This window comes from Lepus europaeus, chromosome 7 (assembly GCF_033115175.1).
Source record: "Lepus europaeus isolate LE1 chromosome 7, mLepTim1.pri, whole genome shotgun sequence".
Lineage (NCBI taxonomy): Eukaryota > Metazoa > Chordata > Mammalia > Lagomorpha > Leporidae > Lepus > Lepus europaeus.
In genome coordinates this window covers 202,105-265,020 of record NC_084833.1, presented here as the reverse complement: position 1 = coordinate 265,020, position 62,916 = coordinate 202,105, and the positions used below count along the sequence as shown (strand labels likewise).

General features: G+C 67.4%; 6 protein-coding genes and 1 long non-coding RNA gene across 15 annotated transcripts; 4 read left to right on the top strand and 3 right to left on the bottom strand.

Annotated features, from left to right (window-relative positions):
• The first annotated feature begins 2,904 nt into the window (after window positions 1-2,904).
• On the top strand, window positions 2,905-4,186 carry LOC133764062 (uncharacterized). The gene is made up of 2 exons (XR_009866429.1): window positions 2,905-2,989; window positions 3,434-4,186. It is a non-coding gene; the product is annotated as an uncharacterized LOC133764062 (long non-coding RNA).
• A 1,176-nt stretch (window positions 4,187-5,362) lies between these two features.
• On the bottom strand, window positions 5,363-7,726 carry RASSF7 (Ras association domain family member 7). Its single transcript, XM_062197697.1, has 6 exons — window positions 7,661-7,726; window positions 6,923-7,053; window positions 6,132-6,820; window positions 5,894-6,022; window positions 5,738-5,819; window positions 5,363-5,653 (listed from the first exon to the last, which is right to left on the bottom strand). Exons 2-6 carry the CDS (start codon window positions 7,044-7,046, stop codon window positions 5,622-5,624), a joined length of 1,056 nt encoding a protein of 351 aa, XP_062053681.1. The 5' UTR covers window positions 7,047-7,053; window positions 7,661-7,726; the 3' UTR covers window positions 5,363-5,621.
• A 615-nt stretch (window positions 7,727-8,341) lies between these two features.
• On the top strand, window positions 8,342-13,316 carry LMNTD2 (lamin tail domain containing 2). The gene is made up of 13 exons (XM_062198502.1): window positions 8,342-9,141; window positions 9,230-9,382; window positions 9,529-9,616; window positions 9,693-9,827; window positions 9,913-9,987; window positions 10,072-10,154; window positions 10,345-10,691; window positions 10,730-10,874; window positions 10,964-11,150; window positions 11,231-11,350; window positions 11,433-11,901; window positions 11,987-12,039; window positions 13,185-13,316. The coding sequence occupies exons 1-13, from the start codon at window positions 8,771-8,773 to the stop codon at window positions 13,314-13,316; spliced, it is 2,358 nt and encodes a 785-aa protein (XP_062054486.1). The 5' UTR covers window positions 8,342-8,770.
• On the bottom strand, window positions 13,306-24,441 carry LRRC56 (leucine rich repeat containing 56). Of its 7 annotated transcripts, none has more exons than XM_062195591.1 (13): window positions 23,974-24,062; window positions 22,930-22,993; window positions 22,389-22,579; window positions 21,693-21,780; window positions 20,648-20,708; window positions 17,013-17,109; window positions 16,738-16,938; window positions 15,931-16,102; window positions 15,577-15,753; window positions 15,431-15,495; window positions 15,220-15,347; window positions 14,918-15,036; window positions 13,306-13,990 (listed from the first exon to the last, which is right to left on the bottom strand). In XM_062195591.1, exons 3-13 carry the CDS (start codon window positions 22,563-22,565, stop codon window positions 13,680-13,682), a joined length of 1,596 nt encoding a protein of 531 aa, XP_062051575.1. In that variant the 5' UTR covers window positions 22,566-22,579; window positions 22,930-22,993; window positions 23,974-24,062; the 3' UTR covers window positions 13,306-13,679. The 7 variants fall into 7 exon arrangements, with proteins under 7 accessions (XP_062051575.1, XP_062051579.1, XP_062051577.1 ...); XM_062195595.1 differs by having other exon boundaries at window positions 22,509-22,579; XM_062195593.1 differs by having other exon boundaries at window positions 22,389-22,576.
• Window positions 24,442-24,718: 277 nt separating this feature from the next.
• On the top strand, window positions 24,719-27,698 carry HRAS (HRas proto-oncogene, GTPase). The gene is made up of 6 exons (XM_062197695.1): window positions 24,719-24,802; window positions 25,624-25,782; window positions 25,863-26,041; window positions 26,122-26,281; window positions 26,827-26,950; window positions 27,440-27,698. The coding sequence occupies exons 2-5, from the start codon at window positions 25,672-25,674 to the stop codon at window positions 26,944-26,946; spliced, it is 570 nt and encodes a 189-aa protein (XP_062053679.1). The 5' UTR covers window positions 24,719-24,802; window positions 25,624-25,671; the 3' UTR covers window positions 26,947-26,950; window positions 27,440-27,698.
• Window positions 27,699-34,303: 6,605 nt separating this feature from the next.
• On the top strand, window positions 34,304-41,327 carry RNH1 (ribonuclease/angiogenin inhibitor 1). Of its 3 annotated transcripts, none has more exons than XM_062195589.1 (10): window positions 34,304-34,392; window positions 37,523-37,666; window positions 38,652-38,822; window positions 38,904-39,074; window positions 39,218-39,388; window positions 39,466-39,636; window positions 39,725-39,895; window positions 39,999-40,169; window positions 40,926-41,096; window positions 41,182-41,327. In XM_062195589.1, exons 2-10 carry the CDS (start codon window positions 37,581-37,583, stop codon window positions 41,267-41,269), a joined length of 1,371 nt encoding a protein of 456 aa, XP_062051573.1. In that variant the 5' UTR covers window positions 34,304-34,392; window positions 37,523-37,580; the 3' UTR covers window positions 41,270-41,327. The 3 variants fall into 3 exon arrangements, with proteins under 3 accessions (XP_062051573.1, XP_062051572.1, XP_062051571.1); XM_062195588.1 differs by lacking the exon at window positions 34,304-34,392 and adding an exon at window positions 36,465-36,572; XM_062195587.1 differs by lacking the exon at window positions 34,304-34,392 and adding an exon at window positions 36,616-36,711.
• A 546-nt stretch (window positions 41,328-41,873) lies between these two features.
• Window positions 41,874-62,341, bottom strand: PTDSS2 (phosphatidylserine synthase 2). The gene is made up of 12 exons (XM_062195586.1): window positions 62,172-62,341; window positions 58,758-58,859; window positions 50,674-50,756; window positions 48,429-48,496; window positions 45,228-45,362; window positions 45,013-45,063; window positions 44,622-44,735; window positions 44,392-44,510; window positions 44,113-44,227; window positions 43,892-44,037; window positions 43,507-43,692; window positions 41,874-43,394 (listed from the first exon to the last, which is right to left on the bottom strand). The coding sequence occupies exons 1-12, from the start codon at window positions 62,339-62,341 to the stop codon at window positions 43,235-43,237; spliced, it is 1,449 nt and encodes a 482-aa protein (XP_062051570.1). The 3' UTR covers window positions 41,874-43,234.
• Between the last annotated feature and the right edge of the window lie 575 nt (window positions 62,342-62,916).

Sequence of the window (62,916 nt, the reverse complement as noted above, 5' to 3'; positions counted from 1 at the left end):
GAGAAAGAGCAGAGGGGAGAACTTCGGGGACCGCCTGGGCAGACGTGGAGGGTGCCCTGGAGTTAGCAGTGATCGGGGTCCGTGGGGGGCGCTGGGGACCAGTGCCGGACCCCGGGCCCCTGGAGTCTGCGAAGGAGACCAAGAGGGAGGAGTGGGTGCTGGGGGAGAACCAGGAAGCAAGCATGTGCATCAGGAAGGGGCTTGGGAGCAGCAAGGTGGGGACCACGGTGGCTCTGGGACAGCAGCTCCGGGGGCAGGCGTGGGCCAGAGCCAGTGCAGACAGCAGGGGAGGGGAGGAGCGGGGGGTGGGGGGGACCCTGCAGGGGAACGCAGTTACCGGAGAGAGGGAAGAGTGTGCTGACAGCTCTGGAGCCGGGGGACGCTGGCCGGCCCCTGTCCTGCCGGGGGACGCTGACCGGCCCCTGTCCTGGGGGACGCTGGCCAGCCCCTGTCCTGCCAGGGGACGCTGGCCAGCCCCTGTCCTGCCGGGGGACGCCGGCCGGTCCCTGCCCTGCTGGGGGATGCCGGCCCGTTTTGCCGGGGGACGCTGACCGGCCTCTGTCCTGCTGGGGGACGCTGGCTGGCCCCTGTCCTGCTGGGGGACGCTGGCTGGCCCCTGTCCTGCCGGGGGACGCTGACCGACCCCTGTCCTGGTGGACGCTGGCCGGCCTCTGTCCTGCTGGGGGACGCTGACCGGCCCCTGTCCTGGGGGTCGCTGGCCGGCCCCTGTCCTGCCGGGGGACGCTGGCCGGCCCCTGTCCTGCCGGGGGACGCTGACCGACCCCTGTCCTGGTGGACGCTGGCCGGCCCCTGTCCTGCTGGTGGGCTGGTGTCCGGATGGGGTCAGACAGCACAGGCATCACCCGTGCTGCCCTGCCCTGTGCCCGGGGCTGCAGCTCTGCTGTGCTGGCCCTCGGGAGGCTGTGAGAATCGGGGGGGGGGGCACCTCCAGACGTGTTCAAGGCAGCTCCCAGGAAGGAGCTGGTCCCTGGACTCAGGGGCCCCCTGGGTAATCTGGGGAGACTACAGAGAGGAGTCAAGTGCTCCTGACTCCCTCTACAGCCGCTCCTGGGTCGGGGAAGAAGTCACGGTCACAGATGTGGCATGTGTCCCTTACGGAGGGGGCAGGGTCCCCACAGGGCTGCCCAGAGCTAGGCTGAGTCCGGGCTTGGCACAGCGGGTGCCCCCTGAGCATATGGGCACGGATCTGTGCCCCCCAGCCACGGATGGCCACAGCTACTCACACACATGTGGCTGCCCTCTGCGCACACCCCCCCCCCCATGCAGACCTGCACCCTAAGGCCCCTGCTGGATTCCTGGTTTGGCAGACACACACAGGGCTTGCTTGCTCCTGGCATGCCTGGGTGCTGGGGCGTGGCCGGGACTGCCCTCTGGTCTGGCCAGCCCAGACCAGCCTTTCCCAGGGGGCCCGGCCCAACCCCCTGTGCCTGCCCCTCCCAGCAGCAGGGGCCTCCAGAGCCAGGTGGATGTTGGGGCAGGACCTGGGGTCAGAATAAGGGAGGGGGTTCCCAGGGCTGGGGAGGGGCTGGGCTGTGTGTCGAATGCCCCCTAGCTGCAGCAACAAACGACCAGAAACCCAGGACTCCTTCTCCCATAGTGGGTGTGGCAGCGGGTCCGCTGGGCTGGGCTCCCGCAAGGGCCCTGGGGAGGGTCCATCCTGCCTCTCCCAGCCTGCGACTACAGGGTCTGTAGTGCCCACTGCATTTAGGGCCCACACACAGGTCCGGGCTGAGCTCACTCCAGACCCATCACTCAATCACACCTGCAAGTTTTCCACAATAAAGTGGAAATCAAGGTACAGGCAAACCCCACGACAGAGGGGTAGAAGGACCCCCCCACCGTGCTGCCTGGCAGGGGCACCCCTCACTTCTGATCCACGGCAGAACCCCGCCAGCTCCTGGCAGCTCTGCACTTGAACCCCGGCCGCCACGTTCAAGCTCTGCCCAGCTAGGGTGGAGGCCTGGGAGCTGTACTTGTGGCAGCTGGCCGGCTCCAACCCACGCAGGCCCCTGGGGCAGGGGACAAGCAGCAGGTGGAGGGTTTCAGAGCAGTGGAACACAGCCAAGGGCAGGGGGCGGTGCACAGAGCAGGGCAGCGGGCTCTTTCCTGTCCCATCGGGGCCACCCAGGCATGGAGGGGAGCGGGCTGGGCACGTGGTGGGGACGGCGGCTGCGGCCTCCAGCCCCACCCAGAGCCTGTGACTCCATTCGCGCCCCGCGTGCCCGCAAAGTCCAGACTAGGACTCCCCAGGCTTCTGCGGGCACAGGCCCCACGGGAGGGACCCGCAGTCCCCAGGGCCAGCTCGCGGGGGGCGCAGGGCAAACCACTCGGAGCCGGAGCCCCCCCTCGAAGCCAGACCCACCCGGGCGTCTTGCGGGGCTCCGAGGCCGCCGGGGGGGGGGGGGGCGGCGCGCGCGGGACGTGCGTCCCGAGGGCGCCGAGTGCGGGCGCGTCCAGGCCCCTCCCAGGTCGTGGCCCGGCTACGTGCGCCGGGAGCTCAGGGACGAGGGCGGTCCCCGGAGACCGAGCTGGCGGGGGGCGGCTTCCCGCCGCCTGGGGTCGTCGCGTCGCGCGGGGCCAGCCCCGGGCCCTGCGCCCTGGCCGGGCAGGTCGCCGAGTCCGCGGGCCCGCACCACCCGCGGCCCTGGGAGCAGGGGGCGCCACCGCCCCCAGGCCCCGCCCGGCAGGTGCGCCCCGCCCCAGGCCGACGTGCAGAAAGGAACGCGCCGGCCTCGCCCGCCCAGGGCTGCGCGGCGGTGGGCGGGGCGCCCCGCGCCCCCTTCGCGCCCACTGGCTGGGGCGCGGCAGGGCGGGCCCAGCGCGGCCGGCCATTGGCTGCGGGAACTCCTCGTTTGCATACGGGGCGGGGCGACGGGGCCCGGGCCGGGGCCGGCCGGGGGCGCGAGGGTGGCCGCGGCCGCCCCCGAAGTTGGTCCGGAGCCGGTTTCGGTCCCGCGCCGGATCGCAGGTGACGCATGAGGGGGCCCAGGTTGGCGGGAGGGGTCGCTCCTTGGAGGCCGCCCTCCCGCGGGGGGCGTGGGGGGTCGGGCTGGGCAAGGACGGTGGGGCTCCAGCGCCCGGGTTGCAGGGGACCGGCGTGGGGGCCGTCCCTCCAGGCGCAGGGCAGCCATTGCCAACCGCACACTGCGCTGCTCCGGACCCACTGTGCGTGTGACAGCGGCTGATCTGTCCCTGGGCAGCGCGAACCCCTTGGCCCCTCCGTGACCCGGGCTTGGGGGGGCAGGCGGGCTGCCTCGGGGAGGGGGCCCCTGTGGACCACGTCTGTCCATCTGAGATGGGCAGGGCCTGGGGGCTGGAGGGGAGGGAGGCATTGGGGGACTCCCTGCTCCACTGGGACAGAGGTTGGGGCAGACGCCCTCCCGGAGGGAACTTCCTTTTCCTTGTGTTCCAGGGAGCCGGTGGTACACTTCCCGGGACAGCCTCCCCGAAGTCACCAAGCCCAGGGCAGCCCCAGGTGTTGTGATCTTCAGCCAGCGGAACCAGACCCCTGGGTCAGCCCCCAGGACTTCTCACAGAAGACAGCGACAGCCCTGGCTCAGCACTGGCCATGCCTCCCAGAGGCCAGCTCTGCCCATGTCCCTGGGCCGCCTTGAAATCTTGGAGTGAGCCCACAGCAGCGTCCAGTTCTGTGGGGCCAGCATGCCTGTGGCAGGGCCGTGTCCTCTCTCCTGGCTGGAGTGTGGCACCAGGGAGAGGCAGGCGTGGTGCAGGCTTTACACCGACTTGCACTGGCCCTGGAGGGGCCCAGCGGGCTTGGCATGGGCCAGGGCCCACAGGGGAGCGGAGGCTGCGTGCGGGCTCTGGGCGAGAGTCTGCAGAGCCGACATGCTGCCGGGCAGTGACTCACCGTGGGTGACCCTCGGGAAACCCGGGTGTGCTGGGCGTGGGCGGGCATGCAGAGGCCAGTGGGGCGCCGGCACAGCTGGCTCTGCACTCTGGCTGCACTGTCCTGGGCAGGGGAGGGTGGCAGTGACCGTGTGCCTCCTACTGACACCCCAGCATCACATGGGAGGGGCCTGGCTGTGGTCCTGCCGGGCCGCAGACTGGACGTTTGTGTGGGGGAGCGGGAGGCTTGGCCCCCCACTGTAGCAGCTTACACCCCCGTGTGCAATGTAAACTCAGAAAGTAAACTCTGCAACTCACAGGTTTGCCGCCTCTGGGGGGTGTGGGATTTTGTCCACCAGGAACAGCCCCCACCCAAGAGGAAGGCTCTGCCTGTCCCCCGTCCCAGAGCACACACAGGCCCCTAAGACACAGGGATCCCTGCAGACACACACAGGGGGGACCCACTCTGGGGGCACAGAGAACTTGAGGGGGTGCTCATGAGCCCTGGGCCTGCGTGGGAAGGCCGCTGGACACCACCTGGTATCCCTCCTGCTGGACTGAGGGCTTGGCTTTTGGAAGATGAGCCCAGGATGGGACACGGTGCCGGTGCCCAGAGGTGCACCTGACTCCTGAGCATGGGCAGGGTGCCAGCCCTCACTCCCAGGGCACAACCCCACTGGCCTTTGCATCTGGGTTCCCTCCCGGGTGACCCTTTGCTCGGCCCTCTCTAGGGCTGCAGGTCAGGCAGGTGCAGCTCCCAAGGCCCTCCCGGCAACAGGAAGCAGCCGGCTCCGGCACGAGTACTTCGGCAGCGTGGTCGGCCGGGGGTTCTGGCCTCCCCCCACCTCCTGCTCCCGCTTCCCAGCTGCGCCCACTTCCGAGTAACCTGGTGCCCGGCTCCCCAGGTGGCTTCCTTCCCTTCACTCTCAGGACTTCCACGTGGTCTGCCCCAGGGGGAGAGGGCGCACCAGGAGGCTAGGGCGTACCAAGCTTGCTGTCCTTGCAGGCCCTGTGACCCAGGGTGGCCCCGTCCACTACCCCCAGTACTACAAACTGCTGAGCCCAGACCACAGGGCCCCGCTGAACACAGACCTCCTAGGGCGGCCACAGCCCACCTGAGGGGCAGGCAGGAGTGGCCTGCACTGTGGCTGCTTCTCTGCCCAATTGCAGCAGAGGCTCCACGCCCACCCCGGCCCACACCCCACACCCTCCCTGGGGCTGGCAAAGCTCCCGGAAGCCCAGGGCCCGCCCCCAGGTCTCTGGGAGACGCAGTAAACCTGACGGGCGGGTCTGGCTCGTCCTGCTGTCACTTCCTGGTGCTAGCGGGGTGCAGGCTGGGTGGGAGAGAAACCCAGGACAGGGTCAGCAGGTCCCGCAATAGGAAGGCCCCGGACAGAGCAAGAACGTGGGACCACCGCAGACTCAGCAGCGGTCCCCCAGGTTCCCCCGCAGGAGCCCCGTGGCCCCTAGAGAGCGTCCTCCACACACCCCGGGACACAGTGAAGCCACTCGGGCCGTTTATTGAGGTTCTCAAGTTGGAGTCTGGGGGTGGCACACGCCATCCTCGCCACGTACTCACGCGCACACGTGAGTTCTGGCCGTGTCCCATGCTCCTGGCAAGGGTTAGGGTGGTCCTCCTCGGCACCCCCACCCGAGGGTGCCCACGCTCCTGCTGCCGGGTCCAGGCAGCTGTGGCTCGTCTGCTCGTCCACCGTCGGAGCCGGGGGCTGGGTGGCCTGCAGATGCCACTCCTGCTACCTCCAGGAGTTCTGCCTCAGGGGGGTCACTGTGGGGAGGACAGGGCGGCTGAGGCCGAGGCCAGAGGAGGGCCTTGTCCGGCCAGGGCAGGGGCGGGGGGCGGGGCACATACCCTCAGGGCTCAGGCTGGGGACCAGAAGAGGACTCCGGGGGACTCCCAGGAGGGACTCCTCTGTGGCTGGAGGTGGAAGGTCCTGTCGGAAACAAGGCCGGCTTGGAGCTGGGCTGGGTCCCCACCCTTCCAGGCGCCACCCAGAACCACACTGACCTGTGTGCCGAGGGGGGTCCCCTCTGGCCGCGGGGGGGGTGGCAGCGCGGCCCCCGTCTGCTGGATGAACTGCTGCAGGTTGCACTGCCGGAGCTCCCGGTTCAGCTCCTCAAGCTCCTGGGCCTGGGCCTGGGGGCATGAGGGACCCTCAGAGGGCCCTGCCCCGCAGAGGGAGCCCCCCCCAGCCAGACCCTGCGTCAGGGGTGAGGTGGTGCTGGGGCTGGGGTCCTGGGCTCACCTGCAGGGCGTGCTCGGCGGCCTCCAGGGCCCGGTGCACCAGGGCCAAGCTGCCCTGCACCTCCACGCTGTGCCGCTCCTGAGCCGCCAGGTCCTGGCGCAGGCGCTCGGCGGCCGATGCCGCGGCTGAGGGGGGCCCGGGGGCCTCTGCCACCAGCTGCAGCTCGGCCTCCAGAGCGCGGGCCTGGGCATCCAGAGCCTGCAGCCGGGCAGCGTGCTCCGCGGTGGCCGCACTCAGGGCCTGCAGGCGGGCCTGGCCCTCCCGCTCCCGGGCCTGCTCCCGCCGCAGCTCCTGTTCCCAGAAGGCCTTATGGCCGAGCTCCTCGGCGTTCCTCTGCACCCTGAGCTCCAGGCCCTGCAGGTCCGTGCCGCACTCTGGCGTGGGGGCCGCGGGGCCGAGGGACGGCCTGGGGCCCTGCGGGCTGAGGGTCAGCGCTCTCCGGGGCTCACAGCCGGGCGCCCCCCGTGGCTTTGGGGGAAGGCTGGCACGGACTGAACATCGCTCTGGGGGTGGACAGCTGTCTGAGGAGGGCCTCCCAGCCAGGCTGGGCCCTGTCCGCCTTAACACAAACTGCACGTCGTTGGCAAACTGTCCACAGGTGGCCTGCGCGCCCACTGGACACTCCTGTGGCAGCAGCTGCCGCTCCTTCTCCCTGAGTCGCTGGACCAGCACGAAGCGGCCCGTCTGGCCTAACGGGGAAAGGGTACAGGTCAGCCGCGGCCCCGCCCCCGTCTACCTGGCCGGCCAGAGGGGTGGGCACCCTGAGACCCTTTCTGCCCCCAAAGACTCACCTATTGCCTGGGCTAGTGCGATGACCACTTCCTGGCAGGTGGTCTGCTCTGAGACCCCACAGACCACCCTCTGGACGCCGTCCACCCAGACTTTCAGCTCCATGGCCACCGGCCCCGAGAGCATCCCTGTCCTAAGGGGAGGTACAGGTCACCGGTCAGCAGGGACGCCCTCTCCTCCCAGTCCACCCCCCGGAACTGGCTCGGGGCTACCGCCCCTAGGGTCAGTCCTGCCCTCCCCCGGTGGACACTTGGAGGCGTCCCCGCCCCGCGCCAGCCGCCCCGTGCCCCGCCCCCACTCCAGGAACAAGGCGAATCATTAACCAGATCCAGGATTTCCTGCCCCCCCCAAGTCACCTGGCTCAGAGGACGCTGCCCCTCCCGGGCCACAGCGAGGGCGGCGGTCTACGGGCACCCACGGGCGCCCGCGACGCCCCCGCGGCCCTGGGCGCTCCGGACCCTCCGGACCGACCCGACTCCAGGCTCGGGCAGCCCCCTCCCCCGCGCCCGGCCTCTCGGTGCGTTGGCTGGGGGGTCCGGGCTCAGCCTCCCGCGCGCGCACCGCGCTCCCCTCGGGCCGCACCTCGGCCTCCCCGCCCCGCCGCGCAGCGGGAGGGTGCAGGTGCGGCGCGGCCCCCGCGCGCCCTCCCATCCCCGCCCCGCGCAAAACTCTCCTCGGCCGGAGTCGGTGCCCCGGCCGCGCCTCGCGCCCGGCGAGGCCCGAGCAGCCGCGCAGCTCACCTGGGCGCTCGCCGGCCTCCGCGACTCCGGCGCTGGGGCGCTTCGGCGCCGCCGCCACTTGCCGCCCCCAGCGCCGCGGCGCGCCCCGGCTCCACGACCCCATTGGCCCACGGCCCACACGTCCCGCCCCGCCGCGCCCTCATTAGCTCCTCACAGCGTGCATCCCGCCCCGCGCCCGCGCCCATTGGCTGACTCCGCCTCGCCCCGCCCCATTGGCTCTCCGCCCGCCACGCCCCCCGCGGCGCCCAGGTGTGGGCGGGGCCCGGCGGGCGCGGAGGCCGGGCCGGGCCGCTCCCGCCCGCGAACAACGCGGAAGAGCGTCTGCCGTGGCGGCGCTGCGGGGCAGGTGCCTGCTGGCTCCGGGCAGACTGCCTCGCCGCCATCCAGCGGGACGTCCCCCACTCCCCGCCCAGCCTTCTCCTTCAGGACCCGCGGCGACTGTCGCCGGGACGCCCGGGGTCGGGGGCGCCCCGCAGGGCGGCGGGGGATGAAGGCTGGGGCTGTGACCCCGGCGGGGCCTTGCAGACAGCTGGACCTGCGCGCCCGGGCGCGGGCCTGGAGCCCCTCCGCGGGGGCAGCCGGGCAGCCAGGGTGGCACGCGGAGCCTGTGCCACCCCAGGCTCGTCCCGCCTGCCCCTGGCCTGGGTGGGGCCGCGGTGTGTTCCCTGGGGCACGGGAACCCTGTCGCGGTCACTCCCGCGGTTAGGGGAGCACCAGCCGCTGGGGGCCGGGGCGTCCACTGCCCTAGCTTCTCTCCACACCTGGCTCTCTTGTCCCCAGTCCTCCCAGGGCCCGGCGCCCCAGAACCCCCTCACCAGCACCAGATTAGGGCTGGCTGGGCGCGTCTCCTCCAGCTGAGCCCTGGTCTGGGGGGGGTCTCTCTGGAGGTGCCTGGTAACAAACAGCCCCACCCACTTGTGGTGCCAGTATCCACGGCAACCACAGAGAGCCCTTCCTTCCCTAGGCCTGCTGGGAGCTCAGGCCTCAGGTCAGTGTTGGGGCTGGGGCCCTGGACTGGGGGGGGACACCAGCCAGCACTTGGGGACAGACAAGGGTGTGTGTGCCCTGCGGGGGGGCCGTTTCACCCCTGGTGGGTGGTAGCCAGGGTGGATGCCCATGGGATGGTGGTCTGGTGTCCTGGGGGGTGGACAGGTGCACGTGGGGCCCCTCAGCAGTGCTGCCGGGGCCTCGCTCACACCCATGGACGGCCCAGCAGGAGCCCACGCACCGGACACAGGGAACGCTTGGCCAGCCACCCCTCCCGGCTCCCCGAGAACACCGAGAATGGCCCCCAAGTCTGGCCTGCTGTCTGAAGAAGCTGGGGAGGGGGCTCCCCTGCCCCTGGCAGATGGGGAGCCACTCGGTGGTGACCTGGGGCCGCCAGCCAGCGTTCCCGGCTCACACACTGACACCCTAGCACTGGGCTGCCTGCAGGACACCAAGCCCCCTTCGCCACCGGCGGTCTCCTCGGCCACCCTGCGGTAAGGGAGGGAGGAGGAGGAGCCGGCTACCGGGCTGGGCCAGCTGGAGTGCCCGGCCTGATGGAGCAGCGTGGGTGCTGGCTCACAGCTTGGCCCCGGAGTCCCTGGACCCCCGCACCCTGCAGCTGCTGTGGGGGCAGCGAGAACTGGAGATCCGCGCGCTGCGGTGGGCTCTCCAGAACGGCCAGGACGCCCGGCAGCGCCAGCTCCTGCAGGAGGTGGCGGGGTTTCCACCCCAGAGGTCAGTGGCAGGCCCAGCCCAGCCCAAGCCCCGGCTCCCGCCTGGCCCTGGACCCCTCCCACTGCAGCCTGACCCTGGGCATGACCTAGACCCCTGCTGGGAAGCCCCCTCCCTCCCCTGGCTGCTGAGGTGGCCTCTGCCCCCAGGAGCCCCCGCAGCCAGCAGAAGTTCCTGCAGAACCAGGTGCAGAAGCTCAGCCTGGAGCTGAGGGAGCAGAAGCAGCAGGCCCAGCGGGTGAGGCTGGGGGCAGCCGGCCGGGGCTGGACGGGGCCGGGCCTGCGGGGGCCCCATCCCACGGCTCCCTGCACAGGAGAAGGAGCTGTTGGAGCAGCGGCTGCACCAGCTGGAGGCCGAGCTGCAGACCTTCCAGAAGTCCTGCCTCCTGCAGATGGCCCGCTCGTCCTGGGTGGGCCGCGTGCTGCGATCCCAGACCGGCAGCGTGGAGGTGAGCCCAGGCTTCCCCAGCTCCACTGGGACTCCCCGAGGGCAGCCCCTGCTGGGGGAGCCTGCCCTCTGGCTGCCCCACGTAGGTGGTGACCACAGAGGCCCTTGTGGACCCCAGCGACAGCGTCTGTGAGAGCGATCAGGCCCCCACGGCAGGGGAGGTGAGTGAGCCCCCTCCCCCACCCAGTAGGGGCTCTGCAGCCTTGCAGGAGGGGAGAACCAGGGTCCGGATGCTTCCTGGCCAGGGCTTCCGACTGGAGGATGTGGACTGGAACAGCATCGCCCACCGCTACCCCAACCTCTTCACCAGCATGGAGTCTGAGTCAGAGTCATGGTGACGTGGGGGGTGGGGTGCATCTTGGTGGACGGGGCCAGGTCCAGACTCTGCCCTTCAGGGTCTCTGGACAATTGGCCTGGATTCTCATGTTGGGGGGGGGGGACCTGCCAAGAGGCCCTCCTGCCTTAGGGGAGCTGCATGGGGCAGAGCGGGGGTCCAGCAACCTGAGCGTGGTTCCCAGGGAGCTCCTGCCCCAGACACCCACCCTGCTGGACCCTGGGCGCTCTCGGCCTGGTGAGAGGCCCCATGCCGATGAGAGGCCTCACAAGACCGTCGAGTGGAGCTCCCTGCCCCAGGTGGGCACCAGCAGCTCCGGGGGCGCCGGCTCCGACTCCAGTAGCTGCCAGCTGGCCCTGTCCTCTCGGGCACTGAAGGAGGATGTGCTGGCCAAGAAGCTCAGCGCAGCAGAGCCCCTGGGGACAGAAGGTGGGATGGGGCCGTGGCCCCTGCTTGTTTTTGTACCATCGGGCTCTCCCACGGCTGTGACCTCTGCCCAGCATGAACTGGCTCTTCAGTCCCCAGTGTCCAGCCACCTCTCTGGCCCCACTGGCCTCTGGCTGGTTTAGCCTTGACCCAGAGCACCCCACTCGTGTGGGCTCCCCTCCCCCAAGGGCTGCTTTTTCTAGGTCTCCAGATAACCCACTACGGCGGCCTCAGCAAGGCCGGCCTGGAGCCCGATCCCGGGGCGCAAGGTGCAGGGCCCAGGGTGAGGTGAGTGCGCTGCAGGAGCAGGTGCACCCCGCCCCGGGACGGGCACTTGTCGGTGGCGATGCGGGCCCAGCGTTCCCCTCCCTGCCCAGCCCTAGCTATTCCCTGAAGATCGTGGCCGTGAGCCGGCGGCAGAAGTTCGTTCGCATCCTCAATCAGTCGCTGGAGCACACGGCCGACATGGCCGGCCTCACGCTGCGGCAGCTGGAGCGCGGCTTCCCGGTGTGCCTGTACCGCTTCCCGCCCGGCACGCTGCTGGCCCCGCGCCACCAGCTCACGGTGCGCCCCGCTGCGCGCGCCCGTGCCCGCGCATCCCAGGCCCGCACCGCCCGTCACCCGTCGCCCCGTGCCGTTCGCAGGTGTGGGCTGAGGACGCTCGCAGCGCCGAGCAGCCGCCGGCTGAGTGCTCGGGCCGGCAGCCGCTCTACCTCCGCGTCAGCCCGGGCTGCGTGACCCTGCTGCTGGGCCGCGAAGGCGAGGTCCGAGCGCGCCGCAGCGGGGAGAGGGCTGGGCGGGCGCCACGGGGCAGGCGACCCACTTGCCCCTGCCGGCCTCCCGCAGGTCCTCAGCGAGCACCAGGCCCCGCACTGCGTGACTCCGACCGCCCGGCTCTTCGCCGAGGACAGCTTCCCGCTCCCCGAGGCCCAGCCCGGCGCCGACATGGGCGAGCCGCGACGCCCGCCGCGACGCCAGCGCAAAGCCCGGGTGCTGGAGGCCCCAGGCCGGCGCGGGAGGCTGGAAGGGGGCCTGCCCCTTCTCCAGGCCTCGCCCCAGGGAAGCCCGCCCTCTGGGCCTCCTGGCCAGGCCTTTCCCAGGACGCCCCGGAGGCCGGCCCGGCGCCTGAGGCCCAGTCCCGGTCTGTGCTGCCTTCCTTTGGGCAGGCTGCGGCCCTCAGGACCCCTCGGCCCCTCCGCGACTCTGGGAGCCTTGCGGACCCTGACCCCAGGCGAGAGCTTCCACCCGCGGGAGGAGCCAACGCGGCCCGAGTGCTTCAAGTACCCCGCGCCAGAGCTCCTGAACTTCCTCCTGGGTGCGGGATCTCGGGGGTAGAGTAGGGGTGGGGGTGGGGGGCGGCTGAGCCGGCCTGACCCGCTCCCCATCCTTGTCTCCTACAGAGGCCAGGCTGGGCCTCGAGGACTGCCAGGCCAGGAAGGAGCACCGGGTGCAGGTGAGTGCACGGGATGTGTGTGTATGTGTGTGTGTGCGTGTGCACGCAGACGTGCGGGGCAGTGGGCACGGGGGAGGGTGTGTGTGTGCAGGCGTGCGGGGCAGTGGGCACGGTGTGTGTGTGTGTGTGCAGGCGTGCCGGGGGGAGGGGGTGTGTGTGCAGGTGTGCCGGGGGGAGGGTGTGTGTGTGCAGGCGTGTTGGGCAGTGGGCACGGTGTGTGTGTGTGTGTGTGTGTGCAGGCGTGCCTGGGGGAGGGGGTGTGTGTGCAGGCGTGCCGGGGGGAGGGTGTGTGTGCAGGCGTGTTGGGCAGTGGGCACGGTGTGTGTGTGTGTGTGTGTGCAGGCGTGCCGGGGGGAGGGGGTGTGTGTGCAGGCGTGTTGGGCAGTGGGCACGGTGTGTGTGTGTGTGTGTGTGTGCAGGCGTGCCTGGGGGAGGGGGTGTGTGTGCAGGCGTGCCGGGGGGAGGGTGTGTGTGCAGGCGTGCGGGGCAGTGGGCACGGTGTGTGTGTGTGTGTGCAGGCGTGCCGGGGGGAGGGTGTGTGTGTGCAGGCGTGCCGGGGGGAGGGTGTGTGTGTGCAGGCGTGCGGGGCAGTGGGCACGGTGTGTGTGTGTGTGCGTGCAGGTGTGCTGGGGGGAGGGTGTGTGTGTGTGCAGGCGTGCGGGACAGTGGGCACGGTGTGTGTGTGTGTGTGTGTGCAGGCGTGCCGGGGGGAGGGGGTGTGTGTGCAGGCGTGTTGGGCAGTGGGCACGGTGTGTGTGTGTGTGTGTGTGCAGGCGTGCCGGGGGGAGGGGGTGTGTGTGCAGGCGTGTTGGGCAGTGGGCACGGTGTGTGTGTGTGTGTGTGTGCAGGCGTGCCTGGGGGAGGGGGTGTGTGTGCAGGCGTGCCGGGGGGAGGGTGTGTGTGCAGGCGTGTTGGGCAGTGGGCACGGTGTGTGTGTGTGTGTGTGTGTGCAGGCGTGCCGGGGGGAGGGGGTGTGTGTGCAGGCGTGTTGGGCAGTGGGCACGGTGTGTGTGTGTGTGTGTGTGTGTGCAGGCGTGCCGGGGGGAGGGTGTGTGTGTGCAGGCGTGCCGGGGGGAGGGTGTGTGTGTGCAGGCGTGTTGGGCAGTGGGCCTGCTGTGGCTGCACCGCTGAGCTGCACCCTGCAGGTTGGCCGCAGAAGTGTGGACCGCGACTGCCCGATGGTGGTGTTGTCTGTGCAGAACACGGCCGAGAGCAGGTTTGGCTTCCGCTTCCTCTGCTGCCCGCCCATCACAGCCGACGCCCGGGGGCGGCGCTAGCGCCCGGCACACATGCCTGCGGCCTGTTTATTGAGCCAGCGTTGCCTGCACAGTAAACCTTACACTTCTTTCCACCCAGAGCTGGAATCCACTTGGATCCTGACACTCTGCGCCGAGGGAAAGCACCTCACGAACCCTGGGGGGCAGGGGGCCCAAGGCGTGCTACGGCAACCTGGGACAAACGCAGGCCGGGGGGAGGGCTTGGTGGCTGGGCAGCTGGGACCCGAGCCGGTCCTGGCTTCTGCCACCTCCCGGCAGCCCCCTCCTCCAGGAGGGACCCCTCCAGGCCCACCTTCTGCCCCCAACACACCTGCCCAGGTGCTCCGGGTTCTGCGAGCGGCTCCCACAAGGGCAGGGCTTGCACTAAGGGCGGGAAGGGGCCGGAGTGATGGGGTCCAGGGGCCGCAGGCACTGGAGGCCCCGGGCTCTGGCTGCTGGATCCGGTGCCGCCTGTGGGTCTGGACGTCCCGGGCACTGGGGGCCTGGACCTGAGGCCACCTCCAGGGCCCTCAGGGCAGTCACTGTAGCCATTCCCTGCCCCAGGCCAGGCCCCAGACTGGTCAGGGCTCTGAGCCGCCGCCCCCTGAATGGCAGGCCTGCAGACCCTGGAGGGTGGCCAGGTGGGTGCTTGGGGGGAGAAGGCGTCAGGTCACCGCCAAGGCTCCTGGAAGGCTCTAGAAGGCAGGGGGAGACGGGTCAGTGGGGTCTGCAGTGGAGGGGGTCTCTGCCCCCACCGTGGACTCCCACGGCAGAGGCACCCCCTGTGCTTCCAGCCTGTGACCTCCTCTGGGGCAGGAGAGGTCGCAAGGCCTGGGCTCGGGCTTTGGTCTTCCGGGTCCCATCCGCCTGTGGCCCTGGCCAGTCCCTACCTCCAGTGCTCACTGGGCCTGGACCTGAGGCAGGAGGCCAGGAGGGGACCCCTCACCCTGTCTCCTGCAGGGCTGCCAGCCCGCTCAGCCCGGGGGGTCACCCTGAAGCCCCCACTAGCAATGACCCCTCCCAAGGCTCGTCCACCCTGCTGGGTGAGGGTTTTCCCTGCTCCCAAGGTGCGGTGACTCTGAATCCTGTGGCCAGGTCCTGTCTGGGGTGAAGCAGTGGCGTCCCCTCTGCTCTGGTCTCCTGACAGATCTGGTGGCCTCATGCCTGCTGCCCCGAGAACTGCCCTGTGGGCACGTCCTGCCGGCTGGCACAGCCGTCACAATGCTGCACACGCCCGGTCCTGGGAGGCCCCTCTCCTCCTCTCTCTCTGTCTCTCTCTCCCCCCTCACACTCTCTGCTTCTCTCTCTGTCTCTGTCTCTCTCTCCCCCACACATACTCTCTGCTTCTCTCTGTCTCTGTCTCTCTCTCCCCCCCACACACTCTGCTTCTCTCTCTCTTTCTCCTCCCCCCCCCCAGCCCAGGTGACCCTGAGGGCCCATAGCTGAGGCGAAGGGGACTTGGGATCGGCCCACTCTAGGTTGGGAGCCCCTGCCCCTGGGAGAGGACCTTCCTGCCCATCCTGCTCAGAGCCCTGGGGGCCAAGCTGTTGGCTGCTGGTCTGAGGCCGGGGTGGGGGGGCATCCCAAGGTGGGTGTCCTTTACTCTTGGGCAGGCTCAGTACCTGAGGCTGGGCTCAGGGGGCTGGAGGAAGTCTTGGGTCCAGCCTGGCCGTCCTGCTGCTCAAGGACCCTCCATGGGCCCCGGGGGGCTGCGGCTCCTCTCTGCTGGGACGGCAGGTGCCTGTGGGGGAGGGGCCGAGGTGAGGGAGGGGAGCAGCTGCAGCCTTGTCCCCTGGCACACGGTGTAGTGAGTGTGGGGGTCTGGGTGGCCCAGGGGTGGCTGTCGGGGGCTGATAACTGCTGGTGCCCACTCAGCCGTAGTGGCCCTCCATCCTGCCCGCCCCATCAGACAAGAAGGACATACCATGGTTTGGGTGCTGGGTGACACAGCCCAGGGTCTCTCTGGGGCTGGGGCCCAGGCCTTGGGCTGGGGGTGCTGGCGGCCAGCTCTTCTGGCCTGCACTGGGGCAGCTGCTCCGGGGAAGCCCAGGCCTGGAGAGACAAAGATGCTTGGGGAAGCCCCCTGGTGGGTGTGGGGGGCGGGGTGCTAGCCCACCGTCAGGGGCAGGCGGTACCTGGCACTGCTTTCTGCGCTCCCACAGGCCTCTGGTGGGGTTCCCACACAGCACTCGGCTGGCACCTGTAGGAGAGGGTGTGGCTGGGCCTGGTCTGGGGCCAGGCGCTGAGGAGCCAGTGAGGGCTGGGAGGGGAGGTCAGTTACCGTGGGTGAGGTTGCTGGCGTGGTCGTCTGGGGCCAGCTCCTCAGCAAGCAGGCCGTCAGCCAGGGGGCCCCCAGGGACCAGAGAGGAGTAGGGCAGGTGCCTGGGGGCCCAGGGCCGGGTCCTGGACAGGGGCAGCTCCAGGTCCAGGCTCTGCACAGCAGCTCCGTGGTGTCCATCTGCCCGGGTCAGGACGAGAGCTCACTGGGCCCAGGCCTGCGTCTGCTGCGAGGGCAGGGCCCCCGCACCCAGGCAGCTGTGTGTTCCAGGGCCACTCCTAGAGGACCAGGGCTCAGGGCTGCAGCGGGGGCCAGATGTGGGGGGAGGGGTGTGCCCTCTGTGGGCGGCCGCCGTACCCAGCCAGGGCAGGACGCCAGCCTCCTTGATGGCCTCTTTCACCATGAGCCAGTCCTGGTCCAGCTTCGGAGGGGCCGGCAGGCCCGTGTGGGTGGCCGGCACCTCATCCAGCAGCTGCAGCTGGGGGACGAGCCGCCTCACCTCGGCCCTGTAGTTGTAGCCCCGGGGCGCCTGCAGGGTCGGGGCGAGGCCCAGGGATGGCAGGTTTGTGTCCAGTGGGCCCTTCAACCCAGCTTCGTTCTGGGGCTCCCTCCCCCAGATCCCCAGTAGGGCAGACCGCCAGTAGGACCCTCAGGGGGAGCAATGGGGCTGGGTTGGTCCACTCTGGGCCCCTGGGCCTGCCTCTGCCCACTCGGCACATGTCTTCCCTCTGCGCCTCTGGTTTGTGGAGCTGCATGGACTTCAAGGCTGTGCGCAGGGTGGACACTGATCCCATCATGTGGCTCCACCTAGCAGTGGCCAGTGGCAGTGTGTAGGATGTGGTGGGCAGGAGTGGGCCAAGGGTTCAGGAGCACGCTCCCTCCAGCACAGGCATGTACACGGGCACATGTGGTATGTGCGTGCGTGTGTGTAGCCTGAGGGGTCTGGGGGCAGGCAGGCCCAGGAGGGGCACGGGCATCTTGTGGGGCTGGGGTATGTGGTCTGGACTGGGGTGCGGGCAGCTAGCAAGCCTCCAGAGACAGGAAGACACCGAGCTCACAGTGAGTCCACTGTGGCAGAGGGAGTACAGGGGTCTCTGGCCTGTGGGACGGCCGAGGAGCAGGAGCCGCAGAGCACGGCCCCTCCCGTGCGTATGCTGGCCGCACCTTGCTGGTGGGGCCGGGGTCCGGCCGCAGGCACACCAGGTTGCCCTCCAGGGTTAGCGTGGCCAGCCGTGGGCACAGTCGCAGGTAGCCCACCTGCCCCAGGTCCTCCACGCTGTTGCCCTCTAGGTCCAGCACCTCCAGGTGCTCGAGCAGGCACAGCGGGCTCAGGTCCGAGATGTTGTTGTAGGAGACGTACAGCTCCTGGGAGAGAGGGGGCGGCTCAGCGGGGCCGGGCCTGGGACACCTCCCCCCCGCCCGGGGTGCCAAAGACCCACCTTCAGTGCTGGTAAGGAGCCGACGCCATCCAGGTCAGCCAGACCGCAGCGGGCCAGCCACAGCACCTGCAGGCGGCCCAGGGAGGAGCCCAGGTCTCTGCAGAAGGCAGGGTTGGGCAGTGGTCAGTGCCGGTCAAGGGCAGAGGGGCGTGTCTCTGGCCAGGGAAGTCCCCATGTCCGGCCAGGTGCACTGGGCAGCCTCCCGAGTCAGGGAGCAGCGTCCCCCACCCGCCCCAGCCTGGCCTGGCCCTGGGGAGCTGCCTGCTGCGGGATGGGGCTGGGCCTTTTCCCTTTCCTGCTCCAGGTACCATGGTTTTTATTTCTGGCGACATGGTTAACAGCTTCTTGGGCATTCACTTCGGGACTAAGGGCCCAAAATGCTGCAGCCCTGAACCACTGAGGACACTGATGTGGAGGTGGACGCTGCCTGGGTGAGCTTGCTGGTCTGGGGGGACCAGTGGCTGGTCGGCGGCGCACCTGTCCCTGCACCCCGGCTGCCTCTGACACGGCCACCCGTGCCCCCTCGGTGCCCAGCCTTGGCATCTGACTCCAGCTCGCAGTGCCCTGGGGGGCGCCGTCTGCAGCTCCGCCTGCCCACTGGGCTGTTTCCTCCTGGTGCCCTCAGCCTGTGCCCATGGCTATTGCACATCCACGTTCATCCCCTGCCTGTGGCTTTGCGATTCCTTCCCAAGCAGCTCAGGGCCGTGCCCTGGCCTCCAGCGCCTCTGCAGTCCTGTGGCCGAGTGTGAGGCTCGAAGCTCGCCCCCCCACGCCCCCAGGCTGCAGGAGCCATGTCCCTCCGTCTTCTGGCTTCACGTGTCTGTGGAATGCTCCACTTGCTTTGTCTTAATGACAGCATGGGTGTTTGGTGCAGCAGTTAAGCCACTGCCTGGTTCAAATCCTGGCCCCTCTGCTTCTGATCCAGCTTCCAGGGAGGGCTCGAGTGCTCGGCTCCCTGCCACCTGCTTTGGGAGACTTGGTTGGAGCCCCAGGCTCCTGGCTTCAGCCTGGCCCAGTCCTGGCCATTGAGGCCATCTGGGGGTGAACCAGTGGATAGAAGACCTTTCTCTCTCTGTAACTCTGCCTTTCAAATCAAATAAATCTTAAACAATTCACTTTTTTCTTATTTTTTTATTCATTTTATTTATGAGAGTGAGTGTGGCTACTGTCCAAACGCAGCAACAGCCAGGGAGAAGCGCTCGGGCCAACGCTGCTGCCCATCCGTGTGCACAACAGGTAAAGGACCCCCAGCTGCTCCCTGCGGAGGGGCCTGGAAAGCAGGGCGGACCCCCGAGGCAGGACATCGCTCCCTCACGTGGAACACGCACGTTTCTGAGAAGTCTACTTTGCAAGCCCTGACTCACTCACAGTGTGGCTCAGTGCTTGATGGGGGTCCCAGGGGTGTCTACTCCTCTGCTCCGTGTCCGTGGACGGTGCCCTAGGTCGGCTCTGCGCCGTGTCCCTGGACGGTGCCCTAGGTCGGCTCTGCTCTGTGTCCCTGGACGGTGCCCTGAGGTCGGCTCTGCGCCGTGTCCGTGGACGGTGCCCTAGGTCGGCTCTGCTCCGTGTCCGTGGACGGTGCCTAGGTCGGCTCTCCCCCGTGTCCGTGGACGGTGCCTAGGTCGGCTCTGCTCCGTGTCCGTGGACGGTGCCCTAGGTCGGCTCTGCTCCGTGTCCGTGGACGGTGCCTAGGTCGGCTCTGCTCCGTGTCCGTGGGCGGTGCCCTAGGTCGGCTCTCCTCCGTGTCCGTGGACGGTGCCTAGGTCGGCTCTGCTCCGTGTCCGTGGACGGTGCCCTAGGTCGGCTCTGCTCCGTGTCCGTGGACGGTGCCCTAGGTCGGCTCTGCTCCGTGTCCGTGGACGGTGCCCTGAGGTCTGCTCTGCTCCGTGTCCGTGGACGGTGCCCTAGGTCGGCTCTGCTCCGAGTCCGTGGACGGTGCCTAGGTCGGCTCTGCTCCGTGTCCGTGGACGGTGCCCTAGGTCGGCTCTGCTCCGTGTCCGTGGACGGTGCCCTAGGTCGGCTCTGCTCCGTGTCCGTGGACGGTGCCTAGGTCGGCTCTGCTCCGTGTCCGTGGACGGTGCCCTAGGTCGGCTCTGCTCCGTGTCCGTGGGCGGTGCCCTAGGTCGGCTCTCCTCCGTGTCCGTGGACGGTGCCCTAGGTCGGCTCTGCTCCGTGTCCGTGGACGGTGCCCTGAGGTCGGCTCTGCTCCGTGTCCGTGGGTGGTGCCCTAGGTCGGCTCTCCTCCGTGTCCGTGGACGGTGCCCTGAGGTCGGCTCTGCTCCGTGTCCGTGGGCGGTGCCCTAGGTCGGCTCTGCTCCGTGTCCGTGGGCGGTGCCCTAGGTCGGCTCTGCTCCGTGTCCGTGGACGGTGCCCTAGGTCGGCTCTGCTCCGTGTCCGTGGACGGTGCCTAGGTCGGCTCTCCTCCGTGTCCGTGGACGGTGCCCTAGGTCGGCTCTGCTCCGTGTCCGTGGACGGTGCCCTAGGTCGGCTCTGCTCCGTGTCCGTGGACGGTGCCCTAGGTCGGCTCTGCTCCGTGTCCGTGGACGGTGCCTAGGTCGGCTCTGCTCCGTGTCCGTGGGCGGTGCCCTAGGTCGGCTCTCCTCCGTGTCCGTGGACGGTGCCCTAGGTCGGCTCTGCTCCGTGTCCGTGGACGGTGCCCTAGGTCGGCTCTGCTCCGTGTCCGTGGACGGTGCCCTAGGTCGGCTCTGCTCCGTGTCCGTGGACGGTGCCCTGAGGTCTGCTCTGCTCCGTGTCCGTGGACGGTGCCCTAGGTCGGCTCTGCTCCGTGTCCGTGGACGGTGCCCTAGGTCGGCTCTGCTCCGTGTCCGTGGACGGTGCCCTAGGTCGGCTCTGCTCCGTGTCCCTGGACGGTGCCCTAGGTCCGCTCTGCTCTGACTTCCAGGACGGCCCTCTGAGGTCGTCTTCGTTTTCCCTGCCTCCTTCCCTGACTGTTTTTATTAGGTCCCTTTCGATGTCTGACAAATGCAGGAGAAATCCGGAGAGCCAAGAAAATGCACACGGAGGCCGCTCCCTGAATACCTGGATGTTCTCATCTGGAAACTGGCTGGGTGCACTCAGGTGGGGAATTTTCACCTAAACCCAGCAACACCCAGGACAGAAGCCACCAAACCCACTGCAGCTTCGTCCTCCATGGGCGGCTGCATCTCACGTTCACCAGGATGCTTTGCAGAGAGCGGTTCTGACGGTCCGAGCTCCAGCCCGGTGGCTCCCGGGCTCTGTGGGCTGGCCCTCTCACACTATCCTCCCTGGGGTCCCTGGCTGCCCTCAGGCATCGTGGCCCCGGAACCATCTCCGCTCTGACCCTGACAGGGGATGACACGAGCCCATCAGGCTGCAAGGGGGTGGGCATTAGCACCCTGAGCCTCTCTGAGCCTCTCCCCCTTCCCACAGAGACACCCCCACCTAGGAGGGAGCCCCACCTGCAAATGCCCCCTGCCTTCCACGAGGTCACTCGATGTCAAGCCAGCCCCCCGAGGGCAGACAGCAGGCTGCTGGGGAATTCTGGGCTCCTGGGGGCCACACCGAGCCCAGGCCCCACCATACATGGAGCTCCCTCCTCAGCCCTGTGTGGCTCACCCCCGGACCCCCTACCCCACTCCCTGGGAGACACCCACCTGAGGGAGCCCAGACGGCTGCCATTCAACTTCAGCTGGTTCAGGTTGGGCAGGTGCACTCCTGGGGGCCACGGGGGAGTAGAAGGTTGGTGTAGCTCCGGCTCAGCCACAGCCAGGTCTCTGCTGCCTCACTCACACCCTCTCTGGGCCCCTGCACACTGCAGAGGGCACAGGGCGGCCAGGGCAACTCAGGCCGCCAGGCTCCTGGGTCAGCTTGCAGAGCCCCTGAGCTCCCTCCTCCAGCACCCAGCACCCCCAGACCAGCATCTGCATCAGGGGGCAGCACAGGGGGCCATCATGTCCCGGGAATGCCCCAGTGGGTGACCCAGCATGCTAAGCCCCTGGGAATGGCCCCGACTTCTGGGTCCTCCCAGAGACAGGGCACTGGCCTAGTGAGACAAATGGGGCCCATGGCAGTCCAGGGCGCAGTGGACTGGAGACCAGGACCAGCAGGCAGGACTGGAGTGGCCAAACCAACAGGAAAAGGCAAAACAGAATGCCACAGAATGCCCGAGACCCCCCAGGATGGGGCACGTGGACCCCTGCGACCAGGAGCAAACACGCGGAACACAATCCCTGGCCCCTGCGGCTGTGCAGTGCACACTGGAGACAAGGTCCCCCACTCAGGAAACACCCCGCTCAGGATCAGCGGGTGGAGCCCCAGGGGCTGTGTGTGCAGAGCCACAGGGAGCCCCGGCGGGGAGTGCGGGTGTGTGTGTGGGTGGGTGTGGGCGGAGCCCCGGGCTGGCCTCGAGTTGTGCGGGAGGAGCTCCGGCAGGCGTGGGGTGGAGCTCCGGCAGGTGAGGGGTTGTGGGCAGAGCCCAGGAGGGCCATGGGTGTGGGCGGAGACCGGGCGGGGCATGGGTGTGTGGGCGGAACCCCGGCAGGTGTAGCAAGGTTGTGGGCGGAGCCCAGGCACAGCATCAGTGTGCATGGGCGGAGCCCCAACAGGCATGGGGTGTGTGGGCAGGGTCCCAGCAGGTGTGGAGGGGGTATGCGCAGAGCCCTGGGGCTGGCCGCGGCAGGGGGGGGGGCGAGGGCTCACCAAAGTTCCCCAGGCTGCTCTCCCGTGTGTCCACGCACATCTCCAGCACCCGCACCAGCTGAAGGTCGTCCTCCCCGGCCAGGGCTCGCTGCAGAAGCCAACAGGGGTGGGGGTCACGGCCTCCTGGGCACGTCGGTGCCCTCGGCCCTGGGCACCCACTAGGGCGGCGTTTCTCTGCCTCTTCTGTGTTGGCCTTGGCCTTGGATGGCGTGGCTGGTGGTACGTGAGTGACCCAGGCAGACGTGGGAGCTGTGCTCAGCCTGAGGGGTCGTGGGCTGTGAAGGCCAGCCTGAGGCCTGGGCTGTATCCAGGCAAAGGCACATGGACCCTGGAGCCCTGAGCCGGCAGCTGGGTCGTGATGCCCGGTGCCCCATGCGTGTCCCCACCCTGCGTGGCGGCTTCTTGCCCTGGCCCCAGCACCCTAGGCACCTGTGTGCTGATGCTCTGTTCCCACCAGAGCCTCAGCCACTTGAACCAGGGACTCCCCTGCTTCAGAGACCTCTGGACCTGCCTAGCCCAGGGCCACCTGCCAAGGAGACCAGGGGCTGCTGGCGCTCCGGGGTCTGGTAGGGTCCCCACAGATGTAGGGGGTGGAGAGCACCGTCACCCAGGTGGGGTCAGGGAGCAGACTGGATGTGAGCAGGAAAGAGGCCCAGGACGTCCTCCCACACAATCCCCCAGGCCCCCGGCACCTACCAGCCGGGCAGGGGACAGGTGCTTCTCCACCAGCTGCTCCCCACGGCTGCCCCTGCGGCCGCCCGGGCCCTTGCTCTGGGGGCAGGGGTTGTGCAGGCCCTGCCAGCTCAGCTCCCGCACCTGGACGCTGGCCGAGCTTGGCCGTGGCCCACAGGATCCATCCCAGCCTGCGTCCATCCACGTCTAACCTGCTGGGGGTGGGTGGGGGCAGAGGCAAGGCTCTAAGCTGAAGGCCCAGCCGGGACTCCCGCCCAGGCCCTGGCACCGGGGCCTGGCCTGGCACGCCTCAGCCTAGATGGAGGGCCGCACGATCCCAGCTCCAGCCGCAATGCAAACCTCCCTGGCTAGGCAGGGTGCCCTCTGTGTGCCCCTGCCCCAGCTTGTGTCGTCCACACAGGAGTGCTGGCTCCAGGCCACACCCACAGTCCCCACAGGCTGTGAGCAGTCAGACCGGCTGCCGGCAGGGACCAGCACTGAGTGACCACTGCCGAGCCCCCAGGGCTGTGGGTCCTTCTTTCCGAGACCCCGCCCCACTGCTCACCTGCAGGCCTTCTGCTGTGGGTCAGACATCGGGGCAAGGGGGTGGCATGGATCCCGAGTGGCACCTGCCAAAGAGTCAAGGTCACCTTGGCTGGGCCAGGTCGGGGTCCCCGTGCCAGAAGTGGGCACATGTGGCAGCACTGGCAGCGGTCAGCCAGCGAGCAGCCCGGAGCTCCCCCGGGACCATCCTGCTGAGGGCTAGGGCCAGGTGTGGGCACTGCTGGGGCCGCTCAGACCCCCCACTTCCCTGCTCCCCCACCCTGGCCTCTCCTGAGCCCCCGGGGCCCCTGGAGGAATTTCTAGCGTGTTCCTGGCCCACCTGCTGCTATCCGGGACCCCCGGCTGTATCCTCAACACAGGCCCTGGCCACGCTCCATCCCTGCTCGGCCTCCCAGGGTCACCTTCCGGGGAGACGGATGTGGGTGGGCGGAAACCACTGCCGGGTTCATCCCCTCCACCCACCTATGCGGCGGGCCTCCTGGACCGGGGGTGCGGTCAGCTGGACTTAGAGGCTTTGGGGAGAGAGCCTCAGGGGTCCGGTCTGGATAGTGACCCACATGCTGAGGACCCAGGACCGCGCAGGCCCCCTGGGGAGTCCCGTGGACTTTCCCTGCTGCCTGCCCTCCTGCAGCTGGTGCCGGGCCTAGGCCTCCCAGCTAATCCCCACCATGCCCAACTGCCACCTCAGCATGGCCAGGGAGACGGGCTGGCCCTGGACATGGGTGGCCCAGGGTCCTGCCTCAGCCAGGCCCCAAGGGGTTCAAAGTCCAGGAGTTGGAGGCAGCTAGTCCCAAGCCCCCACTCCTGGACACTGCTCCTCTGCCACGCCCCCCAAGGCCCGAGGCTGGCGACGGCCCTGGCTCCTCCCTTCACGGCCCAGTACCCAGGGCACACCAGGCTCCCTTCCCGTGACCCCACCCTGGAGCCAGCCCGAGCAGGTCCGGAGGCGCGGGCGTGGCCTCCGCGGGGACACCTTTGACCTCTGGGGCTGTCGCTGGGCCCCAGAGGCTCTGCTGAGTCCACCTCGGCCCGGGCTTCCCCTCACCTGCGGGGCGCCGGGGTGCCCAGCCCGGGGCCCGGCCCTGGGTGCCCGCGGCCGCGGCGCTCTCCGACTCCGCCAGTTCTTCTGGCCTCGGGGCTGCGACCCGGGAGCCTTGGCAACCGGGCGGGGCCTTATCTGCATACCAGAATATTCATGAGGCTCGAGCCTCTCACGCGGCCACGCCCCCTAGCGACGGTTGCTAGGCAGGCCTGCGGGGCGGGGGTACCCAGGGGCCGCGCTGCACTGGCCGCGGCTCCCGCGCGGGAAGCCCGTCCTGAGACCCCCGCCGCGGCCAGAGGGGACGCCCCGTTCCCCGCCTCCCGCTTCCTCCGGGGCAGTGCGGGTCTCTGCCCCTCGTGCGCGCAGCAACTTTTGGGCTCGGTCTGACGGGAACTTCGGGCCGGAAGGCGGACCTCCGGCCTTCCCCAGCGCCGGCCCTGCTGCCGTGCCCGCCCCTCCGGCCCGCCACGCGGCTCCTCGGCACCCGCAGAACTCGGCGCGGGGCCCCCGGCTCGGCCGCGGCCTGCCGGGCACCGCCCTGCGAGCCACTCCCGGAAGCCCCGCCCGGCGCGGTTCCTGACGGACGGGCCGCTCAGCCAACCGAGTGGGGTGTGGCCCGGCCGAGCGCGTCCAATGACAGGCTGCGCCGGGCTGACGGACGGGCGCGGGGGCGGGGCATGCGCGGCCGCGGCCGAGTGTCCGTCGCCCGCTGCCGGCGCCCGCAGCCTGAGCCGCACCCGACGCGCACGGAGCCCATGCGCGGGGCGAGCCGCGCGCTTGGACCCCGCGCCCGCCCCCGCCCCGGCCCCGGGGGCAGTCGCGCCCGTGAGCGGTGAGTGCGGGCGGGGCGGGGGCGGGGGCCTGGCGCCCCCTCCCGGCCCCTGCGCGGGGCGGGCGCGCGTGCGGGCCGGGGGCGGCGGCGGCGGGGCGGGGGGCGGCGTCCGCGGCCCCTTCCTGGCGTCCCTGCGGCTGCGGCGGCCCGGGACCAGGCCCCGCCCGCGCCGTGGCGCCGGGCGCCGTCTCCTCCCCGCGCTGCCCAGGGCTCGCAGAGGCCCCGCGCCGCGGCCGCCGTGGCCCCCGGGGCGCCCCGCCCTGCACGCCGCGACCCGGGGCGCGCCGGCTCGGGGTCCGGGCCTCCGCTGCGCTGCCCCTGCTTGCCGGAACCCCTGCGCGTTTCTCCGCGGGCTTTGGGGCCGGTGGACACCCCGGGGGCCGCTCATCCTGGGGACCCCCAGAGGGTGGGGATTGCGCCCCAAGCCCCCTGTCCCTCGGGCCGCGGCGGCACCTGCGTGCGGTGCGCGCTCGGTAACGCTGCTCGGACGCACCGCGGGCCCGGCGGCTGGCTGGCGCTGGCCTGCCTGGGCAGGCTGTGGCCCGGCCGGCCGCGGCAGGACCTGTTCTGGGAGGCTAGCCTCAGCCCTCGGGCCCTGCGGGCTGTGCGTTCTGCCTACACAGCAGCTTCTAATTCGGGTGCGTGGTTGGGAGGAGCTGTCGGCTGTCAGCCCTGCCTCACTGTCGCTGTCGCTGGTGCGGCGGGGTGGGGAGGCGGCACCCCTCCCGCCCCCTGGATGGCGGCCGGCACAGGTGGGCAGCTGGGCCGCCGTCCTGGCCGTCGGAGCCGCGGGCCTGGCTGAGCGTGGCCCTCCTTGGCAGGCGGGGCAGGAGACCCCACAGCGCCGGGCAGCCCGCGAGCAGCGCGCGATGACGGAGTATAAGCTGGTGGTGGTGGGCGCCGGCGGTGTAGGCAAGAGCGCGCTGACCATCCAGCTGATCCAGAACCACTTCGTGGACGAGTACGACCCCACCATCGAGGTGAGCCCGGCGGCCCCTCCCCGGGCGGCCAGCGCCGGCAGCCTGCCGCCGCGCGGTCCCTGAGACGCCGCCTCCCGCAGGACTCGTACCGGAAGCAGGTGGTCATCGACGGGGAGACGTGCCTGCTGGACATCTTGGACACGGCGGGCCAGGAGGAGTACAGCGCCATGCGGGACCAGTACATGCGCACGGGCGAGGGCTTCCTCTGCGTGTTCGCCATCAACAACACCAAGTCCTTCGAGGACATCCACCAGTACAGGTGAGCGCCGCGTGGCGCGCACGGGGGCGCGCCGGCCAGGCCCGCAGTGCGCGCGCCCAGCTCACACCTGCCGCTCCCAGGGAGCAGATCAAGCGGGTGAAAGACTCGGACGACGTGCCCATGGTGCTGGTGGGGAACAAGTGCGACCTGGCGGCGCGCACCGTGGAGTCCCGGCAGGCGCAGGACCTGGCCCGCAGCTACGGCGTCCCCTACATCGAGACCTCGGCCAAGACTCGGCAGGTGAGCCCGGCCCCGCCCCCAGCCGGCCAGGGACACCCCGCCCCCGCCCCGCCCCCACCAGGGAGCAGTGCTCATGGCCCCTCTCCCTCGACACAGGGCAGCCGCTCTGGCTCTGGCTCCAGCTCCGGGACCCTCTGGGACCCCCCGGGACCCATGTGACCCAGCGGCCCCTCGCGCTGTAAGTCTCCCCGGACGGCAGGGCAGTGAGGGAGGCGAGGGCCGGGGTCTGGGCTCACGCCCTGCAGTCCTGGGCTGACACAGCCCCAGGGGAGGGGGGGGTCCCTAGAGAGAGCTGCCCTGAGCCAGGCTGGAGCGGTGACCCTGGGCCCCTGCCCCTCTGTCCCCAGTGTCCCACGGGTTCCTGTGGATTCTGAGCCCTGTAGCTCACGAGCCGGGCGCAGAGTTTGGGGTGGGGAGGTGAGCCTGCCAACTGGGGGCGGCCCGGGGAAGCTGCCGATGAGCATGGAGGGGCAAGGGTTCAGCCTGAGCCCAGGAAGCAGGGGGTCCCCCGATGGCTGTGCCCTGAGCCCGCCCCACCCTTCCAGGGCGTGGAGGACGCGTTCTACACGCTGGTGCGGGAGATCCGGCAGCATAAGTTGCGGAAGCTGAACCCGCCTGACGAGAGCGGCCGCGGCTGTCTGAGCTGCAAGTGTGTGCTGTCCTGAGCAGGTGAGCTGGGGCCGCCATCCCGTGGGCCCCCTGCCCTGCCCCACGCTCACCCCGCATGCTCCCGCCCCTGCCCGCCCCCACGTCCTCCTGGCCCCTGCCCGCCCCCACGTCCTCCTGGCCCCTGCCCGGCCCCACGGCCGCCCGGCATCCTCCCGGCCCCTGCCCGCCCCCACGCACACCCCGCATGCTCCCAGCCCGTGCCCGGGCCCCATGCTCACCCCGCATGCTCCCGCCCCTGCCCGCCCCCACGTCCTCCCGGCCCCTGCCCGGCTGTATCCGGCCCCACGTCCTCCTGGCCCCTGCCTGGCCCCACGCCTGCCCCGCATCCTCCCAGCCCCTGCCCGCCCCCACGTCCTCCAGGCCTGTGCCCGCCCCCACGCACACACCCCGCATCTTCCTGGCCCCTGCCCGCCCCCGCATCCTCCTAGCCCGCGCCCTCCCTGCCCGCGCTCAGCTGTGTTCTCTGTGTTCTCTGCCCGCGGGGCGCAGGCTGGATCGTGGAGGTGCCGGATGCGGGGAGGAGACTTGCGGACAGAAGGAGGAGGAGGAGGAGGAGGAGGAGGAAGGAGCGCTGGAGCCCGGCCAGCCCAGGGTCGCAGTCAGAGGCCACCGCTGACCCTCCCGTGGACGTTTCTCAGACTCGGCGGCCCCCAGTGGCCCCGGCCCCCTCCTGCCTCTGGGCTCCTGTCGGGTGCGGGCTCCTGTCCGGTGCGGGCTGAATCACAGTAAATTATTTGAAGGTCTCGTCCCCCGCATCTGGCTTGGGCGCTGGGAGTCCTGGCCGCCCCCCGGCTGCGTCCCTGCTTCCTGTGGACAGCTGGATGGTGGGGGCCGCGTCTCACCGTGGGGCAGGGGCCCGAGGCCGGGGCGTCCTACCCTGGGGCCTCCTTGTTCTGAGCGGGAGCTTTCGGGGCCACCAGAGTGGCTGCCAAGGACAGCCGGGCAAGGGACCAACCTGGGCCAGCACTGCCCGCAGCAGGGTCCTAGTGCCCCGTGCGTGCCCTCCCTGCCTCCTCGGGTGGCTGGGCGGCGTCCAGCCTGCCTGTGCTATCCACTCTGAAGAGCCGTGTGAGGTCAGCAAGCGTCCGCTCGGGGTGCACCCAGCCCCCGGGAGCTGCCTGCTGCACGCAGAAGGCTCGGCACGCCTCGGGTTGCCTTCCAGGGCTGCGAGGTCCCTGGTGCCCGGCCTGCCCTAGGCCTCGGGTTGAAGCTCTGTCCAGTCCCTGCAGGGCGGACTCCAACCCACACAAAGGCCGGGTGAGGACTCACAGGCAGTGCCCTTGGCAGTGAGCTCAGGGCGCCCAGCTTCCCTCTGGGGGTGAGCTGGGGCTATGACATCATGTCAGGCGCCGCCCTGGGCACCGGCCTTCGAGGGGCCGGGTGCAGGGACCGCTGTGCAGGCGGTATCTCTGGTCCAGCTTCTGGGTCTGCGGTGGCAGGGTTGGGGCCAGGGTCCCGTGAGGTTGCAGCCTGGGGCCTGTGGTGGGAGGGACAGGGCCCCGCTTGCTCCTTGGGCACTTGGGTCCCTGACTGTGAGGCCGGTTGGGAGTTCAGGGAGCGTGGCCTGACCAGGGTGGGGCGGGGGGCGACAGGCCTGCGGCCCTGGGCTCTGCAGGGGCCCCTGGTCCCTGGAACTGTCCCCGAGAGGCTAGAGGGCGCCAGGCTCCCTTGTGTGGGTTCTGCCTGGGCTGTGGTCCTGGCCAGAACTCAAGTAGGAGAGACTTTGCCGCCCCCAACCCCACCTGTCACCTCTCTGGGGACTGGACCGCGTGCACACACAACTGGACTCTGCGTCCTGTCTGGTTCCGCGGGTCCGCCTGAGGCCTCCCCACCGCTTCTGGGTTGAGATGTGGATTTCACACATCCCGTGGTCCTGATGCCTGGAGGGTGCTTAGAGGGGCTGCAGGGTCTCTGGGCACTCACCCCCACTTCCTGCCCCAGCTGGCGATGGGGAGGGGCCTGGTGCTGGAGCCGCCTCGGGTGTGACCAGGGGTGTGGGGGTGGGTGCTGGGTCAGCCCCCCAGGCTCTTCCCCCTGGCAGGTGCTGGGTTCTGACGTGGCCTCCGGGGTCCGGCTATGCTCAGAAGACTGGCTGGAGTGAGGCCCGGTGGCGTGCTCGCTGCCGGCCTGAGCTCCCTCCTACCGCCACTGGCCTGGGCAGTCAGTGCCGCTAGGCCCCCTACAGGCTCTTTCTGTCCGCCTCTCCCCACGCCCTTGGGCACCCATGCGGGCCTCTGTGCACCCTGGTGGCTGTGCGTGCAGAGTCTGGGATTGGTGTGAACGTCCCAGGGTCTCAGGGCCACCCTGTGGGGTCAGGCTGTGGCCTCAGTGGGGAGGGGGCAGCCCTGGCCTCTCCCAGGATGGGCTCCAGCTGTGAGCCCCGGTCGCTGCTGTGGGACGATCGCTCTGCTGCGCACAGGCCCTCCTGTGCGTCCTGGGGGATCCTCCATCCTGTGGGGCTCGGGGTGCCCCCGGGAGGCCTGTCACGGGCCCTGTGGGGCTTGGGGTACCCCTGGGCATCAGGCCTGGGTCCGTGGACCCCTAGAGAGATGCTTGCTTGTGTTTGAAAGTGGGGGGAGGACAGGTGAGCCCCACCCCAGAATGGTGGGAGGCAGTGCCAGACTTGGGGCAGCACCAGGCCATCGTGGCCGGTTGGGGGGTCCTGGCAGCTGCACACAGGTCCACAGTGGCCTGCAGGCTGCTGGGCATGGGGGATGCGTGGACTAGACCCTGCTGTGGGCAGCCCCTGGACTGCTTTCTCTGCATGGAGGGTCAGTGAAGGGAGGGGACTGTGGCGCCCGCTGAGCTGGGACTGGTCCCTGTGTGGCAGGGCCCCAGCTGCTGGAGCCGCCTCCCCTGTGCACTGACGGCACCGGGCACTCTGGCGTGGGTTGCGGCAGCCTGGCTGGCCTCTGCCCTGCCCGGCCTGCTCCCCAGGCTTGCCTGCGGCTGCTAGCAAACACCCCAGAGCTCCGGCTTCCTGGTTCCCAGACGGGCCGGATGCTCAGAGTGGACACCTGCCCACCCCTCCTTGCCTGCGCCTGGGCAGAGGCTGGGTGTTCTCACCGCCCTGGTCCTTGTCACATGCCGGATTCTCTCACGCTGCTGAGTGTGGGCACGGGGCCTGGCCTGCTGTCCGGGGGGTGAGAGGAGCGTGGGCCCCTGGGGAGGGCAGGGTCTGGTCTGGTTCAGCCCCTGTCCTGTGCGGTTTCCACGCCAGGAAGCGCCCATGTCCCAGGTGCTGGTTTCCATCCTGTTTGGGTTTTTAGTTTCTGAGCAGCCGATGTGTAGTCTCCTGGGAGGACGTCTCCCGAAGTGGTCCCATCGGATTGCCACCCAGCCTTGCAGGCCCACGGCCCCGCCCCTCTCTCCAGGTCCTGCCCTCCAGTGATCTGCAGGTGCAGGGCTCCAGGCCCCGCCCCAGTTCAGCACCCTGCAGACCCCCAGCCCAGGTTAGCACCTCCCACCACCTACACTGTTTTGTTAGGGGTTGTCCCAGTCCTGTGGCAGGAGAGTGCTCGGGGCTGCGTCCCTGCCTGCCCTCGTCTCCCAGGGCCCCCTCCCCTCGGGTCCCCCCTAGATCCCCATCCCCCTAGGGGCTCCTTCCTGTCAGGTGGGGTAGGGCTGAGCAGAGGAGCCAGGTCAGGATTCACCCAAGACAGCTGGGGTCAGGCCGGAGGGCGGGAGATGCCACTCCCACGGTGCCCAGCAGTCGGCCAGGGGACTGCGGCCGTCAGACCCAGACCCCTCGCCTGCCGCACAGACCAGGACCAGGCCTCCCCCAGCTCGGACCCCTGCTCCTTACCTGGGGCAGGCATACCTGTCCCTGACCACAGTTCCTCCCACCCCAGGCACCCTGGGCCCGTGCCCGCCTGGGCTGCACCCCGGACCTGTTCCAGGGGCCGGCTGAGGTCTCGGGGCCAAGTGGGGTTTCACAGGCAGAGGGAGGGCCTCAGTGCTGGCCTGCACATCTTTTATTTATTTATTTATTTATTTATTTACATCTACTTGAAAGGCAGAGTTAGAAATCTAATATTTGCAGGTTCACTCCCCAAATGGTGCATTGGCCAAGGCTGGGCCAAGCTGAAGCCAGGAGCTCCGTCCCGGTCTCCCGTGCGGGTGCTGACCTGCTGTGCCGCAGCGCCAGTCCACACCATGTTTACCACCCGCCAAAGGTGGAAGGATCCAGGAGACCAAAGCAAGCAAGCTCGGGTCACAGAGCAGCTCATTGAACCGCTGAGGCTGCATCCTGCCGGGAGTCAGTTACTTTGTTCTCTTGTCTGTGTTCACCGAAACTACTGTCTCTGAAACCAGGGACAGAGCTGACCCCTGTCGCTGCCCGGAACCAAGTCGGTGTTTGTGACGCGGAGCGGGGAGCCGGCTGCTGTCCTTGACTCCGGGGTCCCATGCCGGGCCCTGGGGCCCTGCTCCACTGGTCATGGTGGCAGCACGGTGGGCCCTGGCCACACCCCTGGTGCTTACTTGCCCAGGGCCTGGGGTTCTGGAAAAAACCCTGGGGATGAGACTGGAATCCGGGGGTTGTCCTCAGGGAGTTGGGGACTGGAGTACAGAGATCGTGAGTAGGGTGGGAGGCGAGGCCTCGGGTCCTGGTCCTCTGCTGACCCACCAGGGAGTGGCCCTGCCCCTTCTTGGCCCGACACCTGCTGCTCTTCTCCCCCTGAGAGGTTGAGATTCAGATATTACGTGAATCCTGCACAATTTATGAATGGCTGCTAAGTGTGACCCCCAAGTCTCTGAGATCCCGAGGTCACGGTGGCTTTTCTCTCTGCTGGCGACGTCATTTGCTCCCAGTGGACTGGGAGCCTGGGGGCGTGGCCTGCACCCATGAGGATTTCTCATGGTCACGTGTGGTGGGACCCCTAGAGGGGTCCGGGCTCGGCTCTGCCCCGGCTCCAGCTCTGGCAAGTGCACACCCGGGGAGGGGGCAGTGATGGTTCCAGTACTTGTGTCCCACGCGGGAGACCCGGACGGAGCTCCAGGCTCCTGGCTTCAGCCTGGCCCAGCTCTGGCCACTGTGGCCGTCTGGGGAGAGAACCAGTGAATGGGAGCTCTCTGTCTCAAATAAGAATTAAAAGGAGAATTTTTAAGAACAGATTTATTTATTTGAAAGGCATACTAGTAGAGAGAGAGGACAGATCTTCCATCCATTGGTGCAGTCCCAAATGGCCACAATGGCCAGGTCAAAGCCAAGAGCCGGGAGCTTTGGAAGAAGCTCCACGTGGGTCTAGGGGCCTGAGCACTTGGTCCTCTCCATTGCTTTCCCAGGCCACTAGCAGGGAGCTGGATCAGAAGTGGGGCAGCCAGGCCTGGAACCAGTGCCCATACACGATGCTGGCACTGCAGGTGGCGGCTTTACCAGCTACACCATAGCACGGGCCCCTAAACCAGATTTCATCATATAGTGATCACCCAGATATTTTAAAATAAGTACGTGTCTAAAAACAATCCTAATTCTCTTTAAGATTCAGCTCTTGGGGCTGGCACTGCGGCTCACTAGGCTAATCCTCCGCCTTGTGGCGCCGGCACACTGGGTTCTAGTCCCAGTCGGGGCACCAATCCTGTCCCGGTTGCCCCTCTTCCAGGCCAGCTCTCTGCTGTGGCCAGGGAGTGCAGTGGAGGATGGCCCAAGTGCTTGGGCCCTGCACCCCATGGGAGACCAGGAGAAGCACCTGGCTCCTGCCATCGGATCAGCGCGGTGCGCCGGCCGCAGCGCGCCTACCGCGGCGGCCATTGGAGGGTGAACCAACAGCAAAAGGAAGACCTTTCTCTCTCTCTCTCACTGTCCACTCTGCCTGTCAAAAAAAAAAAAAAAAAAAAAAGATTCAGCTCTTGGTGCTGGTGCTGTGGCGTAGTACTTAAAGCTCTACCTGCAGTGCTGGGGTCCCAGCTGCTCCTCTTCCCATCCAACAATCTGCTCGTGCTCCTGGGAAGCAGTGGAAGACAGCCCAAGTCCCTGGGCCCCTGCACCCGTGTGGGAGACCCGGGGGAAGCTCCGGCTCCAGCCTGGCCCAGCCCTGGCTGTTGCGGCCATCTAGGGAGTGAACCAGTGGATGGAAGACTTTCTCTCAATCTCTCTGCCTAAGAGAACTGCACCTTCTGGTGAGGACACCACAGGACAACTGGTGTTCCCACGCCCAGCACCGGCCCCACTGCATCCCAGAGGCACGGATTGGAACTCAAGACCTGGGAGACTGGGCTGTGTGCCCGCCCCCTCCTGGCAGCAGCCCCTCGGTGCACTCAGCTCTGTGGGAGACACTGTGCCATGCTGTTCGCTAGCTGAAATGTCACCTTTAATTCCTGCCTCCGTGCCCCTGCCCCCGGACCTGTGCGGGGCCGAGTGCAGGTCACTGAGCAGGTGACCCGTGTGGAGACTCCAGACCCAGAACCTTCCTGGCTGGAAGCAGCTTTGTCGCGGGCTGGGGGTGCAGTGGGGACTGCCAGGAAGCTTCTGCGGCCGAGCACCAGGGGCCGGAGCCCCAAGAGGAGCTCACCGGGTCACGGCCTCGCCCCGGGGCAAGGGAAGGGGGCTGCCGGGGCCTGGCTTCCCCTGGGAGATGGGGGCGGGGGTGTGCTCTGGCCTTCCTGGGGTTCACACAGCAGCCGGTTACCCATCTGTGACCGGGAGAGTGACGCGGCACTCGGCCTGTCCATGACAGAAAGCTTTCTGGGGGCTTCCGGTTCCCCAGCTTGCCTGCTCTGGGCAGTGAGGCAGCCGCTGCCCCTCCGCGTCCTGAAGGCACCACACGACCCAAACCGCAGGAAGCCGAGTGTCGGCCTGCTGCCCCAAGGCCGAGGAACGGGACAGAGACAGAGCCCGCAGGGACAGGAAGGACCCAGCCTCCAGCCGTCGCTGAGGGAGGGAGTGCCCAGCTGCCCGCAGGAGACCACGTTGGCCAGTTTGGTCCCGAGGGGTCCATTAGGAAAGTGCAGGTCGGGGCGGACAGCAGCCACCACTTACAGGAACCCCAGGCCGAGGGACCCCACCCGGCCGGGTCACCCGCCCATCAAAGGTAGCCAGAGCACCTCTGAGCGACCCGGAGCGCGCACAGGGATAGCGGCACCTCTGGGCGGCGCGTCCGTCTCCAGGGACCCCCACCGAGCACCCACACTCCTGGCCACGGGAAGCGGACCCAGGCCGAGGGCCCCGCAGCAGCTCCGCCGGCTGCTCGGGGTCTCTGTAACCGCGTCGCAGCCAGGTCACCCCCCCGCCCCCGCTCCAGCAGAAACCGGCGCTCAGGGCGCTGCCCCAGGGACCCGAGCCCCTCGTCTCGCGTCCCCGTGGGCGGCCCCGCGCCCGCGCCCGGCCCCGCCCCTCGAGCCGGCCCCGCCCGGCCAGGCCGGCCCCGCGCAGCCGGAGCCCTCGCCGAAGCGACCGTCCCGCCGCGGTGTCCCGCCCAGCGACGGCCCGCGGTCGTCTCCAGGTCAGTATCGCGCGCGCCGCGTCCGCCCGCGGCCAGGCGGTCGGCCGTGCGGCCGGGGTGGGCCGGTCCGCTCCCGCGGCCCAGGTCGGGCCTCCCGCGGGTGTGGGTGCGCGCCGAGCTGCACTGCGGCCCGGGCTGCCCGGGCGAGACGCGCGCTCCCGAGCCGGGCCGGGGCCGGTGCGGAGCCGGTGCGGGGCCGGTGCGGGGCCGGGGGTCCGCGGGCCTGGCCGGGGCAGGGTGGGGCCGGGGATTCCGGGCGGCGGCACCGCCCGGCGGAGGTTGGGCGCGCCCCGATGACGTCACCGAACGCGTCTGGCGCGGAGCAAACTGGGAGTCCGCTTCTCGGGGCGGGCCTGTCCCCACCCGGCCTGCTGCCCCGAGTTGCGTAACTCGTGCCCTCGTTCCTGCGAGCTGCCGCCCCGAGGGGGCCGCCCCGGTGGAGTCGTGGTCGCCCGGGCGCGCCCTCGGGGGTCCCTGGGCCTCGGGGCCGGGACCTTTTTGGGGCTCAGGCGGCCGCCGAAGCCCCGTGGTACGGGGCTGCTCTCCCCGTAGGCGCGGGCTTCACCCCGCAGGCAATGTCGGAGCGCCTGGGGGTCCGAAAGGCGGGTCACGGCGGCGCCATAACCCGGCTGCTGGGGGCTACACGGCTGGGTGGGGGTCCTGTGGTCCTCGAGGTTAACGCAGGCGTCCGCAGCGCTGGGGGCGCCCGGGGCCTGCCTTCTCCCCTCTCCCGGCGGCTGGAGCGACCCTGCTGACCGCCCAGGGCAGTCTCCTGCCCCGCGCCACAGCCTGCGCCTGGCAGGCTGCCGAAGCCCCTGTCGCCCTGTGTGGAGGTGACAAGTGCCTGTCACGCCTACTTTAATTGATTGATTTGAAAGGCAGAGCTGGGAGGGAGGGAGGAAGTCTCCCCAAATGGTCACAATGGCTGGGCGTGGGCCAGGCTGGAGCCAGGAGCCAGGAGCTTCTTCCAGGTCTCCATGTGGGTGCAGGGGCCCAAGGACTTGGGCCTTCTTCCATTGCCGTCCGAGGCCATTAGCAGGGCAGTGGAAGAGCCGGGACTCGAACCGGTGTCCACATGGGGTGCCCGTGTGACAGGTGGTGCTGGGCCCTGGTCTCTGTACCTGGGCTGACTGCAGGGTGTGCCTGTCCCAGAAGGCGGGCGAGGGTTGCCCTGCCAGTCAGCTGGGCTCCGACTTGGGGCCCCGGCCCTGTCATCTGGGGCCACAGGCATGCTGAGCGACCACCCCGCCTTGAGTGACTTCTCACCCTGTAACCCCCCAGGAGCTGACCCCAGCCCACAGCCCAGCCGCAGGCTTCCAGGTCTGGGCCCACACCGTGCTGGCCCTGGGCACCACAGTGATGAGGCCAGGTCTGCCAAGTGGTGTCTGTGACCCTGGACTCGGGCCACCTGCTGGCTCTCAGCTTCCCTCTGCCTGCCTGGGAGCCCCACCAGGCCCCCTCTGACCCCTTAAACTTCACCAGTGAGGGCGCAGTCCCTGCCCAGTGAGCCGTGGAGTCGAGGGACATGGTGGCACTCCCTGCTGCTTTTAACATGAGTGACTTGTCTGAAAGTGACAGAGGCAGGGTCTTCCACCCGGTGCTTCACTGCCCAGAGGGGCCGGCCAGGAGCGCTGGCCCGGACTCCCGCACAGGTGGCTGGCCAGTCTGGAGCTGCACCTGCGGCCTCCCGGGGCAAGAGCCGGCAGGTGGACGGGGCAGGCCAAGCTGCCAGGGTGCACGCTGGCTTCCCCAGGGCGCCGGGCGGGTGAGTCGTCCTGGTTTAACCGTGTTCCTGGGTGGACATGAGGTTGTGTCCGGGGCTGTAACCCGTCAGGAGGCCCGCGCTGGGTTCTCTCCGTGTGGCCACCGTTCGAGACCTGGCCGCAAAGTGCGAGTCTGGGCGCTGGGGGGTTCCGTACCCGCCCGCCTGCGGGGGGCGGCAGAGGGAGCGGGGACCCAGGACTTCCGGAAGCTGGTGGTCTCCGGCCGCCGCCTGCGCCTGGAGCTGAGGTTGGAGGCGGCCTGGATGGAGCCTGCGCCCCGCCCCGCCCCGCCCCTGTCCCGCGCAGGTCCGGGCCCTACGCCCGCCCCGTCCGCTCTGCGCAGCAGTGGCGGCGGCACCGGCCCGTCTGTCCGCGGTCCACTCTGGGGATACGTGGCGGAACGTCCGGAGCCACCAGGTTGGAGGGGCCGACGGGGGCTGGGCAGGCTCAGAACCCGGGGCGGACCAGTCCGGGACAGCCAGGCTGCTAGGCTCCCCGAGGCGCCGGCCTGACGCCCCGAAACAGAAGAGCGGGGGTGGGAGTTCTCCGTTACCAGGTTACCAGAGGGCCTCGCCCCCGCCCCTGTGCTCCCTGGGGGGCACTTGGGGGAGGGGTCGGGAGGGCAACCTGGTGGGAGAGGGTGGGTTTGGGTGACCACGCCCTCTCTGGGCAGCGGGTCTGGCTGCCCGAGTCCGCCTGGCCCTTGCCTCAGTTTCCCCTGCTGGCCGTGGGCTGAGATCGGTCAGCAGCAGTCCGGCCTCCTGGCCTCAGCTCCCCCTGCTTCCTGGGGCCCTGGGCCAGCGGGGGCGGCCCGGGTGTGACCGCGGGAAGCTGAGGGTTACAGGGAACCGGGAACCTCTCCTGTGGCTCCGGTCTGCCTTGACCTTTGCATGGGACACGGATGGCTTCCAGGGGCGCGCCTCCCCTTCCCAGCCCCGCCCCTCCCCCTCCGCGGCCTGTCTCCAGGCTGGGACTGGGCTCTCAGCTTCGCTGTCACTCATTCATGCCTGGCTGATGGCCTGGCGTCCCCGAGGGCTGGGTCTGGGCTGGCCCAGGGTGAGGGCCCCAGCCTGGAGGGTGTCAGGACGCTGGGACCTGGGTGGCCGCCTGTGAGTGCCCGTCGCTGGGGGGTGACGTCCAGGGTCCTGGCCTCGTGGGACTGTGGTGCTGGCAGCGTGGGGAGGGAGGGTCTCCCTCGCGGGCCCCACCCCAGCCCCCCCTTCTCCACAAGGCAGAGGCTTCCTGGTGCACACCTGCCGTGCCCCTGCCCTGGGTGCAGGGAGGCCATGCCTGGCCCCCAGCCTCCCGGGTTCTGTGGGGCTGGGGGCCAGGTGGGAGGGGCATCTGGACTCCTGCTGTGTTCGCAGCTCTTGGGCCGGTACGCACTCTCCTTCGTCCCGCCTGGACCACACCACGGCCCCCACCATGAGCCTCGACATCCAGTTCCAGCAGCTGACCGACGCCGGGTGGACGGAGCTCCTGCCCCAGATCCAGCAGTGCCCAGTGGTCAGGTCAGCTGGTGGACACACGGGCCAGCTGCTTCTGCACGGCGGCTGGGCCCCTGGGCTGTGGCAGCGTTTATCTTGTTTCTGTTTGGATATTTTAAGATTTATTTATTTGAGAGGCAGCATGACAGAGCAAGAGCTTCGTCCGCTGGTTCACTCCCCAGATGGCTGCAACCGCCGGGGCTGGGCCAGGCTGCAGCCAGGAGCCTGGAGCTTCACCCAGGTCTCCCACAGGGGTGCAGGGGCCCAAGGGCCTGGGCCATCTTCCACTGCCTTCCCAGGCCACAGCAGGGAGCTGGGTCGGAAGTGGAGCCAGCGCCCACGTGGCTCACCGTGGCCCTGGCCCTGGCCGCCAGTCACTTGTGACTTGTAGGGGTTTTTCAGCCATTTAAAAATACAAGAGTCCCGCGGCGGCTCGGGCAGGGCTGAGGACCCGGAGGGCGGTCAGGGCCCAGGACCCAGCCTGTGCAGCAGCTCTTGCGGCCCCGGTGCCTGCCGTCCTGGTTTTCCTCTGGCAAATCTGAAGCCATCTTAGACTTGGAAGAGTTGGGAGGACAGTGTGGGCCCTGCCCGGTGCCGGAGCCTGCCCCAACAAGGACGCTCGGCCCGGCCGCCCCACTGCCCACAGCTCAGCCCGGCCCGCGGCCACTGGTGTGGCTTGGAGCTTGGCCGCTCCCCCAGTGTCCCCAGAGGGCCCTCTGCTCCCTCCCTGGGTGACTTCATCCCGGCTGCTCTTCCTGGGCTCTCCCAGGGGTGCTCAGGAGGGGACAGCGGGCAGCTGGGGACACCATCTGCCCCAGGAAGCTGCCACCGGTCATCTCTGAGGTGTTTGCCCTCCAGGACCTCCTGCCCTCCTTGGAGCGGGGGTGGGGGGCTGGCTCCGCCTCTCTGGTGTCCGTTCCCTTGGGGGTGCCTGCGGCCAGAGCATCTGCGCGCCCCGGGTGGGGCCCCCTGAGCCCCTGGACTTGTGCTGATGGGGCCCCGCCCGCAGGATTGAGGACTGTGGCCTCACCGAGCCCCGGTGCCGGGATGTGAGCACCGCCCTGCAGGCCAACCCTGCCCTGACCGAGCTCAGCCTGGACCTCAACGAGCTGGGGGACGCGGGCGTGGGCCTGGTGCTGCAGGGCCTGCAGAGCCCCGGCTGCCAGCTGCGGAAGCTCAGGTGCGCGGGGGCGGCTCGGGCGCAGCCTGGGGCAGGGGCGGGGGCGGGGGCAGCCCTGACGGCCCCCCCTGCCCGCCCCAGCCTGCAGACCTGCTGCCTGACCGAGGCCGGCTGTGGGGTCCTGCCCAGCGCCCTCCGCGCCATGCCCAGCCTGCGGGAGCTGCAGCTCAGTGACAACGCCCTGGGGGACGCGGGCCTGCAGCTGCTCTGCCAGGGACTCCTGGACGCGCAGTGCTACGTGGAGAGGCTGAGGTGACGCCCGCTGCCCTCCCAGGTCCTCCCTCTGAGCGCGGAGCCCGGGATGGGGAGGCCCTGGGTGCTCGCGGTCAGTGTGGGGGCGGGGTGGGCTGGGACGGGGGCTGCAGCCCTGCGGCCAGCACCAGGCCTTCCCCCAGGCTGGAGTACTGCAAGCTGTCGGCCGCCAGCTGCGAGGCCCTGGCCTCCGTGCTGCGGGCCAAGCCTGGCTTCAAGGAGCTCGCACTGGGCAACAACGACCTTGGGGAAGCCGGCGTCCGCGCGCTGTGCCGGGGCCTGAAGGACTCGGCCTCCCAGCTGGAGGTGCTCAAGTACGGTGCGGGCCTGGGCGCGGGTGTGGCGCGGGGCACGGGTGGGGCGCGGGCCCTCACACACACCCTCTCCCCAGGCTGGAGAGCTGTGGCGTCACGACGGCCAACTGCAGGGAGCTGGCGGAGGCTGTGGTGGGCACGGCCTCGCTGCAGGAGCTGCACCTGGGCGACAACCCGCTGGGCGACGCGGGGCTGGCTGCGCTGTGCCCCGGGCTGCTGCAGCCGGCCTCGCGGCTGCAGACCCTGTGGTGAGTCCCGCACAGCGGGGTGGGGGGCCAGGGCTGGGCACTGCGGGGGCGCGGGGCGCCTGGAGACAGCGTCTGTGCCGTCCGGCAGGCTCTGGGATTGCGGCCTCACCGCCGAGGGCTGCCGTGACCTGGGCAGCCTGCTGAAAGCCAAGGACAGCCTGAAGGAGCTCAGCGTGTCTGGGAATGCGCTGGGCGACGAGGGGGCCCGGCTGCTGTGCGAGGCCCTGCTGGAGCCCAGCTGCCGCCTGCAGTCACTGTGGTGAGCGGCGCAGGGTGCGGCGTGGCAGGGCTGGGGCGGAGCACGGGGCCCTGGGACCCCCCCCCCCCAGCGGCCAGCACCCTGCAGCGCCCTCTTCCTGCAGGGTGAAGTCTTGCAACCTGACGGCCGCCTGCTGCCCCCACTTCGGCTCCATGCTTGGCCAGAACCGGTCTCTCCTGGAGCTGCAGCTGAGTAGCAACCAGCTGGGGGACGCGGGCGTGCAGGCGCTTTGCCAGGGCCTGCGCCAGCCGGGCTGCATGCTGCAGGTGCTCTGGTGAGTGCGTACACTTCCCTTTGTTCCCCTTGCATCTGGAGACAGAGGGCCAGGGGAGAAAGGCAGAGCGAGCTTCCACCTGCCGGCCCACTCCCCGATGCCTGGGACTCCGTCCGGTCCCCCGTGTGGGTGGCAGGTGCACAGGACCTGAGCCCACACGGCAGCCTCCCGGGGAGCGCTGTCAGGAGGCTGGAGCCAGGACCAGCACGCGGGCACTGCCGCGGGCACGCCGGCGTCATCTCAGCCCTGTGCCCTGGCAGCTCCCGCGACCTCTGACCCCACGCCCGGGGTTCTGGGTGCTTCCGCAGGATATGGGCCTTGGCTCACTCTGCTGCATCCCTGGTGCTTCTGGGACGTTGACCCCCACCCCCCCCAGGACCCAGCAGTGGCCTCTGGTGCTGTCCCACGTCCTGCACACGTCTAGCGCGTGCCCTCCCTCTCTCAGACACCCTGGCCTCAGCTCTGTCCTGGGCTGGGCGTGGGGCCAGAAGCCCCTCCAGGTCCCCTGTGGCCGTGGCCCCACTTCGTGCCCAGGCTGGCTGACAGGAGAGGCATCCTGGGAGCCTGGTGTGCACCACGGGGACCTTCCTGGGCCGCCGCTGCTGCTCCTGAGTCCGTCTGCCCATCTCTGAGGCTCTTGGTGCCGGGGCCAGGACATTGGGGGCCCAGGCTGCTCTGCGCAGGTGTCTCAGGGTCCATGGGCGGTGGCCTGGTCACAGCCCCTGTGGGTCCTGACCCCTGCCTTGCTCTCACCAGCCTGGGGGACTGTGACGTGAGTGATGGTGGCTGTGGCAGCCTGGCCTCGGTCCTGTTGGTCAGCCCCAGCCTGCAGAAACTGGACCTCAGCAACAACTGCATGGGGGACCCAGGGCTGCTGCAGCTCCTGGACAGCGCCCGGCAGCCGGCCTGCACCCTCCAGTACCTGATGTGAGCAGCCAGGGCAGCCTGGGTGCGTGGGGGGCGGGGGGCAGGAGTGGACCCCAGACCCAAGCCCCCTCCCCTTCTGCTCCAGACTATACGACATTTACTGGACGCAAGAGATGGAGGAGCAGCTGCAGGCCCTGGAGAAGGCCCGGCCGGCCCTGCGCGTCATCTGCTGAGCTCCGCCCTGCCCACCCCCACTGTAGCCTTGTCACCATTAAAGCCCTTGTGCTGCCACCCGTGTCTGTGGGGTGTTGGGTGCTGCACCGGCCACACTGCTGCTAGCTCAGGGCTGCCTGGGGCCACCCCACTTGGCCAGGGTGGAGCTCCCCCAGCACCCTCACACCTCGAGACAGAGGCCAGGGGCCAGGGCTGAGCTGTCTCCTGTAGCATGGGCACCCCACAGAGGCGCTGGTTTGCTCCACCTCCAATCCAGTCCACTGGTGACAGCCTGGGAAAGCAGCAGAGCTGACCCAAGAGCCTGGGCCCCGCACCCACGTGGGAGACCCGGATGGAGCTCCTGGCTTCAGCCGTCTGCCGTGAACTAGCAGATGAAGGTCTCTCCTTAGAGCTTTCAAATAACTTTTTTTTAAAAAGCAAAGGCTGCACACAGCCCCGCTGAGCCCCACCCCAGTGCTGGTTGCCATGAGTTGGACAAGCCAAGTCCAGTGCTGCCCAAGGGCTGGGCAGCCAGTGCGAGCACACAGCTCAGTGTCAACTGCACGGGCGCTCCTTCCCGCTGACGTTTCTGAAGATTTTTTTTTAAAAGATTTATTTATTTAGTTTGAAAGGCAGAGTTACAGAGAGGCAGAGAGAGGTCTTCCATCTGTTGGTTCACTCCCCAACTGCTGCAGCGGCCGGAGCTGCACCAGGAGCCTCCTCCGGGTCTCCCACGTGGGCGCAGGGGCCCAAGCACTTGGGCCATCTTCCACTGCTTTCCCAGGCCACAGCAGAGAGCTGGCTGGGAAGAGGAGCAGCCTGGACTAGAACCGGTGTTCCTATGGGATGCTGGCACTGCAGGTGGTGGCTTTACCCGCTCCGCCACAGCGCTGGCCCCTCCTGAAGAGACTTCATAAGCAGACTTACAGTTCCCGTTGTTGGTTCACCACCCGAGTGAATGTCAAAGTCCCGTGTGGAGACAGAGGCAGGAATCGGGGCTGCATCCTGGCCTCCAGAGGGGGCAGGGACCTCCGCATGGAGTGGGAGGCGGGGCCGCTGGGCACCACCCGCCAGGCAGAGGTGCAGCACGGTGTCACTGGTCTGGGCAGGGTGGGGGTTCCGGTCCAGGGCCAGGCTGTCTCTGCAGCTCAGACCTTGACCTGCTGCCCGCAGCTGTAGCCCTGGGCATGCCCAGCAGCTGCAGTGTTAGCCGCCCCTGGGCAGGACCCCACTCAGGTCCCAGGGCTCCTTGAGCAATGGGTGATGCCAGACGGGGCAGGCAGTGGACCCGTCCAGGCAGGGCAATGGGGAGACCACCGTGCAGAGGTCGAGGGCAGTGCATGCTCCGGGGACCAGGGCAGGTGGTCTGGCCCCTGAGGGAGGTGGAGCCTGGGGGCCCATAGGTCCTGAAGAAATTCCTGCCTCCTTTTTAAGTATTTATTTCAAAGGCAGAGTGACAGGGAAACAATGTTCCATCTGCTGGTTCACTCCCCAAACGGCCACAACAGCCAGGGCTGGGCCAGGCCAGAGCAAGGGGCTGGCTTGGGTCCCCCAGGCGGGTGCCGGGGCCCAGGGACCTGTGCCGTCTCCCGCTCTCCCGGGTGCTGCACCAGAAGCCGTGCTCACGTGGGGCGCGGTGGCCTGGCCCCTCAACTCTCACAGTAAAGCCAAGACGTCCCGGGCTGGGCTCCCTGCACCTGCCCTGCCTGGCTGACCATGAGCCTGCGCCCAGGGGGTGGGCTGAGGCCAACCTGCCCAGGGGTCCAGACTGGAGAGGAGGACCGCGCAGCCCCAACACCGGGGGACAGGACCCCAGCCCCGCGGCCGCCACCCACATCGGCCCGAGGCGTCTCAGCAGCCCCCTCACAGGTGGGAGGCGTGGCCCCTGCTTAGGCCACACCACACAACACGTGTGCACATACACGAGGGCGAAGCCGCGGGCCAGTACAGAGCAGCCCTGAGGCTGAGGCCCCGGCCTGGGGGGCTCATGAGGTGGCCGACAGCAGGTCTGTCTGCGGCTGCCCGCCGGCGGGCCCGGGCAGCTCCTCGTCCAGCTCCAGGGGGCCGTCCTCGCTGCCCGCGGTGCTGCCCGGGTCGCTCTGCTGCTTCTGCCGCCGCGTCTCCTTGTACCTCAAGGTGATGTCCCTGCGGGCAGCACAGCCACGTCACCACCCTGGGGACCGAGTCTCCACCTGCCACTCACTCCTGACAGACACCGCCCAGAGCCAATCCCAGCAGCCGGCCCCGCTGCGCTCACCGCAGGAAGAAGCGCCAGACGGTCCAGGTGAGCACCAGGACGGAGCCAAGCGTCCAGCACTGGGAGATGTAGAAGGGCAGCGACAGGGTCAGCGTGTGCGGGTCATACTTCACCACGATGAGCAGCTCCGTGGCCGTGATGGCCGCCACCAGCCAGGCCTGCTGGCCCAGCTTCCTGTGCGGCTTCCTATGGGGAGGTGACAACTGGCTGGGCGCCCCCGGCTGCCCGGCCTCACGGCTTGCTCACTGCTTGCCCCTGGCTCCCCAGCCCTGACTTCACAGGGCGTCCAGTTAGTGCATCTTGCTCACAACCACGCCCACCGGCAGCCCCAGCCAGGCCACGCCCCTCGCCCTCACAGACCACCCCCGCCTGGCCCTGCCCTCACTGGTCGTCCAGGAAGTCGTAGATCTCGCGCATGGCCACGCCGCCCACATTGACCAGGAAGACGAGGCGCAGCAGCACCAGGAAGTGCTCGGGCGGCATCCAGAGCACGAACTTCAGGTAGAAGGTGTTGAGCTCGGCCAGCAGGAACTAGGGGAGCAGAGGGTGAGCAGGCGCGCGTGCGCACCGCGGGGCGCCCGAGCGAGTGAGGGGCAGCGGCCTTACCACGAGGATGATGCCGCACACGGCCAGCCAGCGCCGCAGGCTGGATGCCGGCCTCCACTCGAAGCGCACCCAGCTGTAAGGCGTGAACTGGAAGGCGATCCGCTTCATCTTGCCCCTGGGGACCACACAGCCGGGCAGCCGGGGCAGCGGAGTGGGCCGCCCGCGCCCCCAGGAGCCCCTGCCATTCTGGGCCCCACCGTCCCCACCAGGACAGCGCCGGGGGCGATCCCGGGCCTCCAGGAGTGCACAGTCCAGTGAGCAGAAGCCCCAGGAGCCTACCTGTAGGTGGGGATGTTCCAGAGGCCCTGCCACTTGTATGTCTTTAGGGAGAGCCACTCGAGCGTCTTCATGCCGCAGTAGATGCCCAACCCATTGCACACCAGCACGTCCATGATCCACTGGGGGCAGCAAGCAGGCAGGTGGCGCCCAGGGCCCAGCAGGCCCAGAACCGCCCCCGGGGTCCCAGCAGGCCCAGAGCCGCCCCCCCCACCCCACGTGCCCACACTCACGTGGTCCCACCAGCACTCGCTGAAGTTGGGCAGCTGGTGCTCCAGGCTGTACTCCAGGAACTCGAACATGACGCTCACGATCATGCACATCCACCAGTCCCGGATCATCAGGGTCTGCAGGGCGGGGCTGTCAGCATCTGGCCAGCCCTGGGCCGGCAGGCACGCGGCGGGGGCAGCCCCCCGCCCACAGGGAGCAGCCCCCCCCCCCCCGCCCACGGGGAGCAGCCCAGAGGCCTTTGGTGGCGGGGGCAGTGTGGCAGCTGTGCCCCCAGGAGGCCACCACAAGGCCACCCACAGGGTGGGGCTGGGGCCGGGGCCGGCTCCTCCCCAAGCCTCACACAGGCAGCCCCAGGACCCACACGTGTCCGTTTGGAGGATGATGTGCTCATACCTTCAGGTACCAGCCGATGAAGTGGGCAGGAACAAAGCCGTCCAGCTTGTCCTGCAGGGACAGGCCATCCTCAGATCCTGTCCCCATCCCACCCCTGCCCTGCCCCCAGGTCAGTCAGGGCCCCTGGGACCATGAAGCCTGGTGCCTTCCAGTGGCCTGGGGCCAACTCCCACCCCCACACGCCCTCCCTGAGGGAGGCTCGGGCCGGGCCTCACCCAGATGTTGTGGAAGGGGTCGGCCGCGTTGCCGGCATCGTAGATGAGGCAGTTTCCCCCGTAGTCCCTCTCGGGCAGCGGCACCCCCAGCCTGGGGTCAACGTACTTCAGAAACTGCCGGCCGTCCTGCACGGTCTGCAAGGCAGCGCCCACGCTGAGGCCAGGACCCCACACACAGAGGCAGCCTCACGTCTGTGCCTGCGCTCATCTGGGGACCCCTGCAGAGGCTGCGCCATGGCCCCCGGGAACCAACAAGGCTTAGGGTCAGACAGGCCGAGGCAGGAGCCTGTGCTGGGACCAGCCCCGATCCCCTCCAGCACAGCCCGAGGACGCCAGGAGGTGGACATGGCGAACGCTCCGGCCCCTGAACAGCCAACAGGAGTCCTGAGCCCACGGCCCTTCTGTGGACAGAGCAGCTGCAAGCCACGGAGTTGTGTCAGGGAGAGGGAGCATGGGGGTCAGCACACAGCAGTGGACACGGCCACCACATGTGCATCTACGGATGGACATGGCCACCATGTGTGCATCTATGGATGGACACGGCCAACACGTGTATACATAGAAATGGCCACCGGCGCTGTCCTGGTGGGGACGGTGGGGCCCAGAATGGTGGGGGCTCCTGGGGGCGCGGGTGGCCCACTCCGCTGCCCCGGCTGCCCGGCTGTGTGGTCCCCAGGGGCCACCATTTCTATGTATACATATGTGTGCATCTATGGACAGACACAGCCACCACGTGTGCATCCATGGGTGGACATGGCCACCATGCGTATGCAGATGGACATGGCCAACACGCAAGCATCTGTGGTCACAGATCGGGGCCGGGCGCAGTGGTGAAGCTGCCACTAGTGACGCAGCAACTCACACAGGGGTGCAGCTCCCTGCTAACGCACCTGGGAAAGCAGTAGATGTGCTTGGGCCCCTGCACCCACGTGAGACCGCATGGAAGCTCCTGCCTTCAGCCTGGCCCAGCCCCAGCCACTGCAGCCATGAGGGGAGTGACCCAGCAGGCGGAAGACCATCTACCCTCTGACTCCACTCAGGTAAATGAATAATTAAATAACACACACACATGCACACAGCCCTGTGGAGTCACACACACACACACAGAGCCCTATGGAATATCTCTCACACACAGAGCCCTATGGAATCTCTCTCTCTCTCTCACACACACACACACACACACACAGAGCCCTATGGAATCTCTCTCTCTCTCTCTCACACACACACAGCCCTATGGAAGAATATCTCTTTCTCTCTCTCTCTCTCTCACACACACACACACACACACACACAGAGCCCTATGGAATCTCTCTCTCTCACACATACACAGAGCCCTATGGAATCTCTCTCTCTCTCTCACACTTACAGCCCTATGGAATCTCTTTCTCTCTCTCTCTCACACACACACACACACAGAGCCCTATGGAATCTCTCTCTCTCTCTCTCTCACACACACACACACACACACACAGAGCCCTATGGAATCTCTCTCTCTCACACACACACACACAGAGCCTTATGGAATCTCTCTCTCTCTCTCTCACACACACACACAGAGCCCTATGGAATCTCTCTCTCTCTCTCTCTCTCTCTCTCTCTCTCTCTCTCTCTCACACACACACACACACACACACAGAGCCCTATGGAATCTCTCTCTCTCACACACACACACACAGAGCCTTATGGAATCTCTCTCTCTCTCTCACACTTACAGCCCTATGGAATCTCTCTCTCTCTCTCTCTCTCACACACACACAGAGCCCTATGGAATCTCTCTCTCTCTCTCACACACACACACACACACAACCCTATGGAATATCTCTTTCTCTCTCTCTCTCTCACACACACACACACACACAGAGCCCTATGGAATCTCTCTCTCTCTCTCTCTCACACACACACACACACACACACAGAGCCCTATGGAATCTCTCTCTCTCACACACACACAGCCCTATGGAATATCTCTTTCTCTCTCTCTCTCTCTCTCACACACACACACACAGAGCCCTATGGAATCTCTCTCTCTCTCTCACACTTACAGCCCTATGGAATCTCTCTCTCTCTCTCTCTCACACACACACACACACACACACACAGAGCCCTATGGAATCTCTCTCTCTCTCTCTCACACACACACACACACACAGCCCTATGGAATCTCTCTCTCTCTCTCTCTCTCTCTCACACACACACACACACACACACAGAGCCCTACGGAATCTCTCTCTCTCACACACACACACACACACAGAGCCCTATGGAATTTCTCTCTCTCTCTCTCTCTCTCTCTCTCTCTCACACACACAGAGCCCTACGGAATCTCTCTCTCTCTCTCTCTCTCTCTCTCTCTCACACACACACACACACAGAGCCCTACGGAATCTCTCTCTCTCTCTCTCTCTCACACACACACCGCCCTGTGGAATCTCACACAGGCAGCGACAATCTGCTGTACCGCAGCCAGGCCCCGAACCTGTGTCTGAGATGGAACCTCAGACAACCCCACATGTGCTGCCAAGGACACGGTGGGCCTGGGACACCAACATCGCCAGTGACGACCCAGCTGCCCCTCCAACACGACCCCAGAGTCATCTCCATGCTGCAGGGGGAGGGGGCAGGGGCTGAGTGCACACGCGTGCTCCCCCGGGAGGGGGCGGGTGCTGACTGCACACATGGTGCCCGCAAGCCTGCTCAGGGGTGTGCAGTGCCCAGTGTGGAGAGAGGGTGTCGTGGGGACAGGAATGGCCTCACCGTGGCTGTGCCTCCACACACACACGGGTGAGCAGGGACGGCCCTGTCAGTGCCAGCTCCACCTGCAGCCCACCACACAGGCTGTGGGTACAGCTGTACCTGGTCCTCGGGGTCCCCCCTCAAGGCGCGCTGAGCACAGCAGAGCTGTACTGGCCGGCACTGTGGGGACAGCCCTGACCCAAGACCCACGAGGAGAGGTTCCCTGAACCCAGCCTCAGCAGGACGAGTACCAGGAAGCCAGGCACAAACCACCAACAGAAATCCCAGGGACCCTCAGCCCTGGGCTCCAGCGTGAGGCCCAGACTCCCCTCCAGTCTGGCCCTGGTCAGCTCTGTAGCCGTCAGTGGAGGTGCAGCCGGCTCTGCCCCACCCGTGCCCACGCCTAGAGCCATCTTCCCACAGGTGGGTCCAGCCCCTTCCCCTCCCTGGGTCCCCAGCTCCGCCTACCTGGAAGAGGATGAAGATGAGAAACAGCTCGTAGACCACGCTCACGCACAGCCAGAACCGCCAGTAAGCTGCAGGGGGGACGGCAGAGGCATCAGGGGGCCTGCGTGCACCCTCGGCCCCACCCCCGCAGGAGCCCCAGGAACTCCTCCCACATCCAAACCCCCGTGGGGCAGCCCCGGAGCAAGGCATGACTTGGAGCTGAGCAGTTTCTCTCCCTCTCTGGAACGTGGCCGCTTCCGGCTCTTTCCTGCCTGGCCACCGGGGGCAAGAGGCTATTTCCCTGCGTGCACAGGTCCCTGCTGACCACTCCCAACCGTGGCACCTCGGCCATGGCTCACTCTGCATGCCACGCGTCCGACAAGAATGGAATTGAACTCATATTTTCCTGGATTTAACCAGGATCAACTCCTCTCAAGTCTCCTGAGCAGCCTGGACTTCTAACGTCCATCCGGCCCTGGACTGCCCGCCACCTTGCTGAGCAGCAGGGAGCCCACAACGTTCCAGGGACAACCCAGAACCCTGCTCTATTTGGCAGGTGACTGCCCGACAGCCTTGCACAGGTGGGGACGCGGGCTGCACCTGGAGGGCAGGGAGGGCCGCATGTGAACCCTCGGTCAGTCTGGAGCCAGGTCAGGCCCGCACCTGGGAAACCTCCAAGTGTCCCCCACACACACTGCCCCGGCTGGGGAAGGCCCAGACCTCAAGGTCCTGACTTCTCCCGCGTCCTGTGGGTGTGGCAAGCGGCTGGGACATGCCCACTCCCCCTAAAAGCCCCGCACCTTTCCCACCTGCCTTGACCCCAGGACCCAACCCACCTCGACGCCCGCTTCTGGAGGAGCCACAGATGAAAACAGACGGGATTGGGAGGGCTGCGCCCCCTCCGCCGGCCTCGCTGGGGGCTGCAGCCACTTCGAGCTTCCAGACAGGTGAGCGGACACCTTGTGTGCTCCCAGCAGGCCCAGATTCCCCCCGGCCTACCTCCCTGTCCCTGTCCCGAGTGCCTGGTGGCCTGAGTCCCCTGCCAGGTGACTGCAGCAGCTGTCAGAGTGGAGACGCCTGGGCGCTCTGGACAGCCGCCAGCATTAACCAGACTGGCAGGGGGCAGGGGCTGTGGCCCACAAACCACTGAGATCGACACATTACTGGGCTCAACACAGAGACCCTCACCACGAGGAGGGCGCAGGCGTGCGGGTCAGAAGCCTCCAGACAGGTGGCCCAGAGCTCGAGCTCCCAGACCAGAAAAAGCCGAGCGTCTCGGTGCCCCTCAGGAAGGGGCTCGTCCCCCCCCACCAGCAGGACAGACGCTCGACTGCGCCCAGGCCCTGTGCAGGCACAGCTGCTCCTGAACCCGCTGTCTCCTTCCCCACTGCCCCGATCTCCAGGCAGCTCACCCGGCAGCCTCCCAGCGGGCAGGCTCTCCCCCCTGTGTCACGGGCAGGACGGGCCTGCGGCACCTCTGTCCCCAGGCCGTTTCAGCAGCAACTCCTCAGCTGAGCACACAAGTCCACCACAGCCTAACCAACCACGCCAGAGCCGCAGCCGTACACACACCCGCACGGTACAGGTGGGTGCCTCACCCCAGACCTCACAATAACTAAGAGAGCCAGACACCCCGGGGCCAGTGTCACGGTGCAGCTGGTGAGGCTGCGGCCTGGGGCTTGGCATCCCGTATCCGAGGGCTGGTTCCAGTGCTGGCTGCTCTGCCTGGGAGGCACAGGCGATGCCAGCCACGTGGGAGACCTGCATGGACAGCTCCTGGCCCCTGGCTCTGGCCTGGCCCAGCCCGGGTGTTGAGGGCATCTGGGAGCAAACTGGCCGATGAAGAACTGTTGCTCACTCTCTCCTCTCCCTCAACGACTTTCAAAAATAAAAGCAAACCCAGAGGCCAAGCACTTGTGACCCTACAATGAAAGCTGTGATATAAAACCACACACACAGTATGACTCCCATTTCTTGAGGCTATCTGAATATGCAAACACCCCCAAACCTAACGGCGGCTACTCTGTATGGGGGGCTGTGTTTAAACATGACTGAGACAGGAGAGAAAGACCCCCCAGTGCCCGAGCCGGGGCTGCCTGTGCCTGCCCTCCAGGGGGTTGGGGGCCACAGGCTTGGGGTGGTGGGTGGGCCGGCACCAGGGAGGACAGGAGCCCCACGTCTGGGCCCCCGGCCGGGGGCAGGGAAAGGACACAGGCCCGCAGCATAGACAGGGCGGCCTGAGCACGGGGGAGGAGCAGCAGGTTACCTGGATGAGGTCTGGAAAATGGCCCGTCTTTAGCTTGTGTGACTCCAAAACATAAGAAAACCAAAATACTGGCCACAACACCTCTGCAAATAAAGAACAAACAGCCCTCAGTGTGCGCAAACATCTGCCGGGCGGGAAGCAGGAGTGCGGGACCCCGGGACACCCAGTGGGGGAGGAGCCCCGGCCGAGGGCAGAGCAGGCCTCAGTGGGGCCGACCCACGGTCCTGCACCCAGCAGCCTGGTCTGAGCTGTCAGGAGGAGGCCGGGGGTCCTCGGCCATCAGATGCAGGCTAAGCATGAACACTGCCAGGGGAGAGCGAGGGTTGGGGACCTGGGCCAGGTGCACTGACCCCGGCTGAGCATTCTGGGAGCAGCAGCCCTAGCTGGTGGCAGGCAGCTAGCCCTGCCCCAGGTCTCAGGTGCTAAGGGCAGGAGACTGGAGCAGCCGCCAGCTGTGGTGGGAGGGCCTAACCCTGTGCAGGAAGACAGCTGAGCACACCACGCCCAGTCACGGTGCAGAGTAGGAGGACCACGCCCTGAGCAGAGGCCAGTGAGCTGGGGCTGTCACACGTGCCTGCAGAACCAGACTGCAATGGCGCCAGAGCCGGGCGGGGAGCAGATCTTCAGTTCTGGGGCGTCTACACCTGCAGGACAGTGGTCTACACCCAGACAGTGCAGAGTCTACACCTGCAGGACAGCGCAGGTCTACATCCCAACAGCACAGGGTCTATACCCGCAGGGCACCACAGGTCCACACCCGCAGGGCAGCCTGGGTCTACACCTGCGGGATAGCACAGGTCCACACCTGCAGGGCAGCACAGGTCTACACCCATGGGACAGCTTGGGTCTATACCCGCGGGATAGCACAGGTCTACACCCAAGGGACTGCCTGGGTCTACACCCGCGGGATAGCACAGGTCTACACCCATGGGACAGCGCAAGTCCACACCTGCAGGGCAGCACAGGTCTACACCCACGGGACAGCCTGGGTCTACACCCACAGGGCAGCACAGGGTCCACACCTGCAGGACAGTGCAGGTCTACACCCACAGGACAGCACAGGTCTACACCCACAGGACAGCCTGGGTCTACACCCATGGGACAGCGCAGGTCCACACCTGTGGGGCAGCACAGGTCTACACCCACAGGACAGCCTGGGTCTACACCCACAGGGCAGCACAGGGTCCACACCTGCAGGACAGTGCAGGTCTACACCCACAGGACAGCACAGGTCTACACCCACAGGACAGCCTGGGTCTATACCTGCAGGACAGCCTCGGTCTACACCCATGGGACAGCGCAGGTCCACACCTGCGGGGCAGCACAGGTCTACACCCACGGGACAGCCTGGGTCTATACCCGTGGGATAGCACAGGTCTACACCCATGGGACAGCCTGGGTCTACACCCGCAGGATAGCACAGGTCTACACCCATGGGACAGTGCAAGTCCATACCTGCAGGGCAGCACAGGTCTACACCCATGGGACAGCCTGGGTCTACACCCGCAGGATAGCACAGGTCTACACCCATGGGACAGCGCAGGTCCACACCTGCAGGGCAGCACAGATCTACATCCACAGGACAGCCTGGGTCTACACCCACAGGGCAGCACAGGGTCCACACCTGCAGGACAGTGCAGGTCTACACCCGCAGGACAGCACAGGTCTACACCCACGGGACAGCCTGGGTCTACACCCACAGGACAGCCTGGGTCTACACCCGCAGGACAGCACAGTGCCACAGCTGTGCATGACTGTTGCCAATGTCCAGACTCCACACTCGACTCAGTTGCCGTCCCCACAGTGCTGCTCTTCTGTCCTGGGACCCTGTCCAGGGTGCTGGCGGCTGCAGGGCACCTCTCAGCTGAGCCGCAGATGCGTCTCTCCGGGATGGGCTGGGGTGTCAGGAGGGGCCCCCAGAACGCACCCTGGACTTGGGTTCTGCTTGGAGCCCTGGCCGTCCTGGGCAGCCGTCGCTCCCAGCCCGAGGGGACCCTCCGACTCGGGCGCCACGTGCCTGGACCAGGAGCTGCCCATGGGAGAACTTGGGCACCGGCACTGGCTGTGCTCCTTGTTTGGCTCTTGGGGAACAAGATCCCCGTGCCCCTGCCACACGCATGTGCTGTGTGTGAACGTATACAATTGCCCTCGGTACCCACACAGACGGCCCAGAGCTCCCAGACACCAAAACCCAGGGGTGCTCAAGCCTTCCTACACCACGGTGCACATGACCGGGCCCCGACAGCGTGAGCGCTGGGGGAACAGCGGCCACCCCACGCTGCCTGGGGAGCCATGAGCAGCAAGGTCCCTGAGGCTCAGCCCCCCCACTCAACTGCCGAGTCCTACCAGAACCGGACGACACCGACGTCCAGCCACAGGACTGTGTCTGTGGAGCTGAATGCGAGCTCTTACCGGGCCTGCAGGTGGTCTGGAGCCCTGGACCAATGGCAGGACATGGGCGTCTGCCAGCCCAGCAGCGCTCACTTTCTGCCCGTGGGCCCCACCTGCCCAGCACCCCCCAGTGCCCCTAGGGGCCAGGCTCTCCTATCACAACTGGCCTGCCCTCCAGGGTCCCAGCCTCTTAAATTTTTTTTTTTTTTATTTGACAGGTAGTTTAGATAGTGAGAGAGAGACAGACAGAGAGAAAGGTCTTCCCTCCGTTGGTTCACTCCCCAAATGGCCGCCACGGCCGGTGCTGTGCCGATCTGAAGCCAGGAGCCAGGAGCTTCTTCCTGGTCTCCCATGTGGGTGCAGGGGCCCACGCACTTGGGCCATCCTCCACTGCTCTCCTGGGCCACAGCAGAGAGCTGGACTGTAAGAGGAGCAACCGGGACTAGAACCTGGCACTCATATGGGATACTGGCACCACAGGCGGAGGATTAACCAAGTGAGCCACGGCGCCAGTCCCCCAGCCTCTTAAATTTTTAAAAACAATTTATTTGGAAATCAGAGTAACAGAGAGAGGAAGAGACAGAGACAGAGAGAGGTCTTCCGTCAGCTGGCACACTCCCCAAATGGTTGCAACAGCCAGAGCAGCTTCCTCTGGGTCTCCCCCATGGGTGCAGAGGCCCAAGCACCTAGGCCATCCTCCACTACTTTCCCACATAACATTGGCAGGGAGCTGGATCAGAATTGGAGCACCCGGGTCTCGAACCAGTGGCCGTCTCAGATACCAGCATTGTAGGCGGCAGCTTAGCCCACTGCACCACAGTGCCAGCTGAGTTGGTTTCTAAATTTGTGCACAGTAAGGTCTGCACCGTGCTGACCAGTCCTACGTTCTGTATCAGCAGTGGCCTCACCATCCACCTCTTCACCCTCCCAGTCCTGCACACCACGGATCCTTTCCCTGAACGCCACGGAGCTGGGGACGTCCTAGAGGGGGCACGGAGGACTCGCTGCCCCTCCACGGCTGACGGCTCACGTCCTCCTGTCACCCAGGAATGCCCGTGGTCCACTCACAGAGGACGCTTCTAACTGCTCTGCACGCTCCCACGCAGCGGTCTGGGTAGGCCTGTGTTTCGTTCCTCCAGACACACACTCAGGAGTGTGACTGCAGGGTTCCCCGGTTCTGTATGGAGCCGCCGGACTGGCTCCCATCCCAGACAGCATGGCCGCTGTGGGTTCTGAAGCTGCTGGCCGCAGCGCGATGCGTCCGTCTCGGCTGTTTCTTGCCACAGAGCCAGGGCTTCTCGCTTGTGTCTCACATGTGCTTTCCCAGTCTGTGGCTGACACCTCGCTCTAACCCAGAAACTCCCAGGGTGCACCTCACCTTCGGCCCACCCGTAGCTTGCTCTGAAGAGGTCTCGGGAGCACAGTGTCGAGCCCGATGTGGTCTAGGCCGGCCAGGACCTTGGCACGTCGCCCTCTCCCTGCTGGGCCTCTGCTCTGTCCACTGCCCCACTGTGCTCCTCTGGACACCAGAACACACGTGCCACGAGTATGCAAATGAGCACCAGTCAGGACCCAGCTGCTCCCCCAGTGCCCCTGGGAAGGCAGCCTGGGCACCTGGGAGACCCAGTGAGTCCAGGCTCCTGGCTTCGGCCTGGCCCAGTCCCGGCCACTGAGGCCATTTGGGGAGTGACCCAGTGGACGGGAGATTCTCTGTCTCTGCCAACTCTGCCTTTCAAGTTAGTTAATTAAAAAACAAACATGGAGATCTTGCCCAGGCGCCCACAAACAGATCAACCCCGGCATCCCACGGCACATGGCACAGGGCAGTGTCTCCACCAGGTGGCGGCACACTGTATCGGGAGAATACATCCCAAGAACAACGCCAAACCTGGCCCTTCAAGTGACACGGCCACAGCTCCACCCAGGAGCCCAAGGAGCCCTTTCACAACACACACATGGGCTGCCTTCAATGAGGGTGACTCCCACGCTCTCCCAACCGGGAAGCCTGCCCCAAGGGCATTGGACACCCCGCTGGCAGGCGGCGCCCAGGGCACCGTGCAGATGGCCCGGCTGTGCCGAGTCAGGCTCCTGCTGGGAACTGTGGGAGTTCAGCCCCTGGCAGAGACAGCGACAGCAAGGCCACGTGGTGCGGGCTCCAGGCGCCTGCCGTGGAATCCCAGGGCCCAGGGGGCCGGGTGCGTGAGGAGCGTGAGGCGTCCAGAGTCCCCCAGTGCAGAGCCTCAGGGCAGAACTGGACCCAGGGCACTGGAATGGCGCTGCCCAGTACGGATGTCCAGCCGTGGCAGGGGAGGGAGCAGGAAGGCCTCCTCTCTGTTCGGGGGGAGGTGGTGGTGGTGATGGTCCAGGGCAGGATGAAGGGAGCAGGGCTCACAGCTGCTGCTCCTGAAGCTTGGGGGTGAGCCAGGGCCCCTCTGGGTCTGGGTCACCCATGTGGACAGCAGGACTCGGGCCTGGAGGACAGGCCCAGGGTGGTAAGACCCTGGGTTACCGAGCTGGGGACCCCACTCCTCTCCACAATGGCTCTCACCCAGGGATGCAAAGCCTTGGCCTACTCCTGGCTGCTGAGCCGTGGCCACGATCTGCCCTCAGCCTCTCCGGACTCTCGAGACCCCGGTGCCAACCAGCAGGCATGTGGAAAGGGCCAAGTCCCACTCAGAACCCCTCCAGGCCAGCTGAGGAGGCGTGGGGCCTGCGGGGCCTACAGGGCCAAGCGCAGGGAGGCGCTGGCCTGCGTCAGCAGGTCTGGATCCAGCTTGCTCTGGATGGAGCAGACCCAACAAAGCTGCCGGCAAAAGCCAGCAGGAACCTGGGGGGGGGGGGGGGGGGGGAGGGAGCGAGTCCCTGGCTGCGCAAGCCAGGGCAGAGCTGTGGGCTCCTGGGGAAGCAGCTACACTCTGGTCTGGGACTCCAACAGCAACTTCCAGCCAGAAACCCTGCTCACGGGCACTGCTGTGGGGCTGTAAAGATCCACGGTGAGCGGCCGGCGCCGTGGCTCAGTAGGCTAATCCTCCGCCTTGCGGCGCCGGCACACCGGGTTCTAGTCCCAGTCGGGGCACCGATCCTGTCCCGGTTGCCCCTCTTCCAGGCCAGCTCTCTGCTGTGGCCAGGGAGTGCAGTGGAGGATGGCCCAAGTGCTTGGGCCCTGCACCCCATGGGAGACCAGGAGAAGCACCTGGCTCCTGCCATCAGATCAGCGCGGTGCGCCGGCCGCAGCGCGCTACCGCGGCGGCCATTGGAGGGTGAACCAACGGCAAAGGAAGACCTTTCTCTCTGTCTCTCTCACTGTCCACTCTGCCTGTCAAAAATTAAAAAAAAAAAAAGAAAAGAAAAGAAAAAGATCCACGGTGAGACGTCTGTGCCCGACTTGAAGAGTCGACGCCGACGGCGGTGCCACAGCCTCCCCCGGTCCCACCATGTCTCACCCGTCACCTGTGTGCAGCCGACGCTGGTGTCACAGCCACCCCACGGCCCCCATGGTGTTCACACCCACCCACCCGTCACCTGTGTGCAGCGCTGACGCCGACAGTGGTGTCACAGCCGCCCCATGGCCCCCACGGTTTTCACACCCACCCGCCCGTCACACCAGGACCCTCGGTGTTCACGCCCACCTGCCCGTCACCTGTGTCATCCTCAGGGCACACACCACGGCCCCCACGGTGTTCATGCCCACCCACCCGTCACTCCACGGCCCCCACAGTGTTCACACCCACCCGCCCGTCACACCACGGCCCCCACGGTGTTCACGCCCACCCGCCCATCACACCAGGACCCTTGGTGTTCACGCCCACCGGCCCGTCACCTGTCTCACCATCAGGGCACACACCACGGCCCCCACGGTGTTCACACCCACCCGCCCGTCACCTGTCTCACCATCAGGGCACACACCACGGCCCCCACGGTGTTCACACCCACCCGCCCGTCACCTGTCTCACCATCAGGGCACACACCACGGCCCCCACAGTGTTCACACCCACCCGCCCGTCACCTGTCTCACCATCAGGGCACACACCACGGCCCCCACAGTGTTCACACCCACCTGTCACCTGTGTCACCGTCAGGGCACACACCACGGCCCCCACGGTGTTCACACCCACCCGCCCGTCACACCAGGACCCTTGGTGGACGAGGCTGCTGCGACAGCAGAGCATCTGTGAACCCCAGGTCCCAAGCAGAACAGGCCCTGCCTCCCCCACGCCCCACCCCCGTGCGGTCTCCAGGGCCCTGGGCCCCTCCCTCAGAGCAAGCAGGGCCAAGAGGGTACAGCTGACCTTGCCGGCCAGAAGCTGCCCAGGTGGACATCCAGGCCCAGAGGGCAGAAGAGCCAGTTTGTCCCATGCAGGGAACTGCGGGCAGGGGAACGGCTCCAGCATAGCCACACACACACCTCACACACGCCACACACAAAATCCACACCTCACCCACTACACAAAACATATACACCTCACAAAATACACACACCTCACCCATCACACACACAAAATACACACACCTCACACCATACATGTCACACACAAACACAGCCCACACATATGCCACACACCACACACACCAACACAAAATACCCACATCTCACACACCACAAAATACACCACATACAAAATCCACACAGCTCACACACACCGCACAAAATCCACACACTTCACACACAAACCCACACCATACTTACCACAAAATACATCACACATACCACACAAAATACACATACTACATACATGCCACACACAAAATACACACACCTCACACACAAAATGCACACACTTCACACATACCACCCAAAATACACACCTCACCCAAAATACACCTCACATGCCACACAGGAAATACACATACCATACACATACCACACACAGAATACACACATCTCACACACAAAATACACAAACCTTATGCATGCCACACAAAATATAATACACACACCTCACACATGCCCCCCACAAAAAACACACCTCACACAAAATACACATGCCACACACAATACACACACACCATACACATAATACACATTCAAAATACTCACCACACACAAAATACAGGCCACATGCATACACCTTACATACAATACACATATCACCCATGCCACAGACAAAATATACACCACACACAAAACACACCCACCACATCTATACAATACACATATCACACAACACACACACGAAATACATATATCTCACTTAACACACACCCCATCCATGCCACATAGAAAATATACCACAAATTACACACCTATAAACACACCCCATTCATGCCACAAATGAAAGACAGCATACACCTCATACAAAATACTGCACACCTACATAACACCCACAACACACATATACACACATCACACACAGCTCATACATCACACACACCACATATACCACACACAGTTCACATATATCACACACACCACATATACCACACACAGTTCACATATATCACACACACCACACACAGCTCATATACATCACACACACACTCCACATACATCACACATGGCTGGCCCTTGGCTCCAGACCTGCAGGACTCACGGACAGTGCTGGGGCCTCCCAGGGCTCAGGACACAGCCCTGTAGGGACAGGACAGCTGTGTCCTCGTCAACCAATGTGGAGGCACCACTGGGGACCACATGGAGCCAGGTCAGAGGCCACGGGGAGACGCTCGGCCCAGGCGAGGGCGGCACTGGCACTCACCTCTTGGTGTTGTAGGCTGTGTCCTGGGGTGTCTCTTCCAGGAGAGTCACGTAGCCAAGTGCACAGGTGAGGATGAACAGCACGGTGAGGGTGTGTGCACGCCTGCAACCCAAGCACACAGCCAGGTCAGTGTGGACTACACAGCCGGCGCCTCACACACGTGGGGACCCCTGACTCAGCCCTGGCCGGGAGGCTCCTGAACGAGGCCTCCGCACACACCACCTAGGGGGCGGGGACACGCTTGGAGGGCAAAGGGCCCTGGGTCCCGGGAGAGCCCCAGCACGACAGCTGGACTCCCCGAGGGCGATGTCTGGGGCCTGGGCTGTGCCCCGTGTCACCCAAGGGTCCTGATGTCCGCAGTGAGGACGAGGCCCAGTGATGGTGGCTGTGAGGGAGCCCGAGCAGGCCTGTGGGGAGGAGGCTCCTGTGCCGAGGCCCCACCCCGGCCATGAGACAGGGCCTCTCCAGAAGGCACACTGTCCTCAGGGAGGGGCCAGATGAGGGTGCTCTGGGCCCCTGCCCCAGGGAGGGCACGGCATTAACAGGATCCCCATGAGACCCCATGGAGCCCCAGCAGGAGGGAGGACATGGGGTTAACAAGGACCCCCGTGAGACCCCATGGAGCCCCAGCAGGAGGGAGGGCATGGGGGTTAACAGGGCCCCCGTGGGACCCCCAGCAGGAGGGAGGGCATGGGGGTTAACGGGGCCCCCGTGGGACCCCCAGCAGGAGGGAGGGCATGGGGGTTAACGGGGCCCCCGTGGGAACCCCAGCAGGAGGGAGGACATGGGGTTAACGGGGCCCCCGTGGGACCCCCAGCAGGAGGGAGGGCATGGGGGTTAACGGGGCCCCCGTGGGAACCCCAGCAGGAGGGAGGACATGGGGTTAACGGGGCCCCCGTGGGACCCCCAGCAGGAGGGAGGGCATGGGGGTTAACGGGGCCCCCGTGGGAACCCCAGCAGGAGGGAGGACATGGGGTTAACGGGGCCCCCGTGGGACCCCCAGCAGGAGGGAGGGCATGGGGGTTAACGGGGCCCCCGTGGGAACCCCAGCAGGAGGGAGGACATGGGGTTAACGGGGCCCCCGTGGGACCCCCAGCAGGAGGGAGGGCATGGGGGTTAATGGGGCCCCCAGCAGGAGGGAGGACATGGGGGTTAACGGGGCCCCCAGCAGGAGGGAGGATATGGGGGTTAACGGGGCCCCCGTGGGACCCCCAGCAGGAGGGAGGGCATGGGGGTTAACGGGGCCCCCGTGGGACCCCCAGCAGGAGGGAGGACATGGGGGTTAACGGGGCCCCCAGCAGGAGGGAGGACATGGGGGTTAACGGGGCCCCCGTGGGACCCCCAGCAGGAGGGAGGGCATGGGGGTTAACGGGGCCCCCGTGGGACCCCCAGCAGGAGGGAGGACATGGGGTTAACGGGGCCCCCGGGCCTCCTGCCTGAGTGGCTCCTGCAGTGCCTGCCAGAAAGCAGGGGCAGGACAGAGCCCCAGGCTAAGGGAGGGTGAGGGACACAGGACAGGCACCTTCCCCACACCAACCCTGCCTGAGCGGAGATGAGGGGTGACAGGCCGATACCTCCCCTGCGTGTCCACCAGGGGCAGGGTGGCAGTGGGGACACCACACTAGGGGGCTTCCAGCAGCACCCAGTCCAGCGGGGCTCAAATCACAGCCCCATCAGCGACCTGAGCTAAGAAGAAACCGTGAACAGCTTCTCCCCAAGTCCTTTCTGCAACACTTTCCAAACACAGCCCAAGGGCACACGTGTGCAGCAGGGCATGGCCGGGGCCCACACGCTAGCGTGTTAGTAACAGGGCACGGCCGGGGCCCACACGCATGTAACAGGTACCCCTTGAGGCAGACGGCCTTGCCCTTCCCAGGACACTGGATCCCGGGAGGCCTCTCCTCCCCGTCGGGTGGCCTGAGCAGACCCCAGACAGGCTCAGGCCAGGGCTGCTGGAAGTCCCAGACTCAGGCCACCCAACGGGGGAGAGGCGTGAAGATGCTGGCCCCTGCCACCAGGAGGCACGCCCTGCCAAGTGGGCACCAGGGCAGCCCTGCCAAGACCCCTGGAGGGAGGCCAAGTCAAGGACAGGCCTGGAAGGGGCTGGAGGCCGGGTCACCTGCTGACCAGCACGGGCCAAGGGCGCCACCGTCCCCTGCAGCCCCGGGCGTCACTCAGTCTGGACGTGAAACCCCGCGGTGAGCCCTGCCCTCCAGCCACTGGGCCTGCTGGCCAGAGGCAGCCCCCAGCCCCCTCGCCCAGTCTTAGAGCAAGGTTTCAGACGGTGCGCTTGCCTCTGGGGACTGTGGCGCCTGTGTGATGCCTTCTCAGGTGGGGCTGCACCTGGACCTCCTGCACCACTCCTAAGCACCTGACAGCCGCTGGGAGCCCGGCTCCTGGAGGGGAGGCTTGGGGGCCCAGCCACTCGCAGGAGGCAGGCCCCACCTGCCGTGGGGAGACCCGACGCCCCTCGAGATGCAACGGGCCTGCTCCCTGCTCCCCACTGGGTGTGGGGGGCCCGAGCCACCCAGCCGCGAGACCCCCGACGGGGCCCCAGGCCCTGCAGTCCCACAACGCCTCACAGGCAGTCGTCCAGGGCTGCGGCTCCCTGCATGCGGAGACCCCAGCACCCCCGGGCACGGGCGCTAACCCTGGGCAGAGCGTGCCGCTCTCAGTGCCCCTCTGGGCCTCCACCAGGACCCAGCTTCTGTGCCCTCTCCTGAGGACCCGGTGGGGGCCCCGACACACACCTAGAACCCACCTAGGACAGGCCTGTCTCTCAGGGCCACGCCCCCACCCCCGCCACTCAGGCACAGGCTCCCCACTGGTAACCAGGGAGGCAAGCCCTGCGGCGGCGGCTTCCCCCGCGCCCCTAGCCCCTTCCCTGCGTCCCCAGCCCCCTGTCTGGGGGCAGCTTCCAGGCTCGCCCGCGCCGGCTGTCCGCCTGTCCCCGCTTCCCATGGGCGCCGGCGCCGCGCCCACCCCCGGGTCCCAGACTCCCTCGCAGGCCCACGTGTCCTCAGCGGGACAGGCCAAGGCCCCGGTCCCCAATGCCGCGCTCTGGTCGAGGGGTCCCGTCCCACACAAGGCAGCAAAGCCCAGGGTCAGCCCAAGGTCGCAGCGCCAGCCCGAGCCCGGCCGGCGCTGCTGACCTGGGCACTCGGCCACTGCCCCGCCGCCGCCCCCACGGAAAGCCGAGGAGGGCGGCCTGACCCCGGGGCTGGGGCCGCGCTGAGCCGGAGAACCGGAGGCGCGGAGGCCGCTGGGCTGCAGGCGCCCCGCCGGCCGGGAGCGGGGCCGCCACGGAGCGCGCCGGCGAGGTCCGAGGCGGCCCGGGAGCCCAGACCCCCGGGGCAGGGCGCCCCCTCCGCCAGCCGCGACGCGGGGACCCCGCCGGGCGCCCCCGGCCCTCACCAGAAGAAGGTGTTGGTGCCGTCGTCGTACACCTCCGACTCGGTGCTGCGGCGGCCGTCGCCCGGCCCCGGGGCTCGGCCGGCCGGCGGCTCCTCGAGCGAGGCCTTCCCCACGGGCGCCGGGGACCCCGGCCGCGACCCCCCGGCGCCCCTGCGCTCGCCCCTCCGCATGGCGCCGCGGCGCGGCCGCTGCTCCGGCTCCTCGGCCCCGCGCGCCCGCGGTCCCCGGCGCGAGCTCGGCGGCGCGGGAGGCGGGCGGCGCGGCCAGGGGTCGCGCAGCCGGCGCGGCGGGGTCCCAGCAGCGCCGCGGGGCCTTGTGGGAGTCGTAGTCCGCGCCCGCCCGGGGCATGCTGGGCCCGCCGTGCGACGTCACGGCGGCGGCCGCGGAGGCTGCCGGGAAGGACGCCGCGGGTCGCTAGGTGACGGGCGGCGGTGCGGGCCGAGTTGGTGGGCCGCAGGTTCGAGCGCAGACCCAGCCCCGCAGCCCGGAGAGACCCGGGCTGGACAGTGAGGGCAGCGGCCGGGACGGGCTGGGGGCCGCACCCCGCCCCTGTCCCCGCGTGGAGTCCCTCCCGGCGCAGCGGCGCGCGCTTTCTGCTCTCTGCGTTTGTCAAATAAGCTAAAAAAAATACTCTAAAAAAGAAATGGAGTTAAAAAATACATTTTTGTTCCAAAAAATCGGAACCCGTAGGTTTTTTTTTTTTTTTTTTAACATTGATTCATTTGAAAGGTAGGTTTAGAGAGAG

Bases quoted from the DNA above. Each gene is read 5' to 3' on its own strand.
- LMNTD2 (XM_062198502.1), top strand. From the start codon at position 8,771: ATGCCCATGGGATGGTGGTCTGGTGTCCTGGGGGGTGGACAGGTGCAC. The intron at 10,692-10,729 runs GCCACCTCTCTG...TGGCTGGTTTAG, and splicing joins TCTTCAGTCCCCAGTGTCCA to CCTTGACCCAGAGCACCCCA. The intron at 10,875-10,963 runs GTGAGTGCGCTG...CTCCCTGCCCAG, and splicing joins GGTGCAGGGCCCAGGGTGAG to CCCTAGCTATTCCCTGAAGA.
- HRAS (XM_062197695.1), top strand. From the start codon at position 25,672: ATGACGGAGTATAAGCTGGTGGTGGTGGGCGCCGGCGGTGTAGGCAAG. The intron at 25,783-25,862 runs GTGAGCCCGGCG...CGCCTCCCGCAG, and splicing joins AGTACGACCCCACCATCGAG to GACTCGTACCGGAAGCAGGT. The intron at 26,282-26,826 runs GTGAGCCCGGCC...CCACCCTTCCAG, and splicing joins CCTCGGCCAAGACTCGGCAG to GGCGTGGAGGACGCGTTCTA.
- LRRC56 (XM_062195591.1), bottom strand. From the start codon at position 22,565: ATGGACGCAGGCTGGGATGGATCCTGTGGGCCACGGCCAAGCTCGGCC. The intron at 15,496-15,576 runs GTAACTGACCTC...CCTCTCCTACAG, and splicing joins CGCCAGCAACCTCACCCACG to GTGCCAGCCGAGTGCTGTGT. The intron at 15,037-15,219 runs GTATGTCCTTCT...CCTCCCCCACAG, and splicing joins CACCCAGCACCCAAACCATG to GCACCTGCCGTCCCAGCAGA.
- RNH1 (XM_062195589.1), top strand. From the start codon at position 37,581: ATGAGCCTCGACATCCAGTTCCAGCAGCTGACCGACGCCGGGTGGACG. The intron at 38,823-38,903 runs GTGCGCGGGGGC...TGCCCGCCCCAG, and splicing joins TGCCAGCTGCGGAAGCTCAG to CCTGCAGACCTGCTGCCTGA. The intron at 39,637-39,724 runs GTGAGTCCCGCA...GCCGTCCGGCAG, and splicing joins TCGCGGCTGCAGACCCTGTG to GCTCTGGGATTGCGGCCTCA.
- PTDSS2 (XM_062195586.1), bottom strand. From the start codon at position 62,341: ATGCGGAGGGGCGAGCGCAGGGGCGCCGGGGGGTCGCGGCCGGGGTCC. The intron at 43,693-43,891 runs GTGAGGGCAGGG...ACCTCCCCATAG, and splicing joins TACGACTTCCTGGACGACCA to GAAGCCGCACAGGAAGCTGG. The intron at 43,395-43,506 runs GTGAGCGCAGCG...TGCTGCCCGCAG, and splicing joins GTCTGGCGCTTCTTCCTGCG to GGACATCACCTTGAGGTACA.
- RASSF7 (XM_062197697.1), bottom strand. From the start codon at position 7,046: ATGCTCTCGGGGCCGGTGGCCATGGAGCTGAAAGTCTGGGTGGACGGC. The intron at 6,023-6,131 runs GTGAGCCCAGGA...TCATGCCCCCAG, and splicing joins CCGCCGAGCACGCCCTGCAG to GCCCAGGCCCAGGAGCTTGA. The intron at 5,654-5,737 runs GTATGTGCCCCG...TCCTCCCCACAG, and splicing joins CCCCAGCCTGAGCCCTGAGG to TGACCCCCCTGAGGCAGAAC.